The 72,089-nt window shown below is 37.5% G+C and overlaps 1 protein-coding gene across 1 annotated transcript; it reads right to left on the reverse strand.

Annotated features, from left to right (window-relative positions):
- Positions 1-6,635: 6,635 nt before the first annotated feature.
- On the reverse strand, positions 6,636-42,993 carry LOC104574448 (regulation of nuclear pre-mRNA domain-containing protein 1A). The gene is made up of 7 exons (XM_010221712.2): positions 42,836-42,993; positions 32,533-32,662; positions 31,733-31,839; positions 31,556-31,650; positions 30,504-30,630; positions 30,230-30,405; positions 6,636-7,095 (listed from the first exon to the last, which is right to left on the reverse strand). The coding sequence occupies exons 1-7, from the start codon at positions 42,984-42,986 to the stop codon at positions 6,946-6,948; spliced, it is 936 nt and encodes a 311-aa protein (XP_010220014.1). The 5' UTR covers positions 42,987-42,993; the 3' UTR covers positions 6,636-6,945.
- Positions 42,994-72,089: the final 29,096 nt, after the last annotated feature.

Genomic DNA, 72,089 nt, shown 5'->3' on the forward strand with positions numbered 1-72,089 from the left:
GCTGGGAGAGCCTGTTCTGCTGAGGAGAGAGCACAGAGTGCAGCTTCCAGGGCAGGGGAGTCCTCATGCAAGTCCACAAAGCAGGGGACCAACAGGCAGCAGCAGCCCATGCAGGCTCACAGGTGGTAGCAGGCCTTGTAGAGCTGCTTTGCCAGTGCACAGAGGTGCCAGGAGGCCAGCAGTACCCTGTTGCTACTGGTATGACCTGCTCTGGCAAGAGGGTCCCAGGTTGGCCCCATCTCTGGGCAGCATGCGGGAACACATCCCTGCGAGCTGCGGCAGCACTTCCACTCTGTACTCTGCTTCCTCCGCTGCAAGGGAGAGCAGCTGCCTGGCCAGTAAGGGATCACGGGTGGTGCTGGTGACCCACATGGTGATCCTTTCATTTTACACGGCCAGAGACACATGCTCCCTGTGCAGCTGGGCCAACTGGGGAAGTGAGAGCTGTTCAAGGGACTTCCGCTGCCTGTTCTGCGTGGGTGTGGAGGAGCTGGGCCAAAGCCATCCCTCCAGCTACGTCCTAGAAGTGGAGAGCCTGAGCACCTCTGGGTCCTGCGGCGATGCAGAGGACCATGTTGTGAGCCATGCTTGTAGCTCAAACCCAGATGCTGCTGGGGAGAGAAGTTACCACCTCTCCAGGGATGGAGGACTGCAGGACAAGAGGTGCAGTACTAGCCCTGCTGAAGGCACTGGCAGGCTGTGAAGATGCCTGCACGGGGTGGATATTGAGACAAGGGATCATCACCACCTCTTCAGCTCGACTAGCAGCGGATATAGTGGTGAGCGAATCGCAGAATGGTTGGAAGGGTCCAAAACCTGTCAAGGTGGGATCCTGTGCAATGTTTGTGCAAGACTGTTGGACTAGGTGATTTCCAGAGGTCACTCAATTGGTGTGTAATTCTGTGACCTCTGGAAATCACCTAGCCCAACCCCCTATCTTGCACAAGATCATGTCCAGACAGCTTTTAAATATTTCCAGGGAAGGAGACCCCGCAATCTCTTCCATTGTTCTGTCATCCTCACAATAAAGAAGCTTTTCCTCATTTTCTGATGGAACTTCCTTTGTTCGAGTTTGTGCCCACTGCCTATTATGGAGTGGTCAACAATAGTTGAGCACTGCTGAAAAGTCTGGCTCTAGCCTCTTGACACCCTCCCTTATGGCACATCCTCAGTATGCACTGATACGATTCCCTCTCAGCCTTCTCATGTCTAGGCTGAACAGGTGCAGCTCTCTCAGCCCTTCCTCATAGAAGTGCTCCAGTCCCCCTATTGTGGACTGTCTCCAGTAGCTTCATGTCTCTATTGGCCCAGGAAGTCAAGCCCAGCACCAGGGCTGAAGAGGCAGGGAGGATCACCTCCCCTCAACCTGCTGGCAATGCTCTGCCTAATTCATCTGAGGATACTATGAGCCTTCTTGAACACAAGAGCATGTTGCTGGCTCGTGGTTAACTCGTTATCCATCCAGGTTCCCAGGTCCTTCTCTGTAGAGCTGTTTTCCAGCAGGTCAACCCCCAACCTGTTCTGGTGCATGGGGTGATTCCTGCCTAGCTACAGGTCTGCTCTTGCGTTTGTTGAACTTCGTGAGGTTCCTCTCTGCTGAGGTCTCTCTGAATGGCAGCACAGTCCTCCAGTGTATCGGCCACTGCTCCCAGGCTTGGATCATCAGCAAACTTGCAGAGGGTGATCTCTGTCCTCTCATTCAGGTCCCTGATGAGGAAGTTGAACAAGACTGAAAGCAATATTAACTCCTGGGGAACACTACTGGAAGCTACAGGCCTCCAAGTTGACCTTGTGTCATTGATCACCACCTTCTGAGCTCTGCCATTTGGCCAGTTCTCAGTCTGCCTCCCTGTCCACTCATTTAACCCACACTTCCTGAGCTTTCCTTTGTGGCAGACACTGTGGAAAGACACCAACTGTCTATGGAGAAAGACACTATTGTCACTGATTGTCATATATATATATATATATATATATGTCTCCATATATATTTAATTTATGATTTTAGAGATTTGCTTTTGAAAGTACTTCTTCCTCATTGAAAACTGGAGGTCTGTTCTACAAATACCAAGCACTAATTAGTACTAATTTGTACTAATTATTCCCTCGGCATCACTACATGATTTTGGCTTACTCTTAAGTACAGAAATCGGTTTACATTAAAGCCATTCACAAAATGAGAATGCAGAGGTAAGCATTAAACAATGATTTCAAAAATATTTTTACAACAATATTTTATTCTATTAAATATGAAAGATAATACAGACAGGTGTTATTTCAAGGACATATTACACAAGGATTACACATTCTGTCAGAAGAGCACAATACTGAAACATGTTTGCATTTCAAACTGCTGTTATTAGCTCTCAATGAATGATTCGATTTCTTTTGCAAACAAGTAACAAGAGTGCTATTAAACTTCTGCAAATTCCCACAAAAATATCATGCTTAGTAGGCTAGTTTACATGTAGTAAAGGTGAACTCAGAATCAGATTTTTAAATAACAAGGTGGCTGCTGCTTAATCAAGATAAATGCCACTGAAATAAGAACTGACACCAAATCGGCCATCCATTAAAAAACAATTCTTTGCAGACACAACATTTGAATCTGCTTTTTTATCTGCAGAAATAGTCACTGTGATCAGGCGCATGAGTAATGAGCAGAACTGGTCCTAAGTATTTATAAATGTAACAGTCAATTTTTTTTGAAGCACTGTTTTTCTAGTTCAGAAATATTTCCACAAAACCCATGAATCTACTTGCTTACATTCCAAAAGGTGGAAATCCAACTTTTCAGAGGTGGGTCAGTTAAGCCTAAGCATGACTTCTGTGACTTTTATGGTTATTTCTATAGGGGAGTACTGCATCCTAAATATGCATTTTGGGTAATCATTGAAGTACCAGACTGAGTTCTCACTGGCTTGTGAGAGCAATATTAGTCTGTGGACCTTCCAATCCACTGACTTTTTAAACTTCAGGAAAAACAGGAATGTACTTTTATTGTAATCAAGCTCTCAGTTGGTCATTTGGAAGATTTTTTCAGATGAAATAGTAAGAATGTAAATTTAAGCATGTAGTTTGAGTTGTGTTCCTAGAAAGTAATTAAGGTGTTTTATTTTAGTATATTAATATCAACATTAATGGAGTGAAACACAGACAAGCTAATGTTCTTGCAGTGTATAGCTTAAATTGCAAAAAGAACAAGAAAAAGCACAATTTCTAAGAATCATAATTTTTTTTGCAACTAAGGACTTTCCTTTTAAAATCACGGAAGTGGAATAGATGTTTTTGATAGCTTTCATAACATTCTGCAAAAATACAGCTTGATTCTGCAAATGGCAGAATATACAAGAACAGTTCCAGAGACTCCAGCAGAAAGACCTCCCAACATTCTCCATGGCAAAGAGATGCAGGATTGTCTTTGCTTTTGTTTTTTGTTTTTTTTTCTCTCTCTTTTTTTTTTTTCCCTCTGGAGAACACTGAATAAAAGTGCAATACAGAGTAAATAAGTAAATAAGCCGATTAGTATATTACATTTTTTTCTGAAATTTTGTATTTGTACCTTTGCTGGGGTAGGCTTTCTGTTCTGAGCAGAAACATATTGTGTTAGAAGAGATGGGCAGGGGACACCCTCATTTTTTTCACAGAGCAGATGCCCCAAACCAGTCCTACAGCTAGAAACACTGTACTGCCCAGAGTTTCACACTGCTATTTCTGTTTTTTTGTTTGTTTGTTTGTTTGTTTTTCAAAAGCAGATATTTGTTTAGCTTTTCATTTCCACTCTGATATTTTTTCCTTTTGAGCTTCCAGGCACTCCTCCTTCTCCCACCCAGTGACTCTTTTTCCTGAGGTGTCAGACATTTACCTTAAGCTTTGGAACCTGAGAATTTGGAAGTATCTTTTTTATACTAGAGGGCTGCATTTGTATCTGACAAGGTTATCTCCTAGTATACTATTACAGTTACAATATAGATCTAACCTGATGCCTTTCCCATAGAAATAAAAGACCATTCAAACACTAACATGACACTTGCTCTAAACGTATATTTACCTTCCTCAAGCCCTCTTTTCTAAACAAATTTTGAGGAATAATAATTAAAAAAAAATCAAGTATTAAACATTCCTTAAAGTAAACAATTTCACAGTAAAACAAAGACAAATATATACAGAAAATAGCACTTTCTCAAAATTAAAGCTTATATACATCAGGAAAAAGGTGAGATTTTCCTCATTCTTTTATCAGTTCTACATATCTGTAGATAAGCAACATTATCACTAATAGTTATGAAAATGAAAAACAACTCTACTGTGCTGTATTTAATGCTCTTGAGAGATCAAGGAAATTCAGCACTCAACTTTATCATCACTGTTTTAAATTAAGGTAGCAAACAATTGTATAAACATAACATATTCACCCTGGTTTTGAATATCCAAGGACTAGATCCTTCAGTGGACTCTAAGCAAGCCATGTCATCACAACGGTTATCACCTTAGGTACTTATTTCCATGGATGGACTAGTGGGCTTTTACGTTTTAGGATTTGTTCTACAATTCTTAATGAAGTAAACAGTTTTAATATTTACCACAAATTTTGTGCTATTCTTTAGCAAGAGTAAACTTTACCTGCAGCTGTAATGCGCCTACATACGTATCTAAATTTATTTAGTAAAGTTTCAACATACTAGAAGTGTTTAAAGCATAAAAATTGTATCTGCATTTCATTCTCTTATCATGAAAAGTTGACAATAAATTTCATTTTAATTTTACAGCTTAGACTAAAAAAAACTCTCTTGGACCATTTGTGGTTAACTGTTTTTGGGAGGGGGGGTTGTTTGTTTTTTGTTTTGGTTTTTTTTTCCTGTAGTGTGGGAAATTGCCACTCAGAACTGTTACAAATCTTTAGATGGCTAGCAAGCACTGGTAAACTATTTTCAGCATTCCTACCTGTCAATCAGATTTCTATAATGCAATTAATAATCTACAATTGCATCACAATTTTTAAAAAATCTCGGGGAAAGATAAGAACATTCATTTCTTTTAGTTTTAAATTCCCATGGGCAAAGCTTGGGACATTTTTAGATCACATATATGTTTAGTAATCACAGCAGCAGCAGTCTGGACGCTGGCAGATATATGCCCAAAGATTGAGTATGGAGGATGTGAGCTTTCTTTCTATTTGCGTTTTTTTTTAAATCTACACATGCACATCCCCTTTAACTATTGGGTAACATCAAACTTTGCATGGGAGAAGGAATGGTATTTCAACAGTTTGTATTTTTATCTTTCTGTTTTTTCACTCAGAGGTTTAATTCAGGACAATTTCTAAAAGAAAGGATAATTGTACTGAGGTGCTTATCTCTAAATGTAATCACATTCAAGAGAAATATTTTGTTCATATCCAGTAAGTATTCTAGGAATTGTAATTTTTGACAAGGTAGAATAGACTTCCTTTAAAAATTGCTTTCATGCGAGAAGGAGCATTAAATTCGTAAACGTTGAACTTAACGGATAGAAAACAATATCTGACAAGTGCAGACCCGTGAACAAAATGTTATCATTAAATAGGCAGATGAGATCCAACTCAAATACTTTCAGTCTAGTTCTTTAAGGTCATTTATATGCCAGAAAGTGCACATAGACATTTTAAAAATCACTTCTAAATACTTAAGAGCCTAATTACAATTGACCCCTCCCCCCAAAAAAGAAAGAAGTCTAAACTTTCTGGCAGTCCACTAGGTACCTATCCTCAGCTTTTAGATGAACATAAAAGCTGGCACTTAGTATAGTAACAAGGAATTTTGACAAATCTAATTACCTGTAGACAAACATCACATTTGTGCCATGCAAAGGATCTCTTTAAGAATACCTATTCAGTAATATATTTCTTCAGTTTAAATCATACACAGGCTGAAACTATCTTCTCTCTTAGAAAAGAAGTTTGAGACCAAAAATGTTTGCTGGAGCAGTGTAAGGGAACAGAAGCTCACATTGGCCTCCTGTGTTCCTCAGTGGAAAAGGATGATTTAGCCCAAAGCCACAAGACTACCCTACAGCATGGTTGCATCATGTTGTTGCATGGATAATAACATTTTAGGACATTTAGGAATAGGCACAGTTTAGAGAATGACTTTCTGCTTAAATTAAAGTTGTAAAATGGCTTTGCATTTCTAGGATCATTTTTTTTGGATGGAGGCGGGTATTCCAGAAAGAGATCAGAGTACAAATGAATGGTCCCTCAACTAGGAAACTAAGCAGTTGTAAAGAGAAAAGTTACTATTGTGATATTTAATTAAAATGGTCAGTTGTGTACTTTTTTTTGTGCTGGCTTTTAAAAACTAAAATATTGCAGCATTTTGAGTCCTTTAAGGATATGCTTTGAGTAACATGATTTATGTTTTACAAAATAAAAAGGGAACATTTACTTTAAAATAAGCCATCTGGCTTGTTTTGGAAGTAAGTTTAGCATAATAGCCAGTAAGATCACTTTTGACTTTGCATTAAATTACAATAAGTTGTCATTTCCATAATGTTTATGTTCCATACCATTTTAATGCCTTACTAGTCATTGAAATATGTCAACTTACAAACATACCTCAAAGTATGCTTTGATTATATACTGATCTAATTAAGTACAGGGTACATAAGAAAAATCTTATGAGTTTTTTTTTACAGGGTACCCAACAAAAATCTGTACAAAATGTAAGATAACTACTCATTCTTTAATGCAATAGACGGAGATGCCACTCTTTTATAAATGTACCCCTATGTTCACTTGCCAATAAAATAATAAACAAATCAATTTTTAAACCATTTTTTAAATAAATTATTCAGAGTATTTTTACGGACACTCTCCAACAATATACAAAATACTACAAGAGTATGAATCAGTCTAACCTACCCCTCATTTCACAGAAAAGTTGAAGCTATGGAAGGATGTTCTTAGAATCAGTCATCACTGTAGAGGTCTCCTGCAAAAGGTAGGTGTACGTGGCTGCCCGTGACATTGGGGAGTCGTGAGAGATCAGGCAGGTTCTGGATGCGTGACCTGAGCTCTTTCCGGACTTGGGACACTCTGGCTAGCTTGCGCTTGTATTCCTGGAACATAGCAGCGTTCAACATGAGCTTCATCTTGTAATACCATCCCTCATATTTATTGCACATGACATTTTCTAGATAACATGCTCCTTAAACAAGTTAAATGACTAAGCATTCTCAGGCAAGAATACACAGAACAAAAAAAAATTAGAGACACTGTCTACTGTAGAATTTGCTTATCATTTGACTTTGGTACTGTATACAATCAACATACAAAACATGTATATACAAAACCATACAAAACTGCATCAATAAAAAATCCTTTGATAGTAGAATGCAAATGTTATACAGCTATGGCATGATTCAGATCATTGGACACTCATAAACTCATAAACACAAGTCTGCTACCATAGGTGGCAGAGCAGCCGCCTTCTTGCAACCAAGGGCAGCAAGTTCATCAGGAACACAGAGAAATTTCGACCTTTAATGCGCTGGTAAAACATAGATAAAAATAATTTAAATCTATATATTTAGATATATCTATATTTTATATTTAAATCTAAAATCACCCCTGAATTATTATCAATTTCTCAATATCATTTATATTTAAAATGTGAATATTCTGTACAATTCAGAACTTTATAAGGGAACAAACACACTGAAAATAATATAGATTCATAGTTAGCAGAGCTTTAAACAGTGGTGACTGTGCACAAGTAGTATTCCTTTTATGAAAGAAGAAGAAGAAAAAAGTCTTGCAATTGTCCACTTTGGACTTGCAAAAGTCCATTTTGGCTTGGAAAACAATCACTTGGTCACACTTGCCCAAATCACTGTTACTGGGGCAGATGATATCACAAAATGACTTTGGAAATAAAAGCCCAAAGGTTACAAATACTTTACGCTTTAACTACTAACATTATAGCAGTATCCAGAATCCTCAGGGAGCTGATTCTATGCAAGAGCCATGGTCATGTGCCTGTCAGTCTGAAAATTTAGTAACAGAATACTTCATGCCTTTTCCACTATTTATTTTAATCCAGCTTGCAGAAGAATACACCTGACTTATTTCAGGGAATAGATTTTAAAGTAATAGTAAGACAGGTTTAATTTTGCAGTAGGACAATTTGTCAGTATATACAACACTATTTTTGGAGCATGGCTTGCTGGAGATTGAGCAGTGGTCTCCTCAGGCTTATGGCAAGCTTGACGCTAAGAGATTCAGAATCAAAATGCTCAATAAACTCAAAATTAATAATAAAAAAATAAACAAAAGCAGCCCACACTTTAAAATACAGCAGTTATTTCTTATAAATGGTGTCCAAAAAAGCTGAATTCTGACCATGGACATCATCCTCGGTCAATTAGGTATCGTGAAACAGCAAATTGGCATCCCTTCAGAAGTTCAAAGTGAAAGGCTTGGCAAATAAGCACATATTGCATTAGGAGCTAAGTTCTCTCAAGACTTCTCTCCAACACCTCTGAATTGTGCCTTAAATTATATTACCAGCGGCGTGACTTCATCGAAATTCCCTTTTGCCAGTAATAAATCATTTCCATAGCAACATCACATTTCTGAAATCCAGTATTTTCCACATACATTTGATCTGGGTCTTGTTGCTTAGTGAGTATCAGTTTGATCAATATTGCCGAGAGTAAGCACATTTCCTGAATAAGGAGAATGCTCTCATAAATTCAGTCTTCCAAGTACAGCCTCCCTCCTCAGCCAACACCTTTTGCATGATTCATACACTCAGAGATTCTAAAGTCTATTGGCATTCCTTGGGCCTTCTTAAGAACAGAAAACTTGGGAAAGGTTGAGTCAAGTTTTTAGCATTACTAAATGACATTAGGTCAAAATGGATGTAAGGTTTTATGATTCACTACATACTATCAATACACCAAAAGCTAGGAAATGCAATTTTTATGAAATTTGCTAGTCCAAAATCTTCTGTTCAAAAGGAGGTTAATTTTCAAAGTGCAGACATTTCAGTTTTGAGATACTTTCACAGGGGACTATTTTCCCCAGTATTAATTTCATGCAAAATTATTGGTTACATCTGAAAGGTTTTGCTTATGCACCTGTAGGGTTGCTAAAATAACTTTGATCACCTAAATAGTCCTGGACTGTTCTAAGACAAGTATCAAGTATTCAGCATAAACAATACCTCCTTTTACTCAGTAAATGTATTGTCAGCATGAATTAAAAATTAGAGCAAGAGACTGGAATGGGAATTTCAGGCTTTATTTCTGATATTGTTAATCAGTCAGAAATGCTAAATACTATACAACTTTTAAGCTACAGAAATCCTTATAGAATTTCAATTTCATTTTCACTATACCGATTTTAACATATTCTTCAAATTCTGCTTGTGTAAATAGAAAAAATCAAGCCATTTACTTAACATAGTCAAGGAAAGGCAAAAGTATGTTTTGTTTTGTCACATTAGGCAGCATCGGGTCACTTGCTACCTATCATCTCACTCTTGGGATAAATGCAGGATGATGTATGGAATTAAAAGTCTTCTCAATTTCTTCAGGGATCTAGCATAACCCTATTTCAAGTGACAGCTTTTGGTTCTTCCAGTCATAAAGTAGGCTTATGAGACAGTCAGAACAATTCATTTTGTGAATTTTAATGCCACTAATTACTCAAGTTTCCAGTATTTTGACAGCATACAATAGGGAGTTTCTGTGAAAGTAATGTCAGCAATCTATTGCTTCCCCTTCCAAACCTAGACCAAAAGTATTTTCCTTTCAATTAACACAGTTTGAAATAGATTTTAATAGAGTTCCTGTAATTACCTCAAGTATATGCTGTAGCTAAAGCAACATGCACTTTAATGGATATGCTTTCTCCTTTGGAGCATTAAAACTACTTTGAACCTTTATGTGAGCTACAAGGACCCAGCATGCCTCAAAATACTGTGTGGCAGAAAATATATAGCAAAGGGAAGAAGCATATATGTCTGATTCCAAAGAGAGAATAAAAAGTCACAGAAACACAAAAATATTTAATCTCGATCCTTGTTAGCTTTAGAAAGGTGAAGAGAAAAATCAATACACAAAAGCAAGCAAACAACTTCTTTGTGCGTCAGTTTTTTTTTTTTTTTTTTTTTTTTTTTGGGGGGGGGGGGTAGGTACACAAGCATCCATGGCTTGTAGGTACATCAGGTTTGAAACTGAAATCCGTGTTTTTATAAGTCAGTTCCAACCTTCTGACATTGGGTGCCGAAGTAGGTGTCCCTTCACAGCACACAGGCTTCTTATCAGCTGTGTGCAACAGCCCTGAAACTGCTAGAAATCTTGAAGGCTTCAGATGAAGGCAAGGAACATGTGAAATTTTGATATATAGATTTTCAAGTTTCCAAAACATTATATTTATTTATAAACTCCACCTTACTAAAACATAATACATTGCTCTGTCTGGGAAGTTTTCTGCCAGAAAAAGTGACACCTGGATGAGCAAAAGCTTGAAATGGCTTAGTGTCTAACACACTAAACAGATTCTAAATACATCTATATGCATCCTGTACAAACATGCATATAAAAGCTGGAGAAATAAGGACACTTTTGATAGGTTTAGGAAAGGTGTGGCTTGGATAGGTTAGTTTTGTCCGTTCTCCTGAAAATATACTTTTGGTAAGAAGCTTCAGGTTTCCAGTACATAATCATATCACTTTTCCATTAGGCCTTACTATACTTGGCAAAAAAAAAAGACAGTGCTGAAAGAATGAGCTATTCTGTTTTTCCTTATTGTTCTATACCTTTACCCATACATTGTTTATTGTAACATCTTATTTAAATTCTGCTCTGTACAAAGATTTACTGATATCTTCACAGATTTTCTAGAGGTATATTTCACCATAACAAAACAAATTATTTGGAAAACGTCTTTGAGTTGGGGGGAGAGATCAAAATCAAAAGCATGCATTAGTTCTGAGGATCTGGCTTTCCTTAGTACATAAAATTATAAATAACTTACTATTTCAAACCATACTTTATTGAGTTAAATTATAGACTCCTCCACACATCTGTAAATGAAGCCATTAGGAAGCAATGAACTCAGAAGCATGCAACCCACATAAAAACTGCTGACCACCTGAGGAAACCTTGACTAAATGACTTTGTCTAACATCAGCAAGTATGCTGTGGTATCAACAGAAATAAACTGGGCATCTTCAGGTGGTAAACTCCTGTGTGCACTGATAGTAAATAGGAATAAAAGATTTTAGCAGGGCATTGCCTGGGTATTTTAGGACATCAGAAAGTTGAGTATCAGAAATGTGAAATCCTTCACAGTGGTAACAAACTGTTCTCCTCATTCTTTGAAAATACAACTAATTTGCCCAGCCTCCTCCAGCCTAAACCTGGGTCTCAAAAGCTTACTTGCCTCAGTCTTGACTCCTGGTCTCTGCCTTCATTCCTCAAATACTGTTCCCTAGACTCAATCTCTTCACCCCCTGCAAGCCCATACAATGCCTCTCAGACTTCCTGCCACATCTCTGTTTGCATCCAGTACACATATTCACAAGTTTTTTGTTGTTGTTGTTGTTGTTTTTCTCCCCAACAGGAGAGCCATTTCTGGCTCTGCAACTAAATTCCTCCCTCTCCAATCTTGATCTCCACTTACCACTTTGTCTATAGTTTTGGCTGCGTCTGGTTTCAGCTCCACCTACTTCTTCCCAAACCACTCAGCCACTCCCTGTCCACTGGCTATAAAGCATGAGATTTCTCTCTCACCTCCTACTTCATGTTCTCTTGGTTTCAATCTGTGCCCAAAGAAATTCCAGCTCCTCCATTTCGATTCAGCAATCTCTTTGGGCCTGTCACTTTTTTCAAATCTCCTTGGCCAGCTGATCTCTTTTCCTACTATGCCCAAGCTCTGCCCCATCTACTTTAAGGTCTACTATCCTAGATTCCTTACACTCTGTAGTCATCAGCTATTTTGGCACTTTTGCAAGTTCTGCATTCCACCTCCCCATTCCTTAGACTTTTGAGGACTACACACAACATAAAACTTCATTCCAGGCACTTGGCCAACAATCAGCAGAAAGTATAGCTGTCTAGAGCCGGGATTGCTAGGGAAGTCTTCTTAAGCTTGAGCAGGATTAATCTCAAACAGGAAATTGATATTATCTCACAAGTCTCCAATGGGGATATTCAAAGTGAACTTGTTCCCAAGGTTTGATTTTCGTTTGCATGCTAAAATGTCCCTGATCAAAAGAAGGGCTTCACGATTCCATAATCTCATAAGAAGGAACATGAATTATGTGATGTCAAACTGATGACAAGGAATGGTGCATTTCAGAATAATTCTTAGCAACTACACTCAAATCTTCAAGTTGATTCTCCATACAGTAAGACAGATAAGGGCAAAAAGAGAAGAGGTTTGTAACCCTAGAAAATAAAGGTGAAATAGCCTTGGACTTAGAGATAGCTTTTTGAAGTTACACCTACTCACAAACAATCTAAAAACGAAATCCAAATTCTGAAAGCTATCAGGGAACAACTTTGAAGGAGCCTGTAATTACTAAAATGTGGTTGTCCATTAGAAAAATGCATGTAAAAGAAAATGTGTTAAGTCTTCAGGCTCAAATATTTACCATACTTAATGACCAAAGTGTGAAAGGCATGCTTTTCCAATACAGACTCATTTCATACAACCCTTGTCTGCAGGTTATTACAAAGGTCTCAATTCCAACTACAGATTCTATATGTGCAAAGCCAGTGTTGCATCCAAGTGCAAAAAGGTGGACTTTTGTGTTCATTATTTAACAAACACACATACATGAAAATTCTATGAAGCCAAGGCTACCTGTAATTATTTTGAAGATGAAAGTGCAGCTTGAAATGAAGACAACAGTTCAGGCCTGAACTTAGGAGATTTCAGGTTCTGTTTTTTAAAGAAAGTATAAAGCATAAAACTTGGTTTTATAGTACCAAGGTTAACCAAGTACCAAGGTTAAGCACTAGCAGCACAAAGCTTTAAACAGAACGAAATTTATGGAAGTCTACAGCTTTTACAATTGTGATGTGGACATACACAGTGCTAGCCTCGAAGCAAGAAACAATAAAAATAACCAGCTTTTGATTCAGAAGGGTTGGATTCACCTGAAATTGGGATATATATTGGGATATATTTCAGGTGAGACTAAGATAACTAAAATAGGTGGAGGACCTCAACATTCTGCTGCAGATGCATCCAGTGCTGTTGTAGCCAGTGCTGTTGACCTTGTTTTTCTAAGTAATCTATCAATGCAGATGACTCAAGATCTTGTTAATGACCTATTATTTTTTCTTTTAAAAGAAAAATTTGTTATTCTTCTAATCTACAAAGGATTCCTAAAAAAATGAAGAAACTGATGCAAAAGGCAACCATCGCATGATTTGAGAAAAACTTCTTGAACAAAGCATATATGCCTATTTCTTAAACAGGGAGTTTCTCAGAATAAGCCAATAAAGGCCAGGGAGTCATACAATGTGCGCATACTCTAATAAATTTTACTAGCTAAACAGTTTCATATTACACCTGTTGAATCATTCTCACAAATTCACTAGGTGGGCTGATATACCAGTTTTATAGATATGGATTCTAAAGAAGAGGATTTAGTTACAACTTGAAGATGAGCAGCCACAGATCTTATTTACTTTAATGGTAGTTCTGAATGCTAAGCCTCTCTTGATAATCAAAAACACTGTTTATGTGATTAATGAGACACTTGATATACTGCATAATTATTTTCTTTTTACCTTTCCTTTCAGAAGTGTGAAATACATCCTTCAGGTGCAGCATTCAGTGGTAGGCATGGGAATGTGAGAAAGGAAAGGCTGGAAAGGGAGAATTGCACAGGAGTAATAGCTATTCTGATTCATTCTCTTCTTGAACCTCCCCTCGTATGTCCTATGGGAATACTCCCATGAAAGATTTCCACTACACAATGCAAGCAAACAAACCACATCTCTTCTACAGCCCTGACAGTGCACACAGATACAAATTCCACCATGAAAAAAAAAAAAGCCTACTCTCAACCTTAGCATTAAAACACTATGATGAGAATTTTGTTCATAGGCGATACCAAGTGAGAGCAGAAAGAAAATATAAAAAGCATCGCAGTTAAAAAGTCACCTCTCAGACAACCAATTTCAAGTAGTGAATCTGGTATACCAACTCTTTTCAACATTAATCCAGTCATAAATTACTCAAAGTGCTAGTTTTATTTTTATAACAAAAAAGGGTGTAAAAGCGGTTGCTAGTAAAGGAATTACCAGAGGGAAACCAGTCTCGAGAGAAGGGAAAACTTAGAGCAGGTAAATAAAATTAAAAAGAACACAGACATTTACATTTTTTTTCCCCACAAAATTTTGAATGAAAATAGCTCCTAACAGGGAAGAAAAAGACCTAAAGCTTGCAATAACTCCATAAATGCACAAAACAGAGGTTAGCAATCATTTTTAAAATGTCTTAGCTTTTAAAAACATCTTTCATCTATTCAAGCCTCCTATTTCCCTAATAAAGGCCTTTTAAACTATTACCCTTGTTTATGTAATCTAAGGAGCCGTTTCTTTGTAGATTTGAATTAACATCCAATCTTAGATGAAGTGATCTTTGAAGAGCAGGACACTGGGACAATATGCTAAGTTAAATGTTGCTTCAGTCGTTGATTATTATGATACTGAAACCTAAAATGAAGGCAGTCTAATAAACGTTTTCAAAGGAAACTAGGGGGATATGGCAAAGAATCACAGTTTGCAGTATTTCAGAGCTTTCCGATAAATCTCATAATGACTGATAATAATAATTTTCTGATAATGACTAATTCTCAAGTTTTCATTAAGTACCAATAAGTAACTCTGTTATTCCTTGCCATCAATTCCCTCACTGAATTTCATAAACTAGTTCTTTTGGAGTTCTAAGATACTGAAAAAATAGAATTATATTAAGTGGCATATAGCCTGAATTCTCTGGTTTTCCGTGTGCTTCCTGCATATCAGTGTACAATTCAGATACATTTTGTCCAGGTACATTTCCTTGGTGGCTTTTGTGCCACCACAGCCAATTTCCCTCTTTTCCACATAAAATCCACTCTCACAGAACTGAACTAAGGGAGATGGCACTCTGGCACTTGTAGCACAATTTAAGAATTTCTAAAATACTTGTCCATCTGTTCTCTACTTGTTTAGCAGTCCCTTGAAACTGGACTGTTCGTAAGCTCACATCTTTTTATCTCACATAAACATTGTTTCAAAAAAAATTACTAAATTAAGACTAGCATCTGGTGACTGTTCCTTCCATCAAGGCAAATAAAACCACCAGATCTGAACTGCTAGATGAAGTCCAGGCAACTGTTAAATTGGCCAGCTTCTCTGCCAGTGAGATGCTTTACAAGGCTCCAGGGCACAGCAAAACAGCTTGTCAATACATATTTGAAGATGTGCAGTCTGCTAGACACAGTCAGTTGCAGGGAAGAGAGAAAACTATGACTTATAGTCCCCTTGGCGCTTGGCATGCAGTCTTAAAGAGTCATTGTAAAAGTATCATCACCAGGCATTCATATTTTTTGAAAGGAATCATCTGCTAATGCAAAGGCAATTTTTCTGCTGGCACCTTACAAATGCACCCGTGCAGAAAAAAAAAAAGTTGGCCAGGCACCACAAGCTGAAAAGGCTTAGCAGGACAAATCAGGCCTCAGTGATGCGTTGACAGCTCTAGCATGCACTTGATATTCAACAGTATAGCAAAGGGGTCTTGAACTGAAACAGGAAAAACAACTCTGTTAATAGCCCAGACAGAGCCCAACCATCCCCTCTTTCACACCTAACAGGGATGAGCTGCAAATACATGCTTTTGTCACCATTTAGGGAAAGTTACTTGCTCTGACCTATGTTAACAAGAGTCAGGACAACAGGCCCAAGTAACAAAACAAACAAAAAACTCCCAAATCCATCCCTGCACTAACACAGACGTGAAAAATGTGCAACAATATAGGGCATACTCCATTACCTTTCCAAACAAACTGATCTTTGGGGGAGGAAGGATGATAAGGCAGTATGTCAAAAACAGTATAACATTAAATACCTCAGTATATAGCATGATTTTAAGAGAAAGTTCTGACATAAATGTGACATTAAAAAGCACAATATGCTTTATCAAGCAAATGCAACTGTATGCAACAGCATATGAGAAAGCTTTTGCCCTTAAATATTTCATAAATTGAATAGAGTGTCTCCTATCACTATTATATGGAAATAATTTTAATGCAGATTTAGAGCTCGCTCAATTGTCAGAACTTTAAGGTATCCATTCTACCCACTGTAGTATTGTGTCTTTCCAAACAGTTCATTCTTTATGCTTATACTTTTTCAGACAGCTTTATTCTTTTTTTTTTTTTTTTTTTTTTTTTTAAATCTGGAGCTCTACTCAAATTTAGTATTTTCAGTCAATTTTCTGATAACTGGGCATTGTCTTTACAGAAAAATATTTTTTGTTGTTATAAATCTTAACTCATAATACAATTATATTTTTTTTCAAATTGAAAAAAAAAAACGTATTTAATGCTACATGTTTATCAGTTGCATTAAACCAGGAGTTTGTGTTCAGCATTTGGTAACTGAAGATAGCTAAAATCCAGATTGTACTGCAAACAGCAAGTTTTATTAGATTTGCTTTATTAAGGGTAGCTTCTATAACTTATCTTGCTCTTAGTTATTATTACCTAACTTGATGTTAGTTATTCAGATATCAAGACAATGTATACTTACAGGTAACTCAATATTGAACTTCAAGGGATCAAGATTGTTTTACAGCCCGCATATGAAAAAAATCCTCAGAAGCTTAAGAATTGTTGGCTAATATTGAACAGAATAATAAAAATAAAACCTACATCAGCTACGGAGTGCACATAATTTCTCAGGGTAATTTGTATGAAGATAAGCTTAATTCTCCTTGAACTACAGTGAGTGGCTATTTTCCAAAATGGCTTCAAGGAGTTTGGAATAAGCTTTTTACTAAATTGTACATGTATAAGCAGAAGGGAGAGGTCAGGAAGGGAAGAGACTGAGATTGACTATTCAGTACAGTGACAGGGAGCTTTTTTAAAAAATCTTGAACCCTATAATTTATTTGAAAGTTTTCTATTTCTATTAATAGTCATTTTATGCTCTGCAGATACACACACACAAACTTTTTTTCAAGTCTCTGGCTTGAAAGGAGTTGCAGGATCCTTTAGAGTTCAATTCTACTGATTAGCCAAATAATAGAGAAGCATTCACCTCAGACTCCATAATTAGCACTAAGCTTAACTTCTCGGTGTGGAATTGCAAACAACAGAAGACCCTCTTTGATGCACAATGGGCCTTAATTCTTCTCTCAGCATAAGGCAGGAGACACTGATGAGCCAGTAGAACAAAATGACTTACAACAACAAAGTATTCAAAGCACTTCTTTCTTGGCAGCACTGCTGAAAACGATGTGTGCAAACTGGCTGCAGAAGAAAGAAACCTCTTGTTTTGATCAGCATAGCCCGACTTTCTCTTATAAGCACTGTAGCAGAAAAATTAATTGGCAATCCACATAAACGATAGATGAGAAACTAGCCAGGAAACCAAAGAAGTAGTGGCTTAAAGATTACTCTCTGGAGGATAACTCAGCTGATTAAACATCTTGCTGCCATCCACGTTCTAAGATAGCACTATGGCCCAGGAAGAAATCAAGAAAACGAGGAAACACTAATTCTTGAGGGGAATACGTCACCTCAAAAAGAAACAGGCATGATCTAGACAGAACTCTAGCTGAGCTTAGCTCCTTTCTTAGAGGACAAAGCATGGCCAGATGGTGTAATTTCCCATCAACAAAATCAGTGTTCATACTGAGCACAATTTCTGTTCTGGATTTGTACCCATAATTCTGCTTGTGCTTTAACTCACAACATTCCTATGTTGGAATAAAAAGCTTTGAGATAATATTGGCTAGGAGTAATGCATAGATTTCTCCACACTTATGAACAGAGACTCCTGTATCTATCCACTCCTGTATCATCAAATAATGCTATAGCGAGCTGCAGTAAGTGGGTTATCTCTAAGAGCAATCATGTAGACAAAAGTTAATTCTCTCCACGGAGACTATATTTAACACAATTCAAAGACCAATGACAAACTTCTGTACTGAAAAGGCACTCATTAACTACATAACCTGTGAAGGTGAGCCCAAGAAATGCCTCGCTTTCAAGATGGCATGCTGAACTGTTTCGCTAAACAGTCAGTATTTGTAATACTAACGACAGTGGTACACCTTTCAGACCCAAACTTTTTTAAACCACAGGTTAATGTATTACAGGTTAAGAAAAGCATCATTTTCTTGAAAAAGGCTAAGCATGACTTACACCTATGCAATATCTGTTACTAATGTTGGTTGCCATGGCATCACTGGAGTGAAAGACTGAAAGGATGTGGTTAGAACGTAACGATCAAATATCAGTTTAATGTAAGCCTAAGATTTTTCTGGATATCATATGATTATCAGGATTAGAGAGGTCAAGTATTCTAGAATGAAGCCGGCACACTGATGGTAGAGCTCATCCAATGATCTATCAAATATATTGGGCTGACAGTCCCCTCTTTTGACCATGGCTCATTTTGATGTATGTCAATCAACTCCATCTCTACTAAGAAGTAATTTTAAAGGGGAGAATTTGTGATGCTCCTGAATTTAACCAAGTTTCACCTTGATGCTCTGAATGCTTAGGCAATGAAAAACACCAATCTCAGCTACTCTGTTGAGTCTTGATGCATAAGATAGTAACCTACGACCAGGGAAAATGAGAGAAAGAAAAACGGTTCTATAAAAATGTCTATTCTTACTGTCATTTTAGTGACCATCATACAAGGAGAAGGCAGATCATACACCCAGGTGGCAGGGGAAAGCAATGACACACAGATTACAATGAATTAGGATGTGATGCAGGAAACAACCAATTTCCTATCACTGGCCCTTGAAGAATCATTTCCTCTACTTCCAAAACTTCATGTGCTTGAAAACATTACAGTAGTATAAAACAGGGTTAAGTAACACTGTTTGATCAGTCTTCTGCTTTCTACAGTCATCGTAACTGGAAGTCCTTATCTCATCCTCGACAACAGGCCAATGCTAAGGCTCTTTTTAAAAATATTTAAAAGTAGCTCAACTCTCCACATGAGATCCAATAAATAGTTTACAGGCAGAACACTGAAACAAATTGCTACCCCTCTACCTCCTTTGCAGTGAGAGGACAGAAAAATTTGTGTAAAATTTGTGTATTTGTAAAACAAATGTCATCTATGCACTACTGACTTTTAAAAAGGATGGAAAAAAACATAATTAAGAATGGAAAAGGATAATGAGACACCTGAAGAACACGGATGCAGAAAGTGTCCTGACTTCTGACTTCTAAGATTCCAGTCAGATGTCAATCTTGCTTCTCCAACCTTTGTCACATTGCCCTATTACTGTTTTAGACGTGTCATTTATGCCGTATTTTCAGAAGTAAATCTACAAGTGTTTGAACAGTAGAACCCAAAGTTCAAATGTGTATTGCCTACTTTCAGCGTGTACCTTTGAAAACATATCTCTCTTTGTAATGCAGTAATAACTCAAGCAGCCACTATGCATTTCCCATCCCCAAATTCTGCATGCAGCAGAGATTTAAAACTGGTTCATGTACTACTTGCAAAACAGTCTCCACATTTAGATCAGAGATGCGGCAGCATACAGAAGTCTTCTTTGGAGGAATGGGGATGGGAAGGAGAAATCAATCAAAAAAAATCAGAGGGAAACCTTTAATTTGCAGGCAGAGCGAAAGCTTATTCTTGTAGTCACTTCTATGTATCATTCACAAGCCTAAATTAAAAGATTCACAGCATAGCATCAAATACTTTGGGACTTGTGCTATCTTACAAAACACTGATATATATTCCAGCATACAGAAGCACATATACTTTAACTTCTATGATTTATTTTAAAAGCATGTGGTATTCTTCCCACTTCTCAATTCCTTCGCTCACCCGCATATACAAGCGTTTTATATCCAGTGACAGACAAACCCAGCTATGGAGAGAAAAGTCCTCATTTTTGGCTAGGAAACGAATCTGCAATTCAGAGAACTAAGGTTGGGGCAAGTCATGCTCTTAACAGTAATTTATCTCCTCTAAGTCCTCATCTTGTCCACTAACAAAAAAGACGTAGTGACTTATTCTTCACCAAGTTTTCTGCCTAGCAAGAAATACAATCACAATACATTCCTCTTTTGCCCTATTTCCTCAAAAAAATGTTTTTGATTACCTTAAAAAAAGTTCTTTTTTGGCAGAGTGTGAAAAACAAGTCATTAATTTTTTTTTGACACTTTCACAACACAAAGGATTCCAAGTAATCCCGCTTAAATTCATACCACCCTATTTCAAATACTGAATCTCTTTATCCTTTTAAAAATACGTACAGAAAAAGAGGTCAGAACAGCAGATTCCTCATTTTCTTGATGCACAGCTCCCAAATCAAGCAGATTAACTTCCTTTTTTAATGCACTAACAACATATTCCTGAATTATCAAAGCAGTAAAAATTTAGAACCTTTTGTGAAGCCAATTTTGCAGATGATGAGAATTAAATAGAAAGGTTCTTTTGCAAACAAATCCAAGGATTTTGCCTCATAATGAAAGCGATAAAAGATAATACAGCAGAAGAAGCTGCTAGCAACAAAAGAAAATTGCCTAAAAATACTGGCTCTTCAGATGAGTCATTTTAGAGCAATATTCATATCAATTCTATTACTGCATGCAAATACTTTCACTGTTAATAGCACTATTTATTCAAGATGAGGAGCACAGAGGTAAAAAGGTGTCCAATGAGTGGTGATGCCATTTGATTTCTATAGATAACTGAAACTCCTACCTCTATCTCACAGCAAATCCCAGTGTGCCTTTCATTCCTCCCCTCCACACCTCAATTCCCTTGATGTCTTCTGTAGCCTCCAAGGCTTATTTTGGTAAGAGCCAGAAGCAGTTATGGCTGGTTCCAAGCATCCAAGCTGCACGAACCTTAGCAGATTAAGGGGCACAAGCTATTAGCTTTCCTTTAGGTCTGTCTTCAATCCATTATTTCTGAAAACTTTTTTTTTTTCTTGAGCAAATTTGTAAGGAATTACACTATTTTGTCTACTGACAAGAATTGATAGACAGTACAACTGCATTAGTCCAGTCTCCTGAGAAAACAGACCAACAGCCACCTACAAGTCTATGATAGTAATCTACTTCCTTTTTCCTCCAGTTATGGCCCAATACTAGCTGAGAAATGTTGGAAAAATGTTTGACACTAAGTCAAGCAAATGAATTTAATATGCTTTCTACTTTGGAGATTCATCTTCCTTATATTTTAATGGAGTGAAATTTTGGAGTGACATACAGTTCATTTACAGGATTGATACGTGCCATTGTGATTGGTTTGTCCTCTCCCTGTATTTTTTTTCTCTTTATTAATACTGCCATCCACAGTGGCAAACTTCAAAAGTAGACTAATCTGCAAGATTCTTTTACATTTACCAAAGCTGAAAAACATCTAAACTGTTTCTGCCTGAACACAGAAGTAAATCTACTCTTGTCCATGATTTTTATTGAAAGTTAAATTCACAGGAAAGGAATAAGGGCAATCCTATGGCAGAGAACTCTTTCCAGCTCTCCCTTTCCACAGCCACAGGGCTAGAGAACTAGTCTGCGAGTAAAACAGCACTCACTCCCTGAGTACCTGCTTCCTGATCTGTTGCTGATGTAGCTCTTCCATCTCCATTAACTTAGTACATACAGTACATGTAACTTCAAGAGACCATCAATAATGTGATGTTTTCACTGTCCTCAACCATGCTTCCATTTGTATCATCCAAAGCATTTTTTCCCCCCTCCAAGATACCGGTAACATGCTATCTTGGTCAGGGAAATCTAGCCAGGAATAAAATCATTCAGATTCTAAGACAATTTTAAGAGAAGATGCCAGAACAAGAATAGTTTATATACACACACAATTATATATGATTAGGAATCTCAGCTTCCAAAGCAAAATAAGTACACACATTTCTACAAGCTTCCTGCAGCAACATATAAAGCCCTGCCCTTCTCTTCCCATTCTCCCCCTGTATTTTGTTTCAGAATACACAGGTTGCATGTGTATTTCAGTATGGAGGGAAGTCATGAAGATCTACTTTTCTGAGGAAAAAGACTATTATTTTCCATGGAGATTAATCTTCAGAATCAGGTCAGTCTTTTAACTGAAGCTTAATCAAGAGCTTAAAGGAAACATTCTTCAAAATTCAGCATTGCACTTTATGCTTTAACAGCGATGTAAGCAATTCTTAAAGAGTCAGAGTTTTCAGCTATATCGCCACCGAAAGAAGTGTTACCTTCCATAAGTTTTCACTTTCTCTGGGGTTCTTATCCTACTACTCCATTATTTGGTCCATCCAATCCATAGTATTTTTTGAGCTCTCTAAGAAGCAATAAAAGCTAGCTTTTATAATATCCTCTCACCCCCCCTTAATACACTGACTTAAAACATTAGCGTAATTTTGCCAGAATCTTGCAAACAGTTGTTTCTGACCCCTACACTTCCACTTTAGTTGAGGAGATAGGCAAGTTACTAAGTTCCCCCATCCTGGCAGTAAAGTATGACTAATAAAGGGGCAGTTGATTAACGGACTCTGAAAATATTTGTCACCTTAATCTATTACAGAAGCATGAATATTGTTACCTGTGTATAAGTGAGGAGACAACCAAATAAGAACATTCATCCACTGTCTACAATAACTATATTGTACTCAAGTTGTGTCTGGTAGACTGTTTCCACATTGTGCGCACTCAAACTCTTTAAAATGCATTACCTTTCTGGCCAGAAACAAGTGAGTGTCACTAAATTCTGTATCAGTTTTTATGCAAGTTGTTTATATGGCTAACACCATACCGGTTTTACTAAGCACCCAAGGGCTACAGCTGAGAAGGAACGATGTCTGCTTCGTTTCTCAGCAAGGTTAAGAAAAAAAAGCTACCCTTTTTTCCTCCGCCATTGAACTCTCTCTAGATACCTCTAGAAGCACTTCTAGTCAAACTTTCCAGAGGAAAAAAAAAAAAAAATACACGTATACACAGTAAAGATTAACGTGGATGGAGCTCTTCAATGCAGTTAACTTCTCTAAAATTTTTAAGTAAAATTTCTAGATCCTAATAATAGCAGCAAATTTATCTAAGCACAACTACCCTCAAATATATGCTAACTTATTTTCCTATTAAATGAAAGTTTCAGAAGCCATTAGCTAGAGCATGAGTTTTTTATTCATTTATTTTATAGCAATCTCAAACTGTTGAGTAGAGTTTTGCAAAAGCTTCCTTCCCTTTTTCCTCTCCTTCCAGTGTTTTTTGATGAAGCATGTTTTGCAAACATTTTCTTTGTACCTCAAACTGACTGAGAAAAGATGCTTATTCTACACAGTTGCCTTTTATGGTAACTTTTCCCCAACCTAGCTACCTGATATTTTATGTTTCTCTTCCAAGTTTATTGGTGCTTTAAAGAGTTACACAAACAGCAAAAGAAGGCTTCAGTTAAGGGAAGGGAAAAAAAAATGTTTGCAGTAATTCTCAAAAATATGTTCCTAAATTTTATCTGGTTTAGTGATACCATCGTCAGGAATAAAAGTATGCTTTACTTGGCAGCAATATTACTGTATTATTGTGGAGAATAAAGGCTTGTAGAAAAATGAATAAGCTTTTAAAAAAAAAAAAAAAAAGAACCAAAAACGTGCACTATACTGGTCACATTGACATATGCATGCTTGGGCTTCAACATCTGTTAAAAAACGTAAATTTTTCCATCTCCCCTCTCTCCAGCAAGCACCTGATCAAAGCAAAAGGAGTATCTCTGCTCAAAAAAGCACCACATTTTAAGTCACTTGTCAGTCTACAGTTATCTATTAAGAACTCTAGTAGTTCTACATGGGGCACATCCTGCTCATTATTCCTTTTTTCATTTTCCATCCTAAGTCTTCACTAGGACAAAAGAGGAATCCCATTACATACCTGTAAAAAAAAAAAAAAAAAAAAAAAAAAAAAAACACTTCAGAAAAATGGAAATAATGCCATTTAACTTGGTTAGCAATTTAAGTCTGGGCTTGCTACAGCCAGGAACATTCTACAAAGAATGTCATTATTGAGGTAAGACTTGCTGTTTTCAAAGTGAATATCCTCACTGTGTCTCTTTACAAAAAGGATTTCAGAAGGTATCTCATATACTGGAAGGTATCCAGGTACTGGATTGCAAGCACCTGTTCTTCTATTATTTTTTTTTAAAGTAACTGCAGAGTAAAGCTTGAAAAAAACCACCCTCCACAAACAAGGGTGAAACTGGTAAAAAAGTTTTTGGAAAACATTGTACAATGTTTTATTATTCTGTTTCAGAAGCACCTTCAATGTGACAATGCTTTAAAACATAATTAAGCAAAATGTTGTTCTTTTAAAACAAGGATGAGTAAGGTGCAACATAAGATCTGCTACAAAAGTTAGGACATATTTAAATCTTAGCATGGATAATTTCACTAAGGCAGTAAAAGCTGGTTATCTGAATGGTAACACAGAAATCTAAAAATCTAATACTCTTTCAGCTACTAATTGTGAAATTATCTTATTCTGTACCATAATATCTAAGATCAGTTGTTTGGTACAATATCAAAAAGGGTATTGATTGGTCTTGCTTAAGGCCAGAGATTATAAACTTGCTACTCTCATAAAACAACACTGAACAACACAACACTGACACCTGGACCTTTCTTTGCTGTATCTGATATAAGGACTGCTATTCTCCACTCTAGTAAATTACTTCTACAAAGCTTAGCCTTAAAAGTAGTATTTCTTGCCACTTTCTGCAATAGAAATAACACATTTGCAGAAGAAAAAGACTACATTTAAAAGACAGGTCAGCAATACATAAGCATGTTTAGGAAGCCTTTTTCTATTGCAAGTAAGATGCAACCTGTGACAATCTCCCACTTGAAATACTCCCTCACACTTCTCATTCAATAAATCTTAAAAGATGACAAGTCTTGCACTTAAATGTCAAATTCTCCCTCTGGTTTCTCTCCTATCACCTCTGGTCTACTACTAGGTCTACTGAAGTTAAGTTTCTTTTCCAACATCAAGTAGTAAACTTGAGTAAAAGACTTGCACAACTCAGTTTTAAAGTAACTGACCTCCAAAGCTGCATATATTACATGCAAAGTAAAGCATCTTAAAGCAAGCCTATGAGCAGGGACTTACAACTACCCAACAGGAAACTCCAAGCACTTCTATTTCATATAGGGTACAGTATGAGAAACAGAATGACATCTACTAGAGATCCCTAGCTTACAGGCTTCTCCTAGTTAGAAGCTGTGTAAGTTTTTCTGAAAAACAGTAAAGGTTATTCGAGTTTGACTCGCAAAAGGAGAAGGGAAAAAAAAAAGTGCTAGTGAATGCCTTCCCCTCCTTTATTGCAAGTTGCAGTAGAGGAAACAGGAGACTCAGTCAGTCTCCTCGGTCCAGGAATATCCAAGGAGTATTCAAACAATTTTCAGTAGAAGTCACATCCTACACTGAACTGAAAGCACACAGAACCCAGAACTCCTGGAGTTGTAATCTTCAATAGAAATAAACACACAAATTTACAGTGTCAAAGAGACTGTAACAAAGCAATTATTGGTATCACCACTTATAGGTAGATTTTTGCTGCCCAGAATTTATCTGAAGATTTTGAATATTCAAAACAGTCCTTCAAAGCACAGATGCACCTTTATTATTTCCACTTCCTGATAATCTCTCTCAACTAGCAGTTTTGTACCTTACTGCACCAGTAGCAGCAGTTTCAGTACAGTAGTATAGTTTGGACTGAATTCAATATTAATTTGAGTTACTGAGATTGTCACATTTAGAGAATTGTAGATTACCTAGAATACTACGACGTGAAAGCTACACCAAAAGCAATGTAGGATTCAGGCTACAGCTGAATCTTTACCTTTGACTAGTGCAGGACAAGACACTGAAGCTGCTCAGCTGCAAGGACCTGAAACCTAATTTATTTCAATTTGCCTACAAAAGTAAGAAATTAATATGAATACGCTTTGCACAGCTGTATAAAATAATGAATGTAAGAGAACAGCAACATCAACAGAAGTCTCTTAATTAAAAGGAAGCTGCTAAACTATGGCAGGCCTTCTGGAACAACATTTCCTTTATGAGAATCTGAATTTTAGCAATAGGAATCTTCCCAAGTTTAAGGTGTTAAGTAGACGTAAGTACTATATAAAAGAAACTGGACCATCCAACAAACACTTATTACTCTAAAAATGAAGTGAAAATGAATAGAAGCTGCCTGCAAGTGTCACTCTGAGAAAATGTCTCATATGATCCTTTGTCCAGACGTGTAATTCATATGAAATTTTGTTCTTCCGAAGCCTTAATTTGAAATTGAAGAGTCTATCGCATAACCACTAAGAGTGTGCAAAAGGTAAAAGGAAGTCCCCATGCCTCCCCCACGCCCCCAAAAAGGTAAGGCCAAGTACTCCTCTCATTCATATCATCCCTTTAATTATAAGGAACATTAGTTCTAGAGTATCCACAGAATGGTGCATATTGCAGGAGACAGGAGCACATGGCTACTTATTTCTTTATAGCTTATTATCTGCTCTTGCACAGCATAAATAGCTCTATTTACCAGCTTTGATTTAAAAACACAAGATTATCCAACCTTTCTGTTCAAAAACTGAGGATGGAAGGAGGCAGAAGGGGAGCAGTGAAGTAAAGAAGTGGAAGACAGGAAGCAACACTAGTCTTCAGAGTTTTGCAAAAAATGCTTCCTACAGTATCATAGTGCAATGCTTATGTTTTCCTCTAATGGGCAGCATGGCATTTACTTGTAAAGACTATATAAGCTTCCAGATACAAATGAAGTACACTCAACTTTAACCTGTTAAAGAGTGAAATAAAAATGCTATTTTGAAAGAGTCTTTTTTTAAAGGGTCATAAGAGCAATTATAAAATGCATCTACATTTTAAGTTAGAAAGTATTGCTTTCGCTGCTTTTTCCCTTTTAGTAGCAGGAACTTCAATGAAAGTGACACCCAGCCTTTTGCAATGGGAATCCCAAATAACCTAAAGGACCATACTTTTTACCAAACACATGAAAGCTTTTGTGTCCAAGAGAAAGGAGTGGCACTGGATAAGCGCTTATCCATCTTGTGCATAAACTCAGTAATGTTCGTGCAAATACAGATGAAAACAGCACAGGCTTGGTATGAGCAGTTACATAATTTCTCCAGTTTTCAAAAACAACAGACAATACAGGATTTTGATTCTGAAATTTATTTTTAGCAGGATGTGCGCTAATGGAGGGTGACATCATTAGAAGATACGTCCATGTCCACCATCTGCAATAGAAGCTAGACAGACATTAAATAAAACAGTTTAAAGAGACAAAAATGACACTACTTACCCAGAGCAGAGTTATGACAGCCACCTAGCAAACACTATGGTTAGCTTTCTGTGTGGACACAATACCCTTTATTATTCACCTGTGGTCAAAGTCTTCTGTCAAAATTTAGTATCACATACACTACCTTGACTTTTATGGAAGTCATGAAATTCTGGTACAACAGACATAAACAACAACATCTCTTATTTTAAAATACATTCACACAAAAATAGGTTATTCGAGGTCACTTACCTTACACTCAACAAGAATTCTCTAGGATTTTAAATTCTAATACTGTTAAACCAGGTCAATGGCATGTTATATTTCAAGATTCTGCTAACACAACCAGTTGCTTCTTAGCATACCTGGGTTTAATTAGACAATCACATAGTGTATTAACAATATAGTGACACATATGTGATAAGTTCAGAAAGAAAAAAAAAAAAAAACTGACACATTATAACCTAGAGACACTGTTATACCCCAAAAAAAGTCAAGTTGCAGCTTTCTACTGAAGGAAACCATCTTATCTAGAACTAAAGAATTTTTACCAGAAGTCAAGTTTGACACACAAATACTAGGAACAGAGAGTTTAAGGAATATATCTTCAAAAAAATAGGTGACAGGCCCTTCTCCAATTCTATTTCGAATGAGAAGCCAAAAAGGCAATGCTGAGTCTGAGGCATGGTGTTCTCTAAGTCTATAGAAACCAAGTTTATGTTTCAGAAAACAAAGGATTAGATGGGCATTTGACTACAGGTAATTGGCATTTATCCCAGAAGATAGCCATTCCATAAAAATGGAGAACAAAAATTCTGTCAGCAAACGCTACACATAGTCTAAATTTTGAAGTGTAAGATCCAGATATCAGGCACCAAATCAGGCACCAATTCCCAAGCTTGGAAGTGGCCACATGTAGCGAGCACTAGGAAACAAACAAACAAAACAAAACAAACAAACAAACAAAAAAACCCACGAAACTCACACACCTAAACAAGTCTAGAAGTATGATTTTAGGTTCTTTCTTATAGTCTCCTGACTTACAGACCTAGTAGAGCCTTAAGCCAACACCACCTTATCTTAAAGGTCTTCGTTAAGAACTTGCATTTATAACTCGCTAAGGAGTGTAAAAAGATTCTTTCCATCTACCTCAATATTCTAGACTTAATTTGTTTAGAACAGACTGTTAACTGTTACTGAACACGCAGCACTCACATTGTATAAAGCATCTAAAACTAGTCCAAAACCAGAAGTGTGCTGTATTCTCTTACACAGAACTCTGGTCTACTGATAAGGAGAAATTAAACTGTCTTATTTTCTGAAGCAAAAAATAAGTATTCTATTCACAGCTGCACGCTGTTTATAATTTCTGATGCATCAAGCTCTCTGGTTTCTGGAAGGATACGTCTGAAATAAGTTACCACGCTTGAATCAGTTCACTATCCTAATAGCCTACACCTAAATAGGCTGCAAGTACAGACAGTTATCTTCTGCAGAAAACTGCAAACATCTTATGACAACAGTCCCACATTAGTACTGTGGGAATCTGTCTTTTGAACACATCACAAGTTCACACAAATAGGGAAAGCATGGCAAGTAACTAGAAACTTAAAGCTTTCTAATTACATTGTGCCATGGGATCAGATGCTTCTGTGATCATCACTACACTGTAGTATCTATTTTAATTGAAGTTGGCAGGTATCCTTCACTCAGATGAAATAAACACAAGCTCTGCAGTAAGAACTTTCATCAATCATCTCTGTAAGGCACAGAGCAAAGGAAGCAAATCAAAAAATATGATTAGTCAGGGAATGATGAAATTGAGCTGACCTCTTCAGAGACACTGTGAGCATTATTTTTCTGCACTAAAAAGCCTGAATGAAAGTTTGAAGTTATAAAAAGGGGAAATTCACAGGAGTGAATAAAGGTTTTTATAATAGGCCTGTGCAACCTGAAAGGCAATTCATTTGTGCACCATGCAAGAACTACATGCACACTGCAGTTACAGCCCACTACAACTGTAGAGCTACCTTGCCTTACAAGGAGACACAGCTTCAATTCTCTTCCTGCAATACCAAGATACTCATGTCTAAAAGTGGCGACAAGGGACTACAAGTCTCAGTGCGAAAGACACTGCTAACCAGCTGTGTTAAGAGGCTGAAGCACCTAAAACGTTTAATTTTATTTTACTAGGTTTAATAGAAGCTTGAATCAAGTTAGGTTATGCAGAAATCAGTTAAATTCTTAAAAGCAGCTTCAAAAAACTCACCTCTGTCAGTGAAGCCTTTCCACAAATAAGGATACTTAAACTTATAGCACATAATTAAGTAAGACATCAATGATTAAGTGACCAAAATTTGCTACACGGAGAATTACGTTTGTACCATTCACAATAAGACTAACTGCACTGGTTGAATTAAGTCTCTTATCTATTTTTCCTCATGTTCAGTTGTCATTATAAAGACAAATCCTGAAGTGACTGCAACTGTTACAACTGTACTGCTATCTAACGTTGAACTGGTTTAATAGTTATAAAATACCAAAGCCACAGAATTCCTGTTAATATGCTGGAAGCTAAGACCCAGGAGAGATGATTAAATATTTACCTTTGGAGAAAAAAGGTGTTTAAACCAACTATTTACAAACTCCAGCTTTAGTGAAGAATGGACTAAAACAAAATGTTACGCACTTCCAGCTTTTGTTCTTTCTCTGCAAGGAATTCTTTTTGACATCGTAGAAAGTCTGATAACATTCGAGTTAGCTGTTTTCTATCATCTATTTCAGCTGCCAACCTGCCATTGTAATCCGCCAGCAACATACATGCATCATCTACCATTTTGGAAAGTTGTTCCCCAGATTCCTTATCTAAAAGGCAAGCAGAGAGAAACAGGTAAAGCAAGATTTCGTTGTATGTTTTTAAGTTCTCATAGCAGCGTTTCAGTTTCTGGTTCTCCAGACCTCACCTGTTATTCTGTCTAACAGTGAAACATCCTGGACCTCTACAGGCAAAGAAGCTATCCTCTGATGAACTGCTGCATCCCCAGAGGCAGCATTTTCTAGTTCTTGTAATGCTCTAATAAGATCTGTTGTCTGAAAAAAGCATGCAAGATTGAGAGCTAGTTTATACCAATAAAATCAAATAAAAAACAATTCTTCATAGAGAGCTTACAGAACCCATTTTGGCTTATAAGCATTTACAATATCAGCATTATAACACTGTCTTATCTCAGACTGTAAAAGATATAAAATAGAGATTAATTCTCAGTACATCATTATATTCTTAGTTTTAAAGGTCACCTCCCTAAAACAGATTTATATTTAAATTCTTGCCCCAGGACTAGTTATGAATCTTGTATTTGGCACTAATGATCACTTTCCAGTACCATTCATTTTACCATGTATTTTAAAAATAAATAGTTATTTAACTTTCTTGTCGTTTTGCTTCCGAGCTCCAACCTGTAATGAAGCATATCAAAATGAAGTTTCAGGAAGCAAGGTGAGCAGATTGTTCAAAACACTTTAGTAGATTAAACCTTGCAAGCGTATACTGAATAATGAAAATTTTTATATATATAATCACACCATTTCAAAAATTCACAGTTCCCTTACATTGCCCAAACATTAATGTTAAGCTGTCTTTTCACAGAAGAACAAAGACGTCCAGCACCAGGTACCTTCAGGAAACAAAATGTTTCCATCTCACCTTGCAATAAGGAGGATGTTCGGATATGCAAAAGTATAGCAGTCTCTCCTTAGGAGACTAATACAGATCACAAAGTACAACTAAGCACAGCACTGGGGAAATTTTACATCCTATCAGGGAATATTAGAATCGCCAGGACCCAGATAGGGATGTAATCACCCTCACCATAATTTTCTAAACACTGAGCAGTGATCCAGCCCATAAGAAATATCTCATTACAGAGGAGAAAAAACAGTATTCAGAAATAAGAGCAATTGAAAAACTGTATATCGAGCTATATGACATTTGAAAATTTTATAAACACACTTTTACCTGTGGAGGATCAGTGGGAGAACCTCGAGGTGAACAGTTATTTTCATCAACTTTGATCTGTTCGTAAGTACGCTTCCGGACCTTTCTGTCTCCATCTAAATTGAAAGAAACAGAAGAGTCAAGGAAATAACATTTCAAGCAAGAGACTGAATCTTCATGCATACACAAAATACTTACATAAAGCTTGCCTAAGTTGTTCTAATACATCATTTTCATAAACAGACCTTTCTTCCCAGATAGAGAGTACTCTGCCAAGGTGTTTTTTACAACTCTCATCAGACTCACTGTTACAAAACAAAAAAGAAAGTCAGCACTAGATCAAAGCAAAATATAATCATGCCTGCAGCAATGGTTATCCTTTACATAAGGATCTTGGCATGCTTTACAAATACTTAAATAGCCTCAAAAAACAACAAAAATGAATTTTGCAGAAAAGAAAAAGACCAGTCCAACACATCCCAGCAAACAAACAAAAGATCCCAATGCCCAATCCTTCTCTCTCCTTGTGTTCAATATATAAATCTGTCTGTATCCCTATTATGCAATATTATGTAAATAGCCTTGCCTCAATACAAGACTCTAGAGTAGAAAAGCAGTATTTTAAAATTCAGTTTTTGAGACTAGCATTTTGCTCCTGCAATGAGATATATGACTGCTAAGGGAATGAAACATCATGCAAAACTAGTAATGGGAAATACCAATCTAACTCATTAATGTAAACTGAAAAGTCATGATTAAAGGCATAACTAATGGCTTTAAGGCAAAATGGACTGAATGCAGATAAATTTATTATATACCTTTAACAGCATCATAACTAGTCAAGATCAAAAGAACTATGAGTAAATTAAGATTTCAAGTACAGAATTAACACATGAAAGCAGGCTGGGCCAGAAGGGATGAACTGAGGACTTCTCCAACTCCCTCCTCTCCTTTAAATATAATATGAATTATATTGCAGATAGCATAGTTTACCATACCTTGAAACATGTTTAAAAGCCTCCACTATTACTGGAGCAAAATCTTTTGTAAATTCTGGTCCTTTTCTTTTGCTGTTCTGTATAACATCATTGGCCAAGTACAGGAACGTCAGCTTCCTATTTGGTTTTGCTAATAAAAAGTGATAAAAAATAATTAGAAGATTATTCCTCCAATAAACACCTAGTTTTTTCTTATGCTAAACACAACAACCAGATTATATACATCTTTCCAAATCTCACAAATTCTTACATTTCATTTGAATTGCGTGTATATACATATTTTATATTTATATATGCATATAAATCCGCAAAGAGTTCAGTCATACTTTGTCTTACTCTTACAACATTTGGCTCAGATTCTTCCACTTTCGCAATGACTCAAGTTTCCTCTATCACCAAAAGTGAATAGAAGAAAACAATAGTCTGCCTGCCAAAGTATTCTTCAGCCCCCAGCTATTTTCATGTTTTTTCCAGAGCCCGATTTGTCCATTGACAGCCTTCATGGATTTCTCCTAAGTAGCTCTGCTTCCCTTTCGACCTGCATAAAACTTAGTCCTCTAAAGTTTTACCAGCCTACTACCACTCACATGAAGGAAAAAAAAAAAAAAAAAAAAAAAAAAACACCCACACAGCTCATTCTGATTTAAATTTCACCCTCCTAACCTTTTGCAACCACCCCACATTCTTCTACTTGAAGAGATCGAAGAGTCAAATCCTAACTCAACCTCTCCAACTCACTTGTAGACAAGAATGATACTCCCCTGCCTTGCCTCCTACCAAAACATTTACGCACCTGCAGCTATAACCTCAAGACAACTTTTTCAAAAACCACTTTCAGACTTTATCGTATAACTCTTTCCCAAGCATCTTAAGCATTTCACCCCAATTCCGTTAACTTGCAATAGAACACAAGCTTCCAACTTTACACTACTTTCAAAAACACATTCCTTGTTCCCATTTTCATTTTGCCACACTTCACCTAATCTTCAATAGTCAAGAGCCTTCTCAGAGCTGCAGCTCCTAATGAATCAAGTATTCTTTTGTATTACCTGAGGAACCTCAACTTCTGTTACCTCCTCCCCGCTCCCACCCCATAATCTCAGTATATACACTCCCACTTCACTAAAATGTTTGTCTCAAGACAAAGGGTTTAGTGTTTGCAGCCCTTTCAGGGGAACCAGAACTATGGTACAGCCAAACTAGCACTTCAGTGCAGCTCCTAACATGATTTGTCTTCAATAAATTCCTCTCCAACCTCTCAAGCATACAGGAGAACCATCCTCTCTAAAACGAAACTTCAGTATTGATACTTTCACTCCACGCAACGGTTTCCGAGTATAAGTGCAACAGAAAGACTTCTTTGAAAAAATTCTGGTTAGACTATTAAATATCATTCTCTTGGACAGACACATCAAGAATTTCAGAGGTCTGGATTAAGTGAAAATATGCTCTATTAACAGCAGAAATGTATGAATCCATTAAAAATGAGTTAACAACCTAAAAAAAAAAAAAAAAAAAAAAAAGATAGCAACTGCTGAACAACGTGTTTCTATTAAAGTCAGTCAAGCTACTACATGAACAAATCCAAGATGCTCATTTACTCAGGTCAAAATTTGACCTGATCATCTGGCTTAGTTATGCTTCAACATTCTAAAACCAGAATTCATAAAAATTTAAAATGTTATGTATATTAGGTACACATACATTTCTATGTTAGAGTGAATAAAAATATGATAACATCCATGTGTTCTGGGTAATTCAGAATTCTAACACACAAAGCCTTGAATTTGCGGCCCCTAGAATTCAAATAGAGAATCTAAGAAAAACAGGTCATTTCAGGCCTGTAGGAACATCAGAGCAGCTATTACTAAAGCCACCTCCCCCCACATCCTTTTCTCTCCCACATTTCTTAAAGGAACCCAGAGTTAGGGCTCCAAATCAAATTAGGCATCCCGTCCCTCTGGATTGCATGCATCTTAGGTTCTCATTTGACAACTGCACAGAAAAAAAACACAAACAAAACAAACATGATTCAGTCCTCAATGATGAAAAGCCTCAACTTTCTTGCTCCAACTTTTTCACCTGCTTTCCTACTTACAGGAAGCAACCAAATTGTATGATTGCATAAAGACAGCAGATGTCAAAGTCAAGTGAAGCTGATTCTGAGAAAGTCTGCTCTGTCTCTCACTATAATAGAGATTGATATCACATCTGGAGAAGAAATGCTAAAACTCAGAAGCTTGTTCAGTAATATCTTTTTGGTTTCCTCCAACTACTCAATTAAAATAAAGTTACATTTAATGGAAAGAAAAACCTCACACTGTTAAACTACCAAAGGCTTTGGTATGAAATTCAACTAACATTCTATCACTATATTTATAGAGAAACTTGTGAACCAAAATTTATGCTATAAGAATATATAGCACAAAATTCCAAGGATAAATTTATGCCTAATCTTACAAAGTGTTCTTTCCTGTATCTTCAGGAATTATATGCTGGTTACTGCAGCTCTGCCTTGCATACAAGGCTTCGGTGCTAGAAAATCTTTAGCAATCAATGTTGACAATTGAGGTGATAAATCCCAAATTATGTCTTTAAATTAACTACTGTGGTTTCAAATCCAAAATTAAATACCAGACCATATCTGTACTAAAATTTCTTTAAAGAACTTCAGCAGCACCGATACTAACTTTTTGGTTCTGGGCTTCGATATACCTCAGAACACAGAGATGGATCAAACAGTAAGACTACTTTAATAACAGAAGAGTTAGTGCTTGGCTAGTCTATTAGAGAAAAGCTGTTCCTGTTGAAAGAAAGACTGAAGAATACAGATAAGACCTTTGGTTAAGAAAGGATCTAAAAGGCACACACTACTAGTGCGCAGTGTTGGGAGTTAGCCCACAATATCATTGCTGCACTACCATTGCAGCTGCACACACAAACCTCAGATGGATCCATGTCCAACAGACTCACACTCTCTTAATTTCTGTACTGTTTTTTTTCCGTTTGTTTCAGTTATATTTCCCACTTACCTAAGTCATGATCAAGTACAGTCAAAGGTTAGATTTCTCATTTACTGAAGCACAAAGCTCCCAGAAACACTGAATTCGAAAATATTTTACAACATCAATTGTACTGGCTGGGATAAGAGCAATTTTACACAGATTCTTCTTAATAGCCTTCTTAGAAATTGACTATTTAACAGCACCTACAAGGAGAGGTTATTAGCATTGGCACACAAAAGTTTTCAAAAACAGTCTGACATTTAAATGACAAGGACTACTGTGGAGGAACTCACTCCATTTCCAAGCAGGGTAATCAGCTATCTCTTCTAGAGACTTGGCATGTTCGTTGCCAAGTCTTAGCTTTTAGAAATCTACACCTTTCAGGAATGCCTATTTGTTAATCTGGCTAGAGCATCCCCATTTTTTCCTTGAAGGCTACAGATACCCTGCCACTCCTGTACAGGAGAACTGTAACTCTTAAGAATCACCACTTTAGTGCAAGCAAACCTGGAAAGCACTTCACCAGTAAGACAGGTGTACCATTCTTGCAGATGTTAGCCATGTAATCACCCACATTTGTCTTCAGGTTTCATCATTTACAAAGCTTTACTGCATGGTAATAGAAACTCATCTCCTACTAGGATACCTAGAAACACATCCATTTATTTTATGCTGTTCATAATCTTTTTCCTAGAGATGAGAGAGGTATTTGTTATCCTAGACCTCCTGGAGAAAAATAAAATATGTGAACACTTCATTTGTACCCAACTGCAAATGAATACTATTGACCCAACTGAAAACATAACTCAGGTTTCAATCATCTACAGGCTATCCCTGCTATTCCAAATGACCTTGAAGGAAAATACAATTTAGTAAGAGGTTTAGAGAAAATAGGTATTAGTAGGTTTTAAAAACCTTCATCAGTGAATAGCACTAAATTATAAAATGCCATCAGAGGCAGCCTCTTACTAGGTTTCAGAGCAAATCCTCCTAGTATTTTCTAGTTTACTTTTTACTAAAGTGCTCTAATTTAGACTCAGTTTTGGCTTAATCATTTTAGAGTACATTAGTCTACATACATGCCACAGTACAAAGATAAGAGCACTTCTCCCAAAATCCTTGCAACACTTCTTGTGCTCCATAACTTGGCATCAGAAGCTGCATGCAGAAGCTTGCATACACTGGGCAAGCTTTCAAGTTTTCCATTACACAAGGCCCAACTTGTCTTTTCTAGAGGCAAGCAGCACTGAAACTTGACTGCAAGACCACTCACCCCTCACATTAAGAGGTAATCTGAGTTTTTATATAATTTAAGTACAGGTTTTCTCAAAAGGTGACTTTAGAGTATATCTTAAGAACTTGAGAAGCTATCATCAAGAATGGGTGATTCACAGATAACCCAGCAGAAGCATACTGTGCAACAAGCATTTTTAAAAAACTTAAAGAACTTTGAGTTTTTTATGAAAAGTTAGGTCAAGTGCTCAGTACTGTCCCAGTCATCTAACTTCCATCGAAAAATTCACCAAGGCTTGAAAATTACCTTGTTTGCATTCGAAAGAAGGGAAAGCAATAGAACACAGACTACCCACCGAATTTAAGAGCATGAGGGTCTAGATACCTTGACTTTGGAGGCTAATAATCAGAGCAAACATAGTATATAGGCATTGCTGGCAAAGAAGCCGCCAGCATGTAACTACCACAGGAAAATGAAAAAAAAAAAGGAATATAAACCTTTCTAACACAGTTATTCTGCACAAGCTTCCCAAAGCACTTAAGGCATCCTGAAGCAGTTGAACACACAAATTAGAGCAATTCCACTCTTCATCTGGCCTGGTACACCACAAGATACCAATCAGCCAAATATCAACCAAAATTTAGTGTTTTTTTCCCTATATATTTCCTTATATATTCAGAACCAGAATGACAAGATCCAGTCAGGTACTGGTACTAGGACACTACTGGCACAATCCTAAAGGCATATTGATTCATAAACCCTGTGCTCTTTCAGCACTAACAGCAGAGTACTTCACAAGAAAGGTTGTATTACGTATCCAAATGCAACTATTTCAAGTGAAAGCCTCTAACAAATGCCAATTCATTGCTCATGATGACACATCATTTTGTAAAGCACGTAGAGTAATTTTAAAATTCAGTCTTACAAATAAGATTTATCGTAAGTTCTGTCTGCTTTTTCTTTCATGAACCCTTTTTTTCCCCCTCCTTATAAAGGATTCATATAGATAAGCAGGAAGATGCCACAGGCAACTCCCATCTTATTGGCCTACTAACCAGTGAAATCAGTAAGCCATAATATTGTTTCTTTTACTTAAAAGATTAACAAAACCCATTTATTCTCTCAAAAAGTCTGTCACATTAACCACAAGACACTATGCCACCACTAAACAAAATAACTATGATCACTAAAAACTCATTTTCATGTTAGGAAAGAAACACCATGCCAGTGTTTCAAGGCTGCTGATTGAATATTGGAGTATTTCAAGTATAAGACAACCTTCAAATGCAGTCTCAAACCTATTAGGCCTACTCTGTTAGTCTATTAATATTCTTTAACTTCCATCTTTTGGCAGTATTGAGCAAGCATCACATCTCCAATCGCATTTCAGGAAACGATACTGTGTCAGTGTCACCGGCCAAAATAAGCAAGAACCTAAACATCAGCATATGTTCAAAACAGCAGAAGTTGAGAACAAATAGAAAAAAATCACATTTTTTTATAAATGTAAAAGTATCGATATCTTACACCACTGAATCTCTTCAGGAATGAGAAAAATCAGACACGGCCAACTGGAAAAGCAGGTAAAATGGCAGAGTCAGTCATTAAAAACATGTACCAATTCAGCTATACTCACACTGTGATAGCTGTCTTAAAAGTAGACACATAGTGACTCTGATAACTTGGCTAACCTTCACAGGGAAAAAGAGTGACACTGGCAATGACAAAGACTACAGCCAAAATAAAGATCAGGTCATTAAGGAGGGTTGAGCATCAGTTGCACACTAACTGATCAATGAGGTGCTGCGAACAGATCAGACACGTCAAACTGAAATTAAAGACGACATGACCAAATTGTTAAGACGACAGTACAATATAAGTCACAAAAACCAGTGGCATAGCCAAATCTGAAAAAGCTAATGGGAAAGGAAGGTATTATATGCAACCAATTAACACTTGAAACAAAAAGCCATTTACTTCTTGGAAGTTAAACACTTAGCAAAACTTCTGCAATTTAAAATTAATCCAAAGAACAGAACATATTTTACCAAATTATTTTATAGAATAATATTTAATGTACATGCAGCATACCACACAAGCACTCGCCCTTGAAGGTTGATTCTTTGAATTACAGAACCAAAGTTTTCACCTAAGGCTGCGAAGAATTCTCAAACTAGGGAGCAAGAAACAATTGCAATAAAATATACCCAGTTTGCAAGTACAAAATCCTCTGTCTCAGGACAAAGACTTTGAAAGAGGGGTCCCTAAAGTTGCTCCCTTCCCTTGCCCCCAGCACTCAGTGGCTGCAGGCTTGCACAAAATTGCATGCACTTCATTAGATTAACCCTTGCAAGACATTCCCTTTCTGCACATGCAGCAATAAATGGTTTTAGAAAGGGGCCAACTGGTTGCTTCTTGAAAATGATTGATGTATTCACATTAGACTTGATTAACTGCTGCTCTTACTTAATAGCAGTAAGCTTGCTTGGCCAAGTACCTAACTTTGGGTGAACTCTGCATTTCGTACATCTGAAATCTGTCTTAAGCAGGATCATTTTCCTCAGGGCACATATTACAGGCCTTTAATAATTCTCCATAACCTGCACTCAAAAGGCCTCTGTGAAATAATTGTGTGTCAACATTATCACAAATGTGAAGATTCACAAGGTACCTCAAAGCTAAACTTATCATATAAAATTACCAAGAGAAAAACAAACATACTTTTATAGAATTATCCAAACTGTATGACATGTGCTAGTATCAGTATTGTATTTACTATAAAGAGTTGCCTCCTCACCAACTCTTTATTCCATAAGTCAACTATGATATTCAAAAGCACATAGTCCCATGACCAACTTAAGACACTGTTAATGCAGGCTACTACCTAAAGGGGTGATTCCATGCTGAGTCTACCAGCACCAGTTTTGTATCAAGAAACTCAAGAGTTAAAAACTAATTATTGCTTTTGTTAGATTTTCAGCTGCAACGTTGCGCAAGATAATGCCAGCAAAAGCAGCCACAGTTTTTAATCAATGGCATAAGGAGTTGTTCTGCTGACAGCATAGACCACTGCTTATGCTTCAAAAGAGAATTGTTTTCTGTTTTGTTACAGTTGCCATTTAAAGTTAAAGGAGTTCTGAGAGATCACTGAACAAAAGATGAATGAACTACAGATATTCTCAATTTACCATAGCAATAAAGACTTCACTGGCAAATATTTGAGATCACTCAAAAAAAAAAAAAAAAAAAAAAACAACTCTTGCCTGTACACTCAGTCTCCAGAAACATATAGCATACAACACCTTACATCATGGACTACTGGTTGTAAAAGAAATTAAGGCATCCATTATTAACATATTGTTGTAGGGTTACTAAGTCTCTTGACAATACATATTAATCAGTACTTTTGCTAAACTATCACTTCTGGAACACATGATAGCTTTCCTCCAATTTTTGGCAGTTTCTAAGAATGAACCTACAGATGCCTGTATTTTTTAGTGCTTTAACTTTTGTTTTTAAGTTTGTATTATGAAAAGCATACTTGTATATGACTTTTTAATCACAGTTACATCAACTCTTTCAATCAACTACTAGCAACATTAGAAATCAGCAAGACTAATCCAAGACTACACAACTCCTCTAAGATACAGCAAAGACATGAAAGCTTTGCCCCTTTTGTTTTGTACAAGAACGCACGAAGTGAATCCATGAAAGCTCAGCTATGGGGCAATTCTAGATTAAGGTATAAAGACTTGATTTGTTTCTGATTTGTAAAGATGCTCTACTATGAAACTTGACCACTGCAAATAAGCCACATAAACAGATTTACCCAAGATTTTAGGTTGCCCAACGAGCTATATGAACACTTGAAGTGCTGCCTCTTGCACTCTATTTCGGCATGACAGAGACATTCTTTTCGGAAGAGGGGAAAAAAAAAAAAAATCAGAAACAAGGTTTTAGAAGCAAAGGAAAAGTGATCTTAACCTCATTTCATAAACATCTAAAGTCATCCTAAGAAAAGTCCATACGACCCAATCTAAACACAAAAAGGGCCTTTTATCAAAACCGAACACATCAAAAAACATTAGTCTCACAATGTATTGTGCTCAACTCAGTCAGCTGTGCAATATTTTAGCCAAATCTTCCATAAGCTTGAAAGGGGTAGAGTAGAATGAAGGTTTAGACAAGGGAAGCAACAACAAAAACGTGGCACAATCAAAGTACCTAAGACTTGGAAAGGCACAATTCAATTCTCAATTCCAGGACAGAACTGTCTCAGTGAAGTGAAAACTAAGAAAGCAAGAAATACCCATTAGATCTTGAGAAAGGCTTCATCTTGCTTCTTGATATCCCCTCTAAATTCAACTCAGGTTTCTGACATTTCATTTCAGGAAAAAATATGCTAATGTTGATGAACCTAATGATGAACCTGAATGTTGATGTTTTTGTTATGAACTGGTACTGCATATAATAATCAAGAAAATCACATCACTGACTGAGCACACATCACAGAGAACACTGCAAATCTTAAGTTCTTTACTCAGAAGACCCAGGAACATTAAATATTCTGACAGCAAATGGATGCTTTTCCCAACTGCATATGAAACAAGAAAAAAAAAATCCCGCAACAACCATATAGTGAAATATTTTTATTTAGTCTTATGAAACAAACCTTCACATCTACATTTCTTTAGAAAATATACTCAATTCATATATTAAAATATTCTGTAATGTGTCATTCCTTTTTCTAAAGGGAAAAATCCCTCAGATTTGAAAGTTCTAAAGACAACATTTCATACAAATGTATTATAAATAGAAATACAGTATTTATGAACAGCTACAGAGTGCGAGAACTTGTTTCCATAGTATACTGTAAAGTTTTGTACTGTTGCATATTCCAGGTATTTTTTTCTATAGTGGTTCAATCCTTTTTTTATGAAGTTATGTCCTCTAACCAAGAAGTAATTATGGTTCTGAGCTGTATTGTATTAGCATACACCCCATTCCTGCAGGACAAATTCTCTTTTCATTTGGTTAAAATTAAGGGAGTGGCTCCTTTTTCATGGATTTTTTAAACAGGTTAGCTCCATTTTTTCTCTCCACTTGAAAAATCTTACCCTCTACTTCTGCCATTAAAGATCCAAGTATTCTTGGGGGTAGAAAAGTAGCTATTAGAAGGTGGTAACATTTTCTGGACAACGGAAGAGCTCTAGGACGTCTCTCTCTCTCTCTGCCCCCCCCCCCAGGAGTTAAGATTTTACTTTCAGAAAAATAAAGTTTTACATGCCATCTACGCCTTTCACTCCCTGAAAAACTTTCGACAATTGCTAGTTCTTTCCTATTAAAAGAAAAGCCATAGAAAAATTTAAGTCTGTACATTCAACAACATCAAAATATCAATTACACCTTAAGAACAAAATCATCTGTATTATGTTAACATCAGTATTAGTTCATATAGGAAAACAGAAAGTTAGAAGAGGAAAAAAAAAACCCTTTGGCCACAATAATCACTCATTCCCTTAAGAATTCTCATCTTCCCATGATGGTAATTGTTAGTGCAAATGGGCAAAGCCACCACATTAGTCAACAGGGACCATTTTAGAAGCAATATCGTTGCAGAAAACGAGATAAAGCATGAAAACGATCAAGTTGCAAACAGATTAACTACCATGATTGCAACCTTGCCGTTTTCTTTCTGCTTCCCTTTGCCCTCTCTCCTTCCTGCCGCTAAGAAGAAACAAAATGGAAAGCAGCATCCTCAGAAGCATCTCTGGAAGGCGAGGAAGTGGGTAGTCAGGCGAGGGGAGAAAGAAAAGGGAGAAGCGCCTCCCAACGCCAAGGCTATCGAGAAACAGCGGCTGGTTACTCGCCTTGGCAGTTCCGCTCTCGCCAGGCCCCGCGCTCGGCCCGCCCCCCTTCCCCGCCTCGGGGACCTCTCCAGGGCCCGCACAGCGCTAAAGCCGAACGCTGAGTGCTCCCTTCTCACCCGCCCCCCTTCTCCAGGAAGGCCGCAACGGGCACCCGTGGGCGGGGAAGGGCCCTGGCGGCCAGGCGGCGGCCTTACCTTTGCGCAGCTCCCGCTCCCACACGCTGACGATGAGCGCCGAGTGCTTGCGGTGGTGGATGAGCCAGAGACTCAGCGTCTGCACGCTCTGCTGCGAGTTGCTGAGCTCCGACAGCTTCCGCTCCAGCGCCGTCTCCGAGAAGGCCGACATCACGGGCCTCCGCTCGGCCGCACTCAGGCCCCTGCACTCCGCCCCAGCGGGGGAGGAGCCCTGCGCTCCCCAGCCCAGCCCTTCCTTCCCTGCCCACCTTGCCGGCCGCCACTTCCGCACGGCCCGGCAGCCCGCCGCGAACAAAATGGCGGCGATCCGCCTCTTCTTGTTCGTGCCTCACTTCCAGCGGCAGAAGAGGGCCGTTCCAGCTTTTTGTGCGCGCGGCGCCCCCGTGCGTGTACCAGCAGTCTCCGCGTGTGGCGCAGCCGTTCGGCTCTAGAGGGCCCTTGGATTCAGTGTGTCCCAGCAAACGGTACGGGCTCTTTACTTCAGTGTTTTGTCTCGATCAACCCCTTTAAAAAGGCCGATCAAAATTCAAATAATCTTTTCTATCTCTCTTCGTCTTTTTTTTTCAATTTTAGGTTTTGACACTATATTGTGGCAGAGCTGCACAGTTTAGTGATACAATAAAGTTTTTCCTCTTCAAATTGTTTCATCAGAGCTTTGATGGATGCCCCCCTTCCAGTTCTGTGTGGGAATAGTGAATGTGCGGAATGTCCAAAAAGGAGACAGAGGAGTCCTAAAACTTTATTCGAATAAAGGGAGAGTCCACGGGGCATATCCCTGTGGGGTCTCTCAAATTGCTGGAGGACGCAGCCCACCCTTTTATCCTAATTTCCTGCCCTCTCCTTTTCCCCATTGGCCAAGGTACTCAGAAGTTACAGCCTTCCCGCCAGCCTATACCGAACTCCTGCCTCTTGTCTTCTGTTCTCACCTAAGGTCACCTGACTCCCTTTGTCCCCCTTGCTGAAGAATGTGGGGGAATTCCCCTATTTCCCTCCTTTGAAAAGGCCCCCACCTCTTGGCAGATGGCTCTTTTTGTCCCACTCACTCATGGCTCCGCTCAGTCTCCCCTCCCTTTGTCCTGCGCTTCAGCCAGACTGTGGGGAAATCGAACATTCCGCTCAGTGAATAAAAATTGTTCTCTGCTCATATGTTGTGTTCTTTGTTGTTTTAGAGACTTCATAATGTATCACCTTCAGTATTTTTTTTCACTCAGAAGAATGCAAATGTATGCAGTATGTGCCTGTGTGAAGGATAGCCCATACTGCTGAGTGTGTGTGGCTTTTCTCATCTTCTAAAAGTGTCTCACATTCCCTCTTATTTAAACATTTAACTGACATTTTCAGGGAACTATGAACATTTCCTACAGAACTGCTCCTACAGATTTGTTCCAAAGCCAGTTTCTGAGTAGTTGATCATTATAACTTCAGACAATGTTTTTCACAGATAGATTTTTAGTATCTCTAGAAGTATATAAGTACCAGTTAGAAAATTATGCTTTTATTTTACTTTGGGGCATCCTGACAATATTTTAAATATTCACCCTTAAAAATTCTGTAACCGTTTAAACATCTAGTTGCTTCTTACTAAACAGCAAAAAGTTAATTGTGAAAAAAATGTAAAATGTTTTAAAAACTATTTTTCTCCTATTTCTTGTCTGACATTAAGAGAAGATGGCTCAATTATGAACATTCTTTTCAGTGCTTTCTCCTAATACCGGTCCATAGTGCAATCTGATTTTTTTTTCAAAAACGTATGACCTTGGGGGTGTCACATGTTTCTGTGTGAATTCTATTCATGAATTATCTGTGGCATGTATGATTTTGGATGATTTCCAAATCATCCAGAAGCAGAAGAATTAAGGGAAGAAGCCCACAAATCTTTGATAAGTTCCATTTTTTATAAATTCACAGCAGTTTGGTAATAATGGATTGAAGAATATTTATAGTGCTTGACTGTTTTTGCTAGGTACAGAAGAGGATGCTATTGATATTATGTAGAACTGGTCACTGAAGTAAAGATAGATGTAGCACAGATGCAAGCATTATAAAAAATTAAATATGAATAGTAATTTGGAAGTTAACATTCAAATAATATTCTCCAGAGGCACACATCCAGAAGTTAGCAGTGGAAAATTTTGTGGGCAACTATGGAAAAAAAAACCATAAATTTCTCTCAAAATATTGGATAAAAAGAAATCTGGCAACCAACTAGGCAAAATTCAGATGTTAAAGCAGGAAAGATTAAAAAAAAATAGCAGGAAACAGGTAGAAAATTTTGGTAGTAATTACAGCAATGCTTGTTAGTTCTTCCTTCATCCCAGATCTTCAAATCATTTTATAAACAAGGATTAATCCTCCGAGATAGGTATTTTGTTTATTCTGCACATAAATACATTGAACACTGAGAGACTGATTATTGCATATTATACAGCAAAACTGAGATATCACTCCATTTATAAGTCTTTATAGTACATTTTAAAAATTTTATTATAAATGTTTACATCAAAAATCTAGGTCTAAAAGCTATTCTCATCCAGTCAGGAAATGGAAGTTTTTAATGAGTTTTGAAGTCATCTGAATCTCAAACAACAAGTATTCACAAGTATTCTTCATTTGCTGTGGAGTTTGAAAATCTCATCTTTATTTCAGAGAACAATTGCTGAATTATTTATAGAATCACAGATTAGTTGGTGTTGGAAGGACCCTGTGGAGATCATCTGATCCAACTCCCATTCTCAAGCAGGGTCAACTTGAACAGGTTGCTCAGGACTGTGCCCAGTTGGATTTTTGTATCTCTGAGGATGGAAACTCTAAAAATTGTGAATAACCCGTTCCAGTGTTCAGCTGCTCTCACAGTAAAAATATTTTTCCTTATGTTCAGACTTCCCATGCTTCAGTGTGTTCCTATTGCTTTTTGTCCTGTCACTGGGCATCACTGAGAAGTATCTGGCCCTGTCCTCTTTGTATCCTCCCATCAAATATTTAGAAACATTTATGAGATCACCCTGAGCCTTCTCTTTTTTAGGCTAAACAGTCTCAGCCCCTTCACTTGCTTTGAATAGATACACCCAGCTCTGCAGGGACAGAGTTGCAGACAGATGTCAATTTTTCTTCCCATTCTGGTGTTCAAACTATAATATCACCTTTCTCTAATTTCCTAAGAGAAAAATTATGTCCTGCTGATTCTGCACTTCTGAGTCATCTCCACTGGTTAGTGATAATCTGCTGTGTTCTCTATACCCAGAGAACTGGCCCCGTTAAGTTCTAATGCAGTGTGAAATAATTCATGAGTTGATGTTTTTGTGGAACATTTGTCAGGACACTCCAGGTAATTCAAAATGTAATTATATCTCAGACTGCACTAGCAGTCACCAAAAGGCTGTGCAGCATCTGCACACTTTAAGTCTCTTTGTGCTTCTCTTTTACTCTCACTTAAGGACAATCCCATAAAATCTCTTTTAAGTGGGAAATTTCACCCCAGTGACTGGAGGTCTGAATTTCTCTTACCTTGAGGGAATCTTGGGAAGTGTTTTAGCACTAAGAAGGGCTGATCTGTCTCTAAAATAACAGTGCTTATAATGCACTTTAGAAAACATCAACTCTCCACATACATGCACAAATGCCATCAGTCCATGTCATTCTGTTTTGTGGGTTTTTTTGCCGTTCTTTTCTGTTTTTGACAAATACCTAAACACTTGTGCTGTCCAGCCTTAATTTGAAGAGAATGAATTCTTGATTCTACCAAGATGCTAGTGGCCTGCAGTATCTTGACTGTATCATAGGTCTTGACCTACCATAGGTCTGTGTCACAACTGTTTCAAGCCCCAAATATATATATATATGTACACTTCTCTTCCTGGGTCCCTCCAACTCATTATCAGAAGGTTGATCCCTGTTTCTTGGACTACACAGCTTTCAGCAGAGCTTGCATGACTCGCTATATTCTTGAAGTAATGATCAAAATGAAGCTGCCACAAGACAGGAGCATGCTTTCTTTTATATCCAGAAATTATAAAAGCAGAGAAACAAGATAACATAGGTTTATGTATTTTCTCTGAAACTGGGAGGAAAAGGCAAAAGTTGAAAGATGGACATAGTATTCGGATGGATAAGACAGATTGTCTATAACAACTCGGTATCTTTCATATTTCAGATAGGGCCAAGGGAATGGGTAACTTTGCTTTGGTTGATAGTGTGCCCAAAGCAGCAAAATGGGCACAGCTCTATTACTAACAATTCAGCAGCATTACAAAAACATGCCCTTGAGTGTAACACAGTGTATTGCTGGAGATGTTGGGCAGCCCCTCACAGGAGCAGCAGTCTTCACTATCACCAGCTCTTCCAGTCGTCTACCAGGAGGTGTAACAAGCTCACTTCTGCAAGACCTGCGTTCTTCTTGGATCTCTGTCCCAGCTCCGCTTTTTTATTTTCCTCTCTTCTTTCCCATGGAATGGATGGTTTGACACATCTTATCCCTCCGACTTTCAAATGTTGCTCCAAATAGTACTTTGCATTTACTTGAGGCTGCTCTATCCACATTAATTCACAGACTGTTTTTAAATAATCTAAGCATCCTTTGGTCAAGATTTTATTCTTAATATAGCCAATCCAAATTGGTTTATGGAAAAAAAATCACAATCTTCTTTCAATGGATTCAAGTATCGTTACTAAGCCCAGATGAAACTTGTTATTGTCTGCATTCCAGTGTTCACGTAGACAGATTTAATATGAATTGGTTGCTATACTCCACAGAACAGCATTCTTTAACTACCAATTCCAAGAGTTATATGCCATTTTAAAAGAGTAAATACCAGTTGACTACTTCTTTGCTTTTCACAAAGTCTAAATGTCTTGTTTCATGGTTTGTTGAACACAAACCTGAGCATCTCTTAGTTTCTGAGTCAATTTTAACTTATTTGCTTCCTTCAGGGTACTTCACTGTGGTATTCCTCCCCAAGCAGCTGCCACCTTTGTAAGTAACTCCCACTTGGAAGCCCAGAGGTAGCACTGGGTGACTTACTTATTCATAGGAATATTCTCTGCTTCATGGACTTATTTAGGAAGCCTTACTTCACTTCAGGACATAGAACAGTAAACAATATGTGTATATTCTGGTTTACTACACATTGCTCATCAGCCATATATGAACTGAGATGATATGGACACAAACTCAAAACTTCTCTGTTCTGTGTGGTGACTTGCCGTTATAGAACAAAATGAGCTCTTGGATCAGAACAGAGTAGATCTTGCTCTCTGTGGAACTTGCTGCTTTTACTATTTTCTGCTTTGGTTTTGAAGCTTTTCTCAGAAAATATCCTACCCTCAATAGTAATTCAATAGTGTTCAGGGACACATGAGATTTTTCTAGCCTTGTTTCCTGTGTGAGAATTTCTGTTAATTGACATACCTATTGCTGCCTGAAATTCAGAAATGCAGAATTACTTTTTTCTTTTAGTTTATTACTTCCTTTAGTTTATTATTTAGTTTATTATAGTTAATATTTCAAGTGTCCATAGTTTCTCTAAAAAAATCTTGATGTAACAATTTCTCTGGTTTCATACTTCCCTTTTTTCCATTACAATATGCTTGTGCATCTAACTACCTATTTCTCACATAGTCCTGCTTGCATACCAGTAAGGGATGGGTATGGATATGGATAAACAGAAAAAGAAGCCTCATTGGTTCTTACCATCTGAGAGGTGGTAATTTGTTAGGTAATTTTTTGATAAAGCCGATTTTTACTGGCAATCAAGTTACTATATAGTAGGCAGAAAATAAAATTTTAAATTAGTGCTAAGGCCTGTAAGCAGAGACTAAAACAAAGCTTCAGGGAAAGGAAGAGGTTCACTGAAGTCACTTACATAAGCTGCATACTGGAGCCAAAAATCTAGAGGTGAATAATGTTTCTTTTATGTGACTCTTACCACTAAGCACATCACCTTTTAATGTAATTGTTTAAAGGCAGAAATTATTTGCTGCTTATAAAATTCACAGCAGCCACTCAGTGAGCTATGTCTATACGATTCAGCAAAGGGCTCCCATGCTTATTGCAGAAAGATAAATTGCACCGTCTGGAAAATTCTCACTAGCATTTAGTCCTTTCCGTGATGTCTTTGGCCCCTGGTGGAAATATAAGGATTTTTATTTTTTAAAAAAATCTTTTCCTTTTTCAGGCATTCATCCAGAGCAGCATTACTATACTTAGAAGTGAAGTCATGCTATGTAAAACATACACTGTGGTTAATATATGGACACTATCAAATCCCCATTTTCCTTAGTAGAGGTAGTGCTGTAACTAGGCAAGAAAGCATTCCAGGGTATGTATTAACTCAGGTGTGCGGAAGGGAATGAAACGTTAATCTGAGTAATTTTAAACATCTGAGCAATATACTAATGGATGGTTAATGTGTGTTATAGAGTGTGTATAGCTCCTAATCCTAGCATAAAAGTAATAAAGCACATTCCTAACAATAAAGTTCTCTTTGCAATGAAAAGGAAAAATGAAATGGATTGATGCACTATATGGAGAACCTTTTCTGAAATTTTGGAAGATGCCAGTTTAAACTTTAAATCAAAGTAAATGGACTGATTCACTTTTGTGATCCAGCAGAGAACACTGTATCCTGGAGAACATTCACATCCTTGAAGGAGGTGCCGTAGGTTTTTTTTTTATCATATACTTACCTCCCTGTTTTGCAGTGATGGCTTTCCAGATACTGTGCTATGCTAACATGAGCATGGGCAGAAGATTGGAGGAAGTACTCATTCATATTTACTTGGCACTCACTAAACCACACTGAGCATACCGCATGCAGTTTTTGACTCCCGTGATATGAGAAAAGTATTCACATAATTGTGCAAGAGCAGCAGAAGAGCACCAAAATGGTTAGAGAGTTGGAGTACATGACCTGTGAAGAGGGACTTTGGGGAGCTGGGTTTGTTCAGCTTGGAGAAGTGAAGTTTTTTAGGTGACCTAATGGCACATTTTCAAGAGCTGTGAGGAGGTAGCTGAGAAAATGAAGCCAGGCTATTTACAGATGTACCTGATGAGGGGATGACAGACAACAGTTATAAAATAAACAAGGGAGATTCCAATTTAATGTAAAGAAAAACTTTCTCACTGCGAAGGAAGTCAGGCAGTAGAACAAGTTTCACAGAGAGGTTGTGAAGACTACATCATTGGAGATTTTCAAGACTAGACTGGATAAAGCCTTGGGCAGTCATGCCTGACCTCATAAGGTGATCCTCCTTTGAGCAAGAGGTTGCGCTAGAGACATCTGGAAGTTCTTTGCTGCCTGAATCATTCTATGCTTCTTTGATGGAATAGTGCTCTGCCCTGTGTCTATATCCTGTTCACTTTTGCTGAGCCAAATAATAAAACTTTGAGTAAAAATTTGTGCTGAGAGGTTAGGTTCTATGCAGAATTACTGTCCTGTCACACAGAGCAGCTTAGATGAATTTGCACTTCACTGTGATCTTTCAGTACTCACTGTACATGAGGATTGTGTCTGTTTTAGCTGGTTCCACAACATGCAGCTTGCTGATAAGGCCAGTGATGATTTGAGCAATATATAGGAGGCCCAGCTGAGAACCAGCTGCATGCTCTGTAACAGATAAAGCTGTATCTGCTGGCAGAGAGCTGAACAGTTTTTCTAGTTATCACTCCTTCCACCAAGGAGGGAAGACAGACAAGAAGCATCTGGTCTTCCACACTTGAAACAACAAAAATGATGGCACAAAAATTCAGGAGGAAAGGGACGTTTGTAACAAACCTTGCTATAAGCTGGCAGCCACTTTGTAATTGCAATTGGCAGTCACGGGAATGATAAATCTATTGTCCAAGAGGGTATTTGTGGCTTTCTGGAGATGTTTAACTGTAAACTTCTACTGATAAATGCGCAGGCAGAATGGGCTGGAAAAGTTGACTATTAGGATCATTATTACACAGGTGTGTAGAACCATCATCTTCTACATGCTAGTCATTAGATGTTGTCAAAAATATCAGTGACTTCAGTGGCCACAGCTTCCCCAAATGTATGGGTGTCTATAGGTACAATCCATGTGCTTTCTGATGCCCACTAGCTCTCTTCTGTCCTTCACACTTACAGCATACCTGCGGGACAACAGTAAGGGCCTGTTTCAAAGGCATGTTTATTTGCTGGTCCCTAAAATGTCTTTCTGGCCCTGCTTTATGAGTGAAGCACAATAAATGAAGAGAAGCTGTGAAAAGGAAGCTGTTGAAGATGATAGGTTTTTTTACATTACTTTTGCCACATCTTCAGGAACACTGAGGAGGCTTAAAAACTCAGTAGATTTGCCAATAGTTATTAGTGATATTGTGTTCCGCTGCATTTGTATTGCGTGACATCATTTTGTCACATCTGATGTAAATTGTAGAGATGGTGGGAGACAAACAGTCATGTGCAGGAGGCAGATATGGATGCCATGGAAAGTGTTTTTTCAGACCTCTGGTATTTATAAAGTAGTGACCACGCTTGCAGTCATTATCTGTCAGTGTTCAAGACCATGATATGCTTTGTCACTGGGTAACTCTCTGGTCCTGTCATGACTGGCCATAGCTTCTGACGAGCCACAATACATGTTACTCATGTCTATTGAAGCTGGACTCTTGTATCTCTTTGGGAATGGTGGGCAGGAGGCAGGAATATTTGGACTGTGGCTGCCCAAGGGCATTGTGGCCTGACATAATAACAAGCCTCTTCTGGCTGCCAGAAACTGTATGCTGTGTCATATCTTCACCTGTGACTTTTTGTCCTAGACCAATAGACTTTCCAAACCAAAACACTTGCCAGAGATTTGCTCTTGTTCCATAATAGAAAATCTGACTGGTCCTGGACAATTCTCTGGACCAAGAGCGAGCCACTCTCATTGTTTTTCATTCAATCTAAGACATCTGTTTCTTGCTCTTATTGCATTTTTAAGCCAAGTAGTGAAGCCTGGCTCTGATGTTCTCCCTGGTGTTACCCAGCTCTGTGGGGGTTATGAATAGTCAGGCTGGACAGTCAGTATAGTGGTACGAGGGTTAACTAAGAAATAAAAAGTACTATTTCACAGCTCATGTTGTAGAGTGACACTGAGGGCAGATCAGCACTGTGGCCTGTGTGAGGGAGCGGAGGCTCCAGGCCTAGCGAAAGGTGTTTGGAGAATTATAAACAAGGCAATTCAAGCCAGGCCTGGCTCAGTAACATTTGTATTGTCTGTGAGAGCATAACATGTGAGTCAGCTGCTTCTACCCAAGTCCAAGATCGCCCACCTGAGGAGCCAGCTAGTAGCACCCCAAAGATCATCTGAGTGCACATCAGCATGTAGCGTGCGTGGAAAATCAGGGAATTAAGCCTTAATGAGAAGTGAATGATTTAGGTTGACAGTACAGACACAGACGTAGGAATATTTCTGAGGTGATATAATGTCAGTGCCTTCCACTTGGCAGGCCACTTTCCAAAGTTCCATGTACTTTATGAAGCAGAGAATTAATACACTTTTTTTTTCTTTATTGTCAGGATCTATGTTTTCTGTATTACACTATCAAGAACCCTCAAATTACTGAATCTGTACCTTAGCAGAAATAATCTGGTGTATTTTATATTGCAGTGCTAATGTAGATAACAGTATTTTTCTTGTCAACTAGGTGTCACTAGTGGTTTAGAAATGTCAGATATAGTGTCATTCCCATGCTATTTTTGCTACAACTCATTTTACAGCCTATCAGCCTCTCCCTATGCATCTCTGAAGAGAATGTGGAGCTGTCCTTTCTGTAGGTGAAAACTGAAAGAATTTAGATCCTCCTTTAGCCTTCTCCAAGCTAAACAAGCCCAAATCTCTCACCTCTCTTTGTGTCCCATCACAAGACTTTCTCTGCTTGTTGCTCTGTGTACTGAGGAGCCCAAAGCTGGACAGAGTCCACTAGGGATGGTCTCACAAATGCCAAGCAGATGTCAAGTATCACTCATTTTGATTTTTTTGTAGTTCAGTAATACTGCTCAGCATGGTGTTGTCCTCCATGTCACATGGGCACACTGTGGACTCCCATCAGGACTCCCAGGTCCTTTGCTGCAGACCTGCTTCTCAGCCCAATCTACTTCCAGCCTGTATGCACAGATGCATTGGCTTATACCATTCAGAGCCCTGCATTTTTCTCTCAGCAGCTTTATCAGGTTTCTGGCAGCCTGTTTCTCCATTCTGAATAGTTATTCAGAATGCCCTGCCTTCCCATGTATTGACTCTTTCCCATCTCCTACTATGTGATGTCATCTGCAAACTTGCTAAAGGTTCATTTGATCTGCTCCCCCCAGGTCATTAGTAGGCATTAACCAGAATTGGCTCTGGGGGGCACTGCTATTACTATCACAGACCTTGGCATCTGGTAGTCCACCTACTATCTCACCACTTAATAGTCTACGTCTCTGCTCAGCGCGTTGCCCAGTTCTTACAAAAACAGTGTGGGAGACTCTGTTGCAGGCCTTCATGTGCCTGGGTATGGTTTCCAGGAGGATTTGCTCCACAATTTTCCTGCAGACCAAAGTTAGTTTAGTTGGCAGGTAGTTCCCTAGACATTCCCTACCTGCTAATTTTGAAGAGTTCTCAAAGTCTACCATCTCAGGGTCACCACAGTTGAGATAGATAGATTATTGTTGAATATCACATCTTTGACCAGTACTTCTCATTTGTAAGTAGGAAAGCCAGCAGAGTACCTCCTGAGGTTGACCCATCCAGCACTTTTTTTTAAGAATCATATCCAGACTCTTCAGAAATTTCCTGGGTTCTTGTGCCCTGCTGTATTGTCCTTTCAGTAGATAACCAGCAATAATAGCACTATATGGTGCTGAAACTCACAAATGTCATATAATAGGTCCTTATTTTACAGATGTGTATCTAAAGATCACTTAAAAGTTAGGATGCTATGGAGGAAATCCAAGACCTACATAGTGCAGGACAGTTTATTCAAGGAACTTGTCACTTAATCATTATGTACTGAAATTCTTTCAGTGTGTTTCACATTGATCATCATCAATTCAGAACTGATTTCCAGACATTTCTTCATCTCTGCTTATGTCTTAGGTACAAGAGAATAAGCAGATTTTAAAACATATTTTAATAATATGGAAGAAGTTCTTCAGTATATTGTTCTTGGTTAATGCTTGATGTTTTGAATCAGATCTGATCAGTTGTGATCAAAGTCATTCTTGCTTTATGAATAATGAATGAAATAATCCATCTATCTGACCAAGAATCATTCAGAGCATTTTAAGGAAGAAGGATGATCAGCCAGGTGTTTGAACACAAATAGCTAAGATTTTCTGCAGATGGACCACAAGTATATACTCTAGTACAATGAAACAAAACTTTAAAGGCATACTGATTTCAATCCAAGAAAAGCATCAACTACCTCAGTAAAATGCCCTCAGTGTATAGCATGCCTATGTGAGTTTTCAGACTTCAAAAGTTTGTATAGCCCATGTGTCTTGCAATAATGTTAGTATGAAGTTGACCCCTGGCAAGTGAACATCTTAAAAGCATATCTTTGCCCACTAGATGTAAGATAGAATGGAATTCAACCTTCCTTGCCAGAGTTGTTGCTACATTCACGATTATTTTTCACAGATTCGTTGTTAGCAATATACTGTTTCTGTTTTGCTTAAAAAATCACCTATCTCCATATTCTCTGTAGAATTTATATGATCCAGTTCTAAAAGACATAAGGAATGTCAACATGCCACTAATTATAGTACTGCCACAAAATGGATTTTAACCATTTAGTTTGAAACTAAAAGTCACATAAAGCTAGCTGCTAATGAGCGGATTTCTGGAAAAAAAATGGAGCATGAAATTGAAAAAGCTGCACAGAAGTCAGAACTAGTATTATCTTGAAAGTGGAAAGAGAGGGAATTTCAAGCCAGACAAAACAAGATTATATCTTAAAATTGCTTTTCCAGATGATAAGCATAAAATCTGCTTTGCTATTTGGCTTTCAACAGTCCCCAGTATAATCTTCCTGTTTCTTCTGTCAATTGATTAATGAGGGCTTTTGGGGAAGGTGTGGCAAATGAGAGAGTCTGATGGCACCTCGCAGATAAATACTTTGTTCAACCAGGTGCTGATCAGATAGAATCTCTGATTGCAACTCTAAGTTATCATTTGAAAAGTAAGAGTGTCTGTTGAATTCTCTTTTCATTACGGAATGCTACATGGAAAGTTCGTCTCTGCAGCAAGTTTGCTGTTTCACCATGTTCTGCCAATACTGTTTTATAGATTGTAAATTCTGCTTTTTTATCAATTATTTATTTTTATCAGTAAAAAGTAGGTTTTTCCTGGGCTGTAAATGTGTTTCTATATTGACAGAGGAAAAAGAGCATAAAAGAAAAAGGAAGCTGCTTTATTCTCTGATAAAAGAGTATGAGAAACCAAAGATCCGAACATGAAATCAAACCCAAGCCTTAACTACTTTCACCAGTAAATTCCCAACTGTATCACTGCCTTCTATCACAAAGCTTCGGTAGATCTTGCAGCATGCCTGGAAAGTTAGTCCTGAATGCTAATTCAATCCAAGAAGAAAGCAGGTGCCAAAACAAAGCATTCACTTCAAAAAAACAGAGAAGCGAGCAGCTCCTGCAGAATGTAGTGAAAGAGAGCACCTTTGCTGCCTGTGGCCAGCTGCAGGTGCAACCTCTCTAGGGTTACAGCCTTCCTGTTACTAACATCTGCTGAGAGAACGATTAGGTTCTAGTAGAGATGTACCGGCATTTTGTTTCTTCCTACCCATTCCAGCTGTATGCAGCCCTCATGGCAGAATGACACAGGGTCACTTCTGTGAGCTAACCTCAGGGACTAACTTTTTTTGCAATGCAAAATTATGCTGTAAGAAAGGGAAAAGCTACTCTAGGGAAAGCTGTATGGGCAAACTACTGGAACAGGGACCCCTAACACAGTTTGGACAAAGAAAACCAAAAGCTACCAAGCAGACTGCTTCTAAAGGCAGATTAAAAAGGGATGTTTTTTCATTATTGTTTTTCACAGAGACTACAAGATGCAAAGGATATGCAAAGGATATGCAAAGGATAACAACTATTCAGTTAAAAATCTAAGTTATGCTTCTGACTGTTCTATATCTAAATTGTTTCCAGAACTCTTTAGCGCTGTGTTAAAGTTTGTGCTGGATTGTACTGTTTGTGGTCATAAATCTAAGCACTAGACTACTGAAATGCAAAACTGGCTCCCAGTTTGAGGCTGAGTGATGTACACCAATGTATCTTTCAAAACGGAACCCCCAATACCTTAAAATGACAGCAAGATAGCTGTGCTGGAAAAGAACATGGCAGGAAAGAATGACTTTTTTTTTCCTTTGCTATGAACAGCAATTGTCAACCGGCTTGGTGGCATATGACTGCAACAGATAAGGAATAACGCAAGATTTGTTCATGTTTATAGATTTTGGGGAGGATTAATGTAAATGTAACACTAAACATTTCTATGCTTTTTCCCAACCCTGGGGTAGAGTCAATCCTGGGTTGACTCTACTAAATGCTATAGCACAGTTCTGATTCGATACCAGGGGAGCAAGTCTACTACTGGGCTAGTAGCAAGCTAGGGATCAGAAAGCACCTCAGATTCTGCCCTGGCACTTCTAGCTTTACCCTTCACTCTTGCTCCGGTAGAAAACATCACTATTGACAGATTGTTGATTTTTCAATGGCTAGAGGACGTCCTCTTTAGACAGGACAAGTTCATACTTCTTTCACTTCTCCTCAAGCCCTTCAGGTAGCACAATTCTACACCACCATGCTACAGCTACAGTTCTACACCATGATACTTAGCCTTTGTTCCAAACCGTTCTCTTCCACTGCTTCTGCAGCCATTTTGCTCAAAGTTATTTGTTTCTGTCCCTAGAACAAACATCACTGCTCAGTAGATTCTGGTTTGGATAAAACACTTACCAGGAATTTTAATAGATTTTTTTTATATAAAAGCAGATACATACCATATGCCAAGAGAAAAATCAAGGAGTCATTGTTAGATTGCAGCTGAATGACTGCAGCTGATTTTGATGCTATGAACATGGAATGTGTTTTCTTGTGCTTGTCTGTAAAACACTGAATTTCTGTAAAACATTCATCACTCTGTTTCTGACTTCCAGGGCCCTGATCTTGTCATGTTTCCCTTCTAAACCTTGTTTACTCACCATTAGCTATATTGTGAGAGGTTTATAGGCCTCAGCTGAGATCAAGCTGCACAGACTTTTATCGTCTTTTTTTCTTTTGTCTTTTTCTCTATTGACATCTGACTGGATCATGATTTACCACTACCACCGCTATGTCCAGTCGGGCAAATTCTGTTCTATGTGTGTGCAATGCAGCCATTTATCATAAAAACAAAAATTATATTAAACCTTTGCAACTTAAGTAACTCACACTGCTAACTGTTCATTCTGAACAGCTTTGCTGTTCATTCTGAAACAATAACACCATTTGAGCGGCTCACACTTGCTTCTGTGTTGCCACTGCTAGTCTTCAAGTTGGTGCGAGGTCTAGCAGAAGATGTATCTGCCTGGTTGAAAGCTGAAGATATAAAGTTGCTCTCCTGCTGTTCCAGCAAAATAAAATGGAAAGATTATTCTGTCCTAAACCCTAAGACTTTATATCTTAGTAGCTAAAATATGTGACACAAAGAGCTTTTTTTTTTTTTTTCTGATTATCCTCACTGAAAATGCCATTTTATTGTAGGAAAACAAATTCTGTATTGGCTTTCAGTTGAATATGCATCATTCATTAAGGCTATGTTGAGTAATTATTTTCTTAAATATCTATGGCTGATTTTTTTTCTCTAGAAAAGCAACAAAGGAAAAACATTACATTTGTAAATGCACAAGCAAAAAGCAAGCAAACAAAAAAAAAACAGTCTTTTCAAATTTTGTCTGCTTTAAATTAAATAATGTGTTTTGAAAGCATGAGTGAAATCTTTCTCTTTCATTCATGGCGCACACCACTCGTGCTGGTGTGGTCAAAATATTAGTTGTCTTTCTTTGTGCCATTTCTATTGATTTCAGTGACACTACATGAAAGTGAAAGAGGTTTTTTTATTATTATTTTATCTTATCTTACACAATTATCTTATGCACTACTTTCAATCAGTGCCTTTCCAAATCACATCTTTGTCAATGGTAAACTTATGCAAAGAGTAATTGCAAGAGATCTCCTACTGAACTATACAGACTTTGCTCACATATGAATTTGCCTTTACCTATGCAGAAGACTGAGTCTCATTAGTTGAATTTTACAACTGATTTCATGCCCACTTGTGCAAGAAAAGCTCAATTTAGCCATTGTATTTTTAATACAATGTATTTTTATGTTTATTATGTATATTTAATATTTTAATATACATCTTTTAAAAACATCTTTTCTCACAAGTATGAAAGAGCAGTTGATTTATCTTTGCAGCCAATGATTCTTTAATGTTTAAAGGATTAATTTTTTTTTTTCATTCCATTAGGTCAATATCAGATTATAACCTACTTCTGGTGCAGTAAATAGAGATCAAGCAGAAACCAATGCTATATTTACTTGGTACTTAAGCAACTTAAAAAGTCAAAAACTATAAAATTTGTTATGTCAGCAGTTGCCACCCTTTAACAAAACTGATGTGATTCTTATCTGCAGATGAAAAGGACTGAAAACAGCAATAGTGATAAATAATTTAATCTTCATGTTAATATGGCATGTTATCCCAGGTGAATACAAATTAACGGTAAATAGGCAAGAACATCTCTAAGTCTTAGGAGTGAGGAAGATAAGACATCCCAGGTTAGCTCTTTTCCTAAATCCTCCGGCGTTAACCACAGCAGCTCAAGATGTCTGAGACCTTTAATTTGGTTTAGAGCACAACACAAAGTGAGGGAGTTACAGACACTTGCCACATGTCCCAAAGGAGATCCTCATGTGAAGAATTTTAAAGCTAGCTGAATAGGATTAGTATTTAAATTCATAGTTTGTATAGTGTACAATACCTGTGTTTTTGTTGTTGTTCTTCATATGTGTGTTTTTTCAAAAAAGAGAAGGAATGGGTTAAAGAAGTCCTTTGGATCAGGGAAAGATGGCTGCTACATTATCGTGTAGGTAAGTTTGTTCAGAGACGTGTCTGTGGCAGTGTTTCCTGTCCCGCTCCTCCCAGGGACTTATTTTCACTATTTGCTTTCAAGTTTACATGGTGGTGTAAGCCACCAGTGGCCTTTATGGTCATGTAGCTTCAGGCCATTCTTTGATTCTTTTCATATCTAAAGCCAAATAGTAGACCCTGGCACTTTCTGGATTCCCTCTCAAAATTTCTTTTGAGGATGTATAATTTTTAACAGTTCTTCTGTGTTTCTTTGTGTTTCTTTCTTTCTCCACACATACACCATCAGAGAGGGGAGGTATTTCAGAGGTATTTCAGGTCTCATTTAGTACTGCTTTCAGGTAGGGCCTCCCTGCTGACACCTGCTTTTTTTATCCAATGCAATGCTGCAATATCCAATACTGCCTTTTTTATCCAATGCATACCACAACCATCTAAACAGTTATAGATGGGCATATATAGTCTAGACTTTATTATACGTTAGTAGTTCTGTTGGGCAGATTTAATCCTGTGACATAGATCTGCCTCAGTGTTCTGGCTGAATCAGGGTCCTGCCACAAATGGTTTTTAAAATCTTCAGTGAATAATTTAATAATTTCACTGTGTTAATACCAGTTGCTAGCTGTTATGTCCAACTAAGTAAAGAAGATGCATCAGCATATTGATGAAAAATGCTCTGACATAAACCAGAAGGAACTAGCTGACATATACCATATCTGATTGTCACAAAATGTTACTAGGTATACACTCAGAGAGTCTGAGGCAATCTGCTGGGTTTATGGGCTTTGACTGATTCTGAAACAACATGTTGACTACAGCTTCACGAAATAATCTGCAAATTAGATTATTCAGACATGAATGTATCAAAATTACTGAGATAATTATTTTTTTGTATAGTGTACAATTGAAAATGAACTCGCTTCCAGCCTATCTACCTTTTTATTATTCTTGGATGTGTTAGTGCAGGAGTTTGGCCTATAAATCAAAATAGGACATTTTAAACAACTTTTTTTTTCTTTAAAAGAATCACATTATTTTCATGCCTTGGCGTGATTTCTCACATAGTGACTGAGCCAGATATTTCCAGTATAAAGGTCCAACTGATGAGCTGTCAGAATATTATCATGTCTTGTTGGAGTCACACATGGCTTGCTGTTACAGCTTTGTATCAACAGGAATCCAAATACTACAAGCATTAAAAATAAGATGGTTTTTTGTAAAAAAGAAAGAAGATTATAGACAATGTTATTTGTACTAGTAGCCAGACTCAGTTTGTTTTGATTCCTACACTGTTCTTTGCCACGTTTTTCCATGGATTTTTGTGTTGTGCACTGTAATCACAATTGTTTTGTTGTGAATTCTTTAACAAGAACTGCTAACCTATTACAATAATTCAGTTATATGAGTTTTCAGTTTGTCCCTATGGGATACTGCCTAATGACCCTTCTGAAATGGCAGAACTCCATAAACCTTTTGGCAATGAAAACACCACATCTGGGGACAGATTCTATTATAAATGTAAGCAACTCAGTGACTAGAGTATTACAGTTATCCTGCATTAATAAGTTGATTCAGTTTGGTGCAACAACTTACACATTAGTCTGCACTAGCTTCACTGGTGCTGAGTGAGTATCATAAATCATTGTTCTATCTAGTCCTAACGATAAACAACTCATCTCCACAATGATGTTTTAAAGCAAGAGTGAGAAGCTGAGCTACTTCACTGTATCAAGTGTCTCGGAAAAACTACAGCATAGCACACCTGGAAAGGGTGATACCCAGAAATGTGAAGAATGGTTAACGTAATTATTGCATTGCCTAATCTCCTAATGCAATCCAATTAAGAATGCATAGACTATTTGAATAATTTGAAATGGCTGAATTGAAAAATTGGAATAGGCTACCTGGAAATTGCATATTTATATCAGTTTACATCCGATATAATTTTGCATCATTTTATTATTTTTTTTAACTTTACAACAGGTAAATGCTGCTGAACTCTTCTTATGAGGGAGACCAAGATACAGAGGTGCCAATTTATAAAAGTAGCAGAAGTCAAAAGAGATGGCAAATTTCCTGCCTCCCAGTACACCCACTAGTTGCTGAATCACATCCTCTGTGTTCTCAAATTAGAGCCACTCTTGTGACAATCGAAGTAAGGTAAGAAAGAGGTGCATTTAGGAGGAGGCAAATGAGGTCCACCCTCCTACCTCCATCTCTGGCCTAAGAGAATATGGCATTCTGGAGAAAGAGAGACCTGATATGTTCAGATATCCTCTATTTGGTAACTAAGTGGTACTTTCTGGACTTTGTAGCTTTAAGTAGGTGACAAATTTTGCCGTGTTTTAGTAGAAAAGGCCTTATCCCAAACTGAAACTGTTACAATTGAGTTTATTTTAGGCAAATTAGCTAACTAGGTCATGCTTAGGCTGGGTTCAGTAACTAATGAGACTGAGCAATCAACTTCAGCCTCATGCAAAGCTATCAAATATTTCATTCCTAAGTCTTTTTGATGAAAAATAAATTCCTTTTTTTCCATGCTTTTTGTGTTCTCATAGAAATGCAGTTAATTTTAATGTCAATTTCCCCCACACACCTTTTGCCTCTTTGTTCAGTAGATTGGTGTCTACTTTTTCCCCCCCGTTTCCTTATATATATAGGAGATTACTGTGGTTGTTTTTAGGATAGATACAGACATATCAGAATAGGTCAGATAATCACTTCTTTCATTGCTCAGAAAGCTGATGTCTGAGATTGTTCTTTTCATTTTCTCACAAAAAAAAAGCTCCCTAGACAGAAAGGCACATGGAAGCCAGATACAGCTAGATAACTGTTCACGTTTAACATGAAATGCCCTTTTTTTTTTTTTTTTTTTGTGGGTGATTCATAAACATTCAGTTTAAGAATGGAAGTAGAGAAATGCAGCCGCCATATTTTATCTTTTTATGAAATTCTTTTTAAGTCCATTGTACCTCAGAGGGTGGGTTTTGTGGGTTTTTTTTTTTTTTGAGCATTTCATCTTTCAAGACCTAGAGAGAGCATTATAGGATACTATGGAACAGTCACATTTTATTCATATGATAGAGGGTTATTTTGGCCCTTTACAAAAGTTGGCCCTTTACAAAGGTTTGGCCCTTTACAAAGGGTTGAAATATGTATGTCAGGAAAAAAGTATGTCATGAAAAGGTTCCACTCTCCCAGTGGAAGAGTATCTGATACCAGGCCCAGTCCAACCTCTTAGACTGTAGCACTCTGTTCATTTCTCGGATACTTCCAAGATGAAGTTCTTCTTCAGTGAAAAAAAAAAAACAAATGAAAAGAGTGTATTAGTCTGGAGTATAATGACCTCTTTTTTCTTCTTTATGGGAATAAACACCAGAAAGTGTGCTCTGCACTTACTTTTTTTAATTATTATTGTTTTTTCTGCATGTCACAAGCCAACTGGCCAATGGCTTTATAATAATTCCAGGGGAACACAAGCAGCTTGGAAAGTGGTAGCCATACAATGACAAACAGTAGCTCGAGCATCTCACCTGACATAGTCTTTAAGAATTTAGAACAGACATTCTAAATGGGAGACCATTAAAATGGGAACTTTGTATGGGGGAAAGCAGTAATACGATACTCTCCAAATGACCTGTTCGGCTAAAAGTAGGCTGCTGTTTTTCCTATGGCATAGGGGTCTTTCTGATCTTAGATGGCTGCATAACAAGAAGGCATCAAGATGGCTAGCTCTGCGTCTAATAGGAAATGACAAAACCTCTGGCACTTTGTAGATTATTACCATTATTTTTGCCTTTCCAGAAGACATGTTCCCATCTGAGAGTTAAAATAGTCCAGCAGGTCAGAAGTCTGTATAGTGATCTGTTGTAAGGACAGGTGCTGGATACAGACAGTATTTTATATAGGAGAGAAGTCCCTCTTTACCAGAATCATCATCTGGGTGTTTTATTTCACTAACCATAGAATAAGTTTCAAGGCAGTGCTGCTAATGTCTGAAGTCACTGAAATGTTAAGTAGTAGATGTGCACAGTGCAGGAAGCAGCCTTCAGAGGTAACATGCAGATGGAAAAAATACTGCAGAACCATAATCTCAGTTACAACCTAGAGTTCCTGGTTTTCATGTATGTCATATGCTTCACCACTCTGAGTGTATGCTTGCAAGTATGTATGCCTGTATGCTCCCTACCAAATGCAAAAGTTATACACAGGTAAGGACAGCTGAGACCTGAAGATTTATGGCATTAAAAAATTGGGATTCTGCTCTACTTTCTTACTGCTATTTCAATGTTAAGTTTTATTTCTCAATAAAATTAAAATACCAAGCTAGGTTTTTTGTAAAAATGTAATTTCGAAAAAGCCTGTTTGGCCTTTCAGCTGAACCTGGTTACTAATACTGAACTTGCTCTGCTCTTCTTGCTGAGGTATCGTAGAACTGGACCACTGAGGGGAAGAGTGACTGCTGCTGCCTGCCTTACTGTGACTCTGCTCCCAGCACACCTTCTCAAATCTACGGAGCAGAGCTGGTTCGGCAATGTTAAACACACTAGCTTCAGTCTATAGTCCAGAACACAGGCAAATCTGCAGTAATGAAGTAGGTTTGAGATCAAGGCAGAAAGTCAAAGTCAGCAGGTCAGGATTGTAGTGAGAATCAGGGAGGTACACCAGCAGTATAGTTCAGGCAAAGACTAAGACCAAAAGCCTGAATCCCAAGCAGCTCCTGAATGAAGGAGGCCTTTTCACAACTCTCGTTCAGGGCCAGACTGTCTTGAATAACCTTCATAATGAAGGTTTATAAGACCATGCCTGTACAGTGGACTCAGAGCACTTCGCTGCCAAACGTCTGTTTGCTTTTGAACTCTATGCGCAAGCTGCTATCAACTCACCTGATACTTACCAAAGAGGCTAGATTCTAAAAGATACTAACTAATGACATGACAGTTAGTACATTAATAGAAGCTAGAGGATAAAGTTCACTTCAACTTTCCTTCCAGCTGTTCTTCTAATTCAAGCTCTTCACTGGGTTCTGTCCCTGTTTTGGTCCTGTATTGAATTGTTGAAGATCAGTTGGTGACCTTGGGTGAGGCATCTAATGTTTTCATCTATGCAAATAAGGCTCTGCAATCATAGCAAGGAAGCCAGATGATTTATCTATATTCTTTGGTTGTGTTTCAGTGCCTTCACATTTTTCTAAGATATCACAGTGAATGTTATCAGATGCCTGCAGCTTCCATTGAGTGTGAATCATGTAAGGAATAAGTAGCATAGAGTAGATACTTAGTAATCTTATTGGCTCTCATCCATCTTACTAAGGAGGCTCAGAGATCCCTGAAACAAATATCAAGCTTCAGATGAACTTTCTGCAAAATTACCTCAACAGCAATCTGGTCTGAAGCTTGCTTTTGTCTTTTATGCACCGTGTTTTCCAAGACCAGCAGGAACTGATCATAAAAAGTCTGTTGTCTTCTTAATGAATCATTTAAAAGATTCCAGAAATCCATATCTGCCTTAAAGTCTGTCACGTGAAGGACATGATTCTAGCCTCCTTGTAATTCACAGGATCCTAGGAACCCTTTTTCTTTCTCCTATCCCTTTTTTCTCCTGTCCAAATTGCCATTTTGTGATCTTTGTGAGCCGTAGTTACCTGGGAATTCAGTCCGCAAAGAGCACACTTGGGAATTTTCCACCTATCCAATGGAGATGATAGGCTTATTAAGTCCTTGGAAATGAAAAAGGAAGATGAAAAAATAATGCAATATTATCTTGTAAACTGTTTTTAGTGTCTGTTAGAGAAAGATAATTTGTGTCTGACAAAGCAGGATATGACACTTTCTATTCTAAACAGAGTCAACACTAAAGCAAAGCAAAGACTGTTAAATTAAGTCAGAAAATGCAGAGTGAAGTCTGAGTTCTACTTTAACTCCAACCCTTATGTATGCCATAAAATCATGATTTATTTATTTTTTAATTATTTGTCAAATAGTAAGATTTACAAATCCATGAAACCTAGAATTGTTTATAGAATCTCAAACAAACAGCAATTCTCAGTTCAATGGGCAACAGCTTCATTCAGCACTAAGTGAAATCTCTTTAGGCTGAAAAAGTGACATTTGGAGAAAACTCTGCACACAAGAAGGTGTTAAATCAGAAAAGAAACATTTATATACTTTCTTTTAAGAAAGCAAACAAAAATTGTTGGTGCAGGGAAAAAGGTGTTAAAATGTGTTGAAATGTTTATGGAATTGCATATTGACTTCACTCCCCTAAGTGGAATTTCTTTCAGTCTTCACTGAGCAGAGCAGCCGGTAGATCGGAAACTAGTCTAAGCTGTCTGAAAGAAGTTTATCAATTTACCATCTGAGGCATATTCTATACGGAGAAAATTCTTCCATAGTGAGGGAGTGGAGGAACTCATTTTATGCACTCTGGGAACCCCTATCTTTCATCATTGACTACAGACTCCTAAAAAGTCCCTAACCTACAAATTTTGCCAACTCAGCCAAATACTTAAAGTGGGGAGATGCGATTACCACCCCACTCCTTCTACCTGAGGCTGGGGAGGGTTACAGTAGCTTAGTCTGTTCTGTGTGTGTGTGTACAGTGTGGCCTTTTCCTCGCTACATTTCTGCTGTTTGCCTTCCATAAGGCCAAACTACTGTGATGATAGACGCACGCAATTTGGGCAGTTGACACAGGGTGAGTTCTGCTGTCTGGAACTGGTACGGTAACTGACTCCATGAAGAAGTCTCTCCCCATTTCCCTCATACACTGCAGAGTGTGGAAGAGCTTTACACCACTGAGTTCAGCTCTTATGCATAAGTCTTACCTGCAAACTCTTGCACATCAAGAAAGAAGAGAACTGGCAGGAACTTGATGTGCTTTTCAGTTTCTGATTGCAGCTGAAATTTGGGGATCACTTTTCTGCTCATTCTAATTTCATCCTGCCAAGGGCTTCTGAAGAGATTGGACTTTTCCAATGTCAATTCACTCTTCTGCCTCCACCTGTTAGGTCTGTAGGGGAGAAAAGAACACTCTTCATTCTGGAAAATCACCCTCATATAATCTTGTGTCTTTCCAATTTATTGTAGAAAAGGAGAATTGCTGGGAGAGCCTTAATAGAACATTCATAGCCTTTTTTTTTTTTTTTTTGCTCTTAATGAGCCTTGCAGCCAATTTACAGCGAGATTAGAGTGCAGTTCTTCCTCTGTATTAGTATCTCCAGACCAAACTTCTACACTCATTGTGCGAAAGTTTACTTCTTCACTTGCCAGGGAACTCCCTAAGACTCTTAAAGACTGTTTAGCATGTTGAATTCTAGTGTATCTTCTTTGCAATCTCTTATGCTATGCTGATTACATTCTAAATACAGAGGCACCATAACTGGTGTCAGGCTTTAGACTCACAATGAATAGGCCAACTATACTCTATCTTTCTTATGGAATTCAGCCACAGAAAACTGCAAAAGAACAGTCATAGGTATTACGTGTATCCAATATTTTCAAGGTTGTTGGGGGGCATTTGCACTATTCTACTGCAGACTTTGAGATCCTGCTGGCAAATAAAAAGCCAGTGTGGAAATGACAATGAAGATTTTTTTTTTCCTTATTTTTATGCCTGCCCCCTTTTCTAGTTTGAAATCTTCTTTCATGGGCCTATTTTTCCTCTAGATAAAAGCTTCATCTAAGATTCAGACATATTTGGGTTTGAATTCCAGACACTGAGTTGGAAAATCTTGCACTGCAAATGGAAAAAGTGATACCTGATTCTAATGGTTCTGTGTAGCTATAGTATGCGCTCATCTAATGGCAACACTTTCTTAGCATACTGTTCTAAGCAAAGCATTCTTTAATGAAGGCCTGCAGATGATTTGCAAGCTTTGTAGGGGGAAGAAGTCAAAGTTTGCTTTATATATTTGCTATCAGAGTTGAATTCTAATGCTGTAGAATGAAAAAACTTAATTTTGTATATATGCATATATGCATATGTGAATATAAAAACACTGCTTCACAAACTCTGCAAATATGGACATATTTGTCCAGATTTGCCCTTTGATCAAATGCAAGCCTTACTGTCTCTGTGATTTTTATCACTCATTTACCCATCTGTTTGACTTTTGATTTTGCAATCTGATTTCAGTCATATGCAGGCTTGCAGCCAGGCAGTTATATTCAGCGTGGAGAAAAAAGCTCAGGTATGGATGCATTGGCAGAAAATTATTCAGCAAACTGAATGGTTCCTAAGTTTCATTGCCTTTTGCAGCTATCTCTTTTTTTGACTCTTCTAACTCAGTTAAATGAATAGGATTTTTAAACCTTGTTGGACATTAGTTAAACATGCAAGGGTTGAAGGTCATAAAAAATGGCATCTGGAGGACAGGGAAAAATCATCTACCAGTATAAATTTTCAGTTACAAGGGCCTTTTATTCTGTATAATTCTGTACAATTTTTGACATATCAGATTTCTGTTAAAACGTAAACAGTGTCAGGACTCTTCGAATGATATATTTTCATGAACAAAACAGTTCTGCCAATGTACCTCTTGCATTGTTAGGGAGATTTGAAGTAACATAATTGGAGTAGTTTTTTTTTTTTTTTCTTTCTTTCCTATGCCTGCTCCAAAAGATGAAAGTAAAAATCTCCCCAAAGCACTTAGTTTGGTCTTGTTTAAAAAGAAAATCTGTAAACTTTATTTGCAATTTGTCATTCCAATCAATCTCATCCTGACAGAAAAGATTAGCTATTGGCTCAGGTGTCTAATTCTGAGGCCAAATGACATGGCTTGTACATTCCAGAACAGTTCATGGTTTATGGTAACCATTGAATAACCAGGATGAAATCAGTGATCTATTGCCAATAACTCACAAAGAGCTCCTGCAAAAAACTGTTCCCTCTGATAAAATAATGGTTATTTCTTTCATAGGTCTTCTACAAATTTAATTAGTGCAAATTAGTGGCTATCTCTAAACCATTAAATAACAGGAAGTGTAAAATATTTCTGTTATTGTGATTCACATATAATAGCTTTCACTGCTTTTACTGGTGACTCTTCCTGCAACCAATCATCTTAATATAGGTGTTTTGCATTATGCGCTAAACACAACTCTATGTACTTTTACCATCTCTTTGGTTTTCATGTTGTTTGGATAATGGAACCACAGAAAAATATATTTATTTTCACTTTGTAAGGAACATTTGCTCTTTTGCCTTCTTGTCCTCAGAATGTAACACAAAAGTGAGGCTAAACTGCAACAAAATCCTGCCAACACTGTGTTACTTAATTCTGGCTCTGCCTGATCTCTTCAATATGGACTGGAGATTTCTTTGAAGTTTAATGCTTCACTACATTTTATGTCTAAGCTGATGGTCCTGACTCATTGATTGCTTTTCATTTATTTGAACTGTGTTCCAACTCCAGATATGATCAGAATTACTTTCTCTCACCTACTAAATATTGCTTGTTTCCAGATTAACTTAACTTCTTCTAGCCTTGAGTTATTAAATCAGGCATGCAAATCGCCTAAATGTAGTTATTACTCTTCTTTCACCATCTCATGTACGCTCTTATCCGATGATTGCAAGCAGCCAAGAATGTCTGCAGCACATTTAGAAAAGCTTTCCAAAAACTATATAATGATCCTCACTCTCTACTCATTATTAACGTGTATGTGTGTATCCCATTCACTCTGCTTTTTAAACATCTTCCTAAGTTTTTGTTTCTTAATTTTTCTCCACTACTGCTTGATAAAATGCTTGCTAACATAAAGGGAAACAGAGCTAGGCTCTGTATTCAATAAAAAAATATTCCTTCTTTTTTTTCTTCTTATTTTTTTGGTTAATCAAGCAAGGTGCAACACTCCGGAAAGTCACTACCCTGCAGACAGCCCAATGGAGAATAAAACATTACATCTTACAGTTTTTTCATATCCTTTCAGGCAGATTTTTTTTTAATCCTGTATTTAAATCAGGATCCAAAACAGATTTAGTTCCTGAAGGGAAAATAACAGTTCTATTAAAATCAGTACAAATTTTTCCCAATATGAGTTTGACCATTCTTAAAGATGCTGCTAGACACAAATCCTGAAAAGTATCAAGCAATCAATAGAAGTGTTGACAGTATCTCTTCGTCTTCTCTAAAACTATAATTTCAACATGGCACAGACTTGCTGGAGAGCCACCCTTACCCTGTGTCACTATTCCCTTTGGTATTTTGATATGTTCTTTCAATCATGAAAGAAGCGTGGGTTAGAAAACAACTGAAATCTGACCCGAGACTCTGCTGTTAAAACTTTTAGTAAAACATATTCAATTACATCTCATTTACTCATGGAGAAGTCCTTAATATTTGTGACATTCTTCATTTGTAGGCTATGACTTCTTGCATTTCGAGATTACTGTTAGTAGAGAGGTGAATGCAAAAGTAATGACTCAGCAAGGTTTACAGGAAATGCCTTGACAACCTTAGATTACACAGGTGTACCATAAAGAATACCAGCTCTACAATAGCTCCCTCAATAAGAAAGGAAAAAATAGGAGGAGAGTTCACTTTGGTTTTGTGTTTCTTGTTATGGCTTTAAACCTCTGCTGGAAAGGGTGGGAAGACTGGAGAGATTACAAACTGCTGCATTTGTATTACAAATATGATGAAGGAAAAATTTAGAAGAACTGTATATGATCAGCATTGTCTAATTTTCTACTGTAGCCTACTAGTGATCAGTTTAATTGTTTGTCAGTTCACCCCTCTCATCAGCAATGTAGCTTAGTGCACTTTGAAGACTAAGGAAGATATGAAAAAAAAAAAAAAACCTCTGAAATGGAAAAGTGATGCCTTAAACCTGTTTATGGGTATGAGGTTCAGGCAGCCTAGGAGTCACATCTCCAAAGTTAATGAGGTACCTAAAGGTTCAGAAAGATTCAGAATATTTGCAGAATTGTCACAAGTGCCTAGGTACTTATCCACCCAAGATGGAAGTGGACAAGTGGACTCAAGCCCATTTAAAAACACCAGCACCTAATAGGCATCTAATATCCAACTCTCCTCAAGTAGAACCCAGAGACCAAGCTAAATATTTGGGATTCAAAAAACCCAACAAAACCAAAGAAGTTACTCCCTTTTTTTTCAGAGGATTATTTTTACTCTGGCAGGTAACTCTCTGGGCACTTGTGAAACTTTAATATGAAAAATTGAAGCACTGACAGACTTCAGCACATAAACACCTACCATGGGTGTTGAGAATCTACATTTTAGATTAGAGTGTCCAAGCCAATCTTTAAATACCTATGCACTTTGAGAAGCTAAAACTAAGTGGGATTTTTCTGAAAGTTCTCAAAACTTTGAAGTTCATCAAGTCCTTATTTATACTTTGGGTTAACAAAAGACCTTTGCATTTCTGGGTATGGTTAGCTTGGCCAGACAAAATGCTGAGTTGGAGTAGAGATGTAAACCAAAGGCCCTTCCAATACGAGTAGTTACATGTGTAGTTTAGCTTTTGTGAATACTAATACATTAATACACATAACCTCAAAAACTGGTTCCCACAAACATAAGTGCTGCTAAAACTCCACCTCTTTTATGTTTCCAAAAAAATAAATGTAAAGAGGGTGTGAGATTGACCCATGCACCATTTAAAACTTCATATGGGCATTTACCTTAAAAATGCACAGTATTTGTCCAACTGTTACTTAGTGTATCTTCTAAAGTATCTGAGATGCCAGACTTGTAATTTATTGTTCTAGGAAATGATTTTTATGAGAGCAATGTAGAAAGGAAAAACTTTTGAGAGTCCAGAGAGAGTGACTTTCTGACGTATGGCCCATTTTGAGAACTGACTTTAATGACAAAAGGGTTTTTCTCAAAAGAGAAAGCTTTTGCTAGCACTACCGTGAGATCTGTTCCCAAGAGGCCTTGCATGTGCTATAGCATCAAGCAATTTGTCTGAGGGCAGTGCAACTAAATTTTCTGATTTGGTGGCCACTATGTGCAGTTTTTTGCTTGAAAACTGCTTACCAGAAATGTTGTTTTCACCCTGCTTTTCAGGCATTTAGCATGTTGAATTTAACAGAATCACAGATATTTCTTAGCCAAAAGCAGACAGCTCCAAGTGTTTTTTCCTATTCTTAAAAGAAACAGGGTGATACATGAGTATGTTTAAAAAAAAAAGAACAAACCAAAATTGAACATAGATTACAGACTACGCAGCTGGTGATACTGCTTCTTTGTGCAGAAAAATTCTATGCAGACAACAGCCATCTCTGGAAACAAATAATGTATACTGGTTCTTACAGTTATATTAAGGCAGACTAGAAGTCCATCTGTTCACAGAATCACAGAATTGCTGAACGGTTGAGGTTGGAAGGGACCTCTAGAGATCATCTAGTCCAACCCCAGTATCTCATCTCTGAAAATGGCTTACGGTAGATGCCTATAAGAAAAACAAGAACTGTACAACCATTCAATGGCGTTCTCCAAAACCCTTGCTTGGCCTCCAGTGATATAGACCTGCGTCCTTCTTTGTATTTAATAACCTTCAATGGCTTTTAACATGAACGTCTTCTGTTTCTTTTTTGAACTCATGTTACTCTTGGCAGTCAAAATTTGGTCTCTGAAAGTCAGAAATGAGAAATGGGCTAATCTTTCCAATTTATTTGCCTGTTGTGGAGTAGGAACATACAATCTGTTTTGAAACAGAGCCTTCAGTCATTTCCATTTGTAGAACCCTATACATTTTCCATTGTATCTGCATTTTCCTACACAACAAAGACAATCCTACCAACAATAGATGGTTAGAGATCATTATCAACAGTCTGTGGATTCCTGGAAACCTGCTCACTACAGGTTGAAAGTTACTGTTTTTCCTTTTAATGTCCCTGGGACATTAAAATGCCCCTCTCATGAGAAAAAAAAAGAAAAAGCCTATTAGTCTAGATTTCCTATCATTACGTCATTGGACCTTTAAACTGGAAATACTAATGTTCCCAGAAGATGCAATAATATACCTTTATGCAATAATATGTTGTCACATTAGCACAAAGAAGGAATGTGTTAACTATTCTTTAAGCATTTACTCTAACTTAAATTGTTAGTTAAAAAATATGTGCCTTTTCAAAGCAAAGTTAATTAAAAATAAACACA

The sequence above is a fragment of the Tinamus guttatus genome, unplaced genomic scaffold (genome assembly GCF_059628265.1).
Source record: "Tinamus guttatus ecotype Peru unplaced genomic scaffold, ASM5962826v1 Tinamus_guttatus_pri_ptg000283l, whole genome shotgun sequence".
In the NCBI taxonomy this organism is placed as follows: domain Eukaryota; kingdom Metazoa; phylum Chordata; class Aves; order Tinamiformes; family Tinamidae; genus Tinamus; species Tinamus guttatus.

Bases quoted from the DNA above. Each gene is read 5' to 3' on its own strand.
- LOC104574448 (XM_010221712.2), bottom strand. From the start codon at position 42,986: ATGTCGGCCTTCTCGGAGACGGCGCTGGAGCGGAAGCTGTCGGAGCTC. The intron at 31,651-31,732 runs GTAAGTATTTTG...CTTTCAATTTAG, and splicing joins ACAACTTAGGCAAGCTTTAT to ATGGAGACAGAAAGGTCCGG. The intron at 30,406-30,503 runs GTGAGGTCTGGA...CTTGCCTTTTAG, and splicing joins ACTGTTAGACAGAATAACAG to ATAAGGAATCTGGGGAACAA.